Source organism: Pinus tabuliformis, chromosome 8 (genome assembly GCF_031772625.1).
Source record: "Pinus tabuliformis cultivar Carrire ecotype Pingquan chromosome 8, CPIR1, whole genome shotgun sequence".
Taxonomy (NCBI): Eukaryota; Viridiplantae; Streptophyta; class Pinopsida; order Pinales; family Pinaceae; genus Pinus; species Pinus tabuliformis.
This window is the reverse complement of record NC_142294.1, coordinates 510,687,941-510,760,029: the sequence shown is the minus strand read 5'-3', so window position 1 is coordinate 510,760,029 and position 72,089 is coordinate 510,687,941. Positions and strand designations below refer to the sequence as shown.

Genomic DNA, 72,089 nt, shown 5'->3' with positions numbered 1-72,089 from the left:
TCTGTAAGCTGGAAATTGTTGTCCTTCTACCATATAAGCATTCTGAGGGTTTTTATTATTGGGGTTTGGTAATGGTTGGGCAGGTAGCTAATTTGGTTTCTGATGAAATGGCAGTAAGAGTTGAGGATTTTGACTTTGTTATGGAGTTTGTTGTGGAAATGCCATTGAAAGTTGAGGGTTCTGATTTTGAAATTGTGGTTGTTGATTTTGTTGCTGATTTTATGGGAGAGAATAATTCTGATAGGATGGAGGGTATTGATAATATTGATCGAATCTCCCATAAGCATTTCGTACCCCTTGTGCCCACGGTTGAGATTGATATTGTGTTTGAGGTTGAGGCCAAGGTTGCTGCCAAGAATTTCAGTTTGGTGGGGGCTGAGGATACATTGGTGTGTTAAATCCTTGATTTGGTGGCCCTTGCCAAGGTCTTCTTGCAACAAAACAAAGAGGTTCTATAGAATTCGGGAGTGTTTCCTCTTGAAAGACAACCTTAAGACCTGGGATTGAGGGACAACCCTTGGTCTCATGACTTTGTGAACAAATCATATAAGTTTCTACAATTTTTGCATCTAAAGGGCATTCCCTTGGAGCATGTTTCTTTGTGCATTTTGGACAAAAGATGACTAAAGAATCAACCTCTGTTTTCTGCTTGTTTTGAATTTTAAGGGTGTCTATTTGCTCACTAAGGCTCCCTAAAATGTCAGTTTTAAAGTCATCAAACATATTGCCAATTTCTGCCCTACTTACAGATCCAGTTGCAGATTTGTTTGCTCTAACAAGAGAAGGATATCTCGGCTCTTTCCCTGTTTTAGATTTCCCCCCTTGAGAGATGAACACACATTTCTACTATGTCACTCAATGGAAGTTGAGAGATATCTCCCTTCCCCATCATGTTAAGGATATCTATCCACTCATCTCTAATGGCCTTTAACAAAAGAGCTTTCAAAGTTTCTTCATCTAAATTGTTCATCTTTTCTCTTTGCAAATTATAGTTGAATCTCTCAAGCAAATCCTCTTAGTTTTCATCTTCTTTTTTCATCATTTTGAACACCTCATCTTTATGATTGGTAGGCATACAATAATCCAAGTATCTATCCAAAAATGCCTATTTTATGTCATTCCATGTTCTAATGGACTTAGTGGCTAACCCCATAAACCATTTCAAAGCAGCCCCTTTTAGTGTTGAAGGGAACAATTTCAGTTTTTGAGAGTCTTCTAGATCGTCATATGTTCTACACAAGACTTCAAACTCAAACAAAAATGTTTCAGGGTCCTCACTTCTCAACCCATAAAATTTTAGGAGGACAAATGGTGAGATGTTTTTCATTGTGGTATGTGTTTCCTCATCCACTATAGGGAATCCAAAAGAGTTATCTACTTCCCTATTTCCTCTACCTCCATTATTACCTCTACTTCCTCCATTATTTCCTCTACCCCCTCCTCCAAACAGTGAGAATTCTCCATCTTGTTCTTCTTCTGCCATTATAGTTTCTTCAGAGTTAGTATAGGGATCAACCTACAAGTTTATTCCCTTTTCCTCTGGTTCTTCTATTAATGGACTATGAGAGGGGGTTTCTACTTTTTCTTCCTCACTAGGTATTCCTAGTTCTTCAACTACAATAGGCTTTCTTGTGGAGATGAAAAAGGTTATCCCTGTTGTTGGAGTTTCAAATTTTTTCTCTCTTAGGACTGTTTTGGTAGAGGATGTAGGAGAATATTTTGATTGAGTTTCTGCCCCTTGAATTCCAGGAATCCTATGGTTGGGAGTATGAGTCTGGAATGGAGGTGTGTCCTTTCTAGTGGAGTAGGTGGAGTTGTAGGAATCGAACTTTTGCCCCTAGCTATAAATCTACCCCTAGAGTCTCTTTCTCTATGCATGTAACTGTTTTTTTTGTTGTTTTTGTTTTTTTTATGAATGTAAGAGATAAGGATTCCTAGTTACACTTCCTCGGCAACGGTGCCAAAATGTTTGGTCAATTTAGTGTCCTAAATTGCTCTACATAAATTATCAATCCAGGTATTGTAAACTGATGAAGTGTAGTGCACTATATGTGCTAGATGACCCTTCTTACTTCAGTGTTTTTGAGTTTTATGTTGTTTTGGGGTTTTGATCCTTTAATTCCTAATGATTTACAATGCACTTAAAAAAAATCTTAAATCTACTTCTGCTAAAGAAATGAAATGAGGACTAAGAGTGCTTTAAGTCAAATTTGGAAGTAAAGTTTAATCAAGAAAAGGAAAACAGAGTTTCTATTTTTGCTATTTATTATTGATTCCAAATCATGAACTAAAAGAACTTAAGAGTGAAATTGCAACTACTATCTAATCAATTACAAAACCAAAGCTAAATGAAATATTAAAACTGAAAATGAAATTGCAACTATCTATGATGGAAATAAAACTAAAATGAAATACTGAAACTAAAAATGAGATTACAACTACTATTTAGTCTATTGCAGAATCAAAACTTAATGAAAAACTGAAAATGAAATTGCAACAAAACTAATATGAAAGACTAAGACTGAAAATGAAATTGCAACTAATCTACTATGGAAACTGAATGAAGTGCTTAGTTACTCTGCTTCACAATTTTGGGAGAACAACCTCCTTGTGATAACATTTTGAGGAATTCCATACTTCATCATTCTAATAGAAAATAAATACAAAAATGCATAAAAGACTCATTACATAAATGAAGTATTCAACCACTTGGTTTAAGATGAACCATCAACCAGAAGGGCTTTTTAGAAACATTCACTTACAATATGAGTCACTAAACTAATAATAAAATGGCAGAAAATAATGGCACTGATCAGTTTTAACTAAAAACTTAAAGACTAATGAACAACAAATGAAATAAATTACTCTACACTACTTAACTCAACTTCAAGCTACTAATAAGAAACTAGAAAGAAATGAAACAAAATAACTATTCTGTACTAAAATAAACTATTCTAGGTTAGTAAGAAGATGACAAAAACTACATTATGAACAAAGTTAGAAAATGATTATAAACATTATGGAAAAAAACACAGTGAATTTACAGTTCAACTATGAAAGACAAAACAAAAATGAAATGTAACCTTAGCCAATGCAAGGGCCCTCTGCAATTGCTCAGGTTAAAGGTGCTTAATCAACACTCCAACAAACGCTTTCAGGTATCCATGAGACACACAGTCTTCATATTAAAAACAGAGAATGAGTTTTCAAAATTACAAAGTGGTAATCTGAACTTAACACCTGAGCAAATTTGAACTGGTTCTGTGTTCTTCACACACGTATTTATAGAGAAATTATACAATTGTTTTAAGGAGAAAAATGAGCTACAAAAAAACACGTAGGCAGACAAGAATACAAAATTCTCTTCCTCGGTTGCTGGAAACATAAATCTAAGGTAATGGTTGTTGGATTTAGTTTTCACAGGTGGCTGATGAAGTCCGTGGGCTCAAGAAAATGCTTCGGATCCCATCACTGAGAAACATGTACAAAACAAAGTCATGTTTGTCTTAGGTCTCCTCGTTTGACTTCCCTTTGACTGGAGTCTTCCTTGTTGACCTAGGCTAGGTGAATAGGACATGACCCATGCCATGATGTTTTCCAAGCTGCTCATGTAGTCAGTTTCTCCTCTTGACACCTGGAACCTGTAAAAGCATGGAAGTAGTTGCGGAACAGCTGATTAGCTATAGAATGTGGCTGTGTTCCATAGCTAAAAGACAAAAACTTTTTCAAATAGCAAACATAAAAGTATAACATGTAAATCACTAAAATGTTCTCCTTGAGGCAATGTATAATGGTTATTGATGATAAGGATGCATTTTTCATGGAAAAGCAAAGAAGAATGGATGAGAAAAGTTGTTAAGGAAAGGGACGTTTTGGAGCTCAACAGTATCCTGAGGGATACAATTGTTCATTTAACGCAGAAGTGAAATCAGGCCATGAGGAAAAGAGCTTACCCACATTCTTATTGCTCTGTAATTTTCTCTCCCACCAAACGAGAGCGGTGCTGCTCAGCCATAGAGAGGCCAGCTGGATCTTTGCCTCGTCCTCCACGATCTACTGAATCCTGCAGTAGACCTCAATCTACCTAATCCAATTATTAAGTTTCTCTATGTTACTTTCACCACTAAACATAGGAAGATCAAATTTAACATCTAATTTAAGGAAGGGTTTCTTAGATGCATCCTTTGAATTTCTACAATTATGGTGGTGAGAGGAAGAAGAACCTTCACTCCCAGAAGGAGGAGGGGGTTCTTCTCCACCATTCCCATGTGCTGAACCTTGTCCTTCTGGGTTCCTCTCTTCTGCTTTATCTAGCCTAAAAACCAGTTGACTGATATTCTTTGCCATTGAATAGAAAGTATTTCTAAAATTACGCTCCTATTCAATATGAGCTTCATCTTCATCCATGTTTCTTCTTCGAGGTGCATGCCCTGCCTCTGGATCGAAAGGTTCTAGTTCCCCTTCACCTCTTTGAAGCCTGTTTCTTGTTAGCATGCAAACATGCAATTCACATCTAAAAAGCCCTGCTATGATGCCACTTGATCCATGATATTTTCGCTTATAGATGTATGAAAAGAATCACATGCAAAATTGAAACTTAACAAAGAAATGTGCACAGAAGAAAAGAAGAAGAAAGCACATAAAATGCACAAAAAGAAGACACCAAAGCTTGATAATGGAGTTCGCCCAATTCGGACAACGTCTTCGGGCCCAGCTCAACAATGGGGAGGCCTTTATATTAAATGGCATGAAAGAAGAGAATTACAATCATCAACAGCATACAAGAGGATTATACCTCCATTCTGACAAATGGCTGTGAAATGGAGACCTCAGATGGAGAAGTGGGCAACATCAAAGCGTCCATGGCGCTAAAAGGGGCTGAAAACATCTAAAACTTGTCCCAAATAGACAAAATGCACTGCCAAATGAAATAGTGTGCAGCAAATTCCTCCCCCTGTTCTTTTCCAACCATCTTGCCTTTATAGTGGGTCTTTTGGACAAAATCCTGTTTACATCGGGGTTGTCTTGGTTCAAAATAGAGGCAGGTGGAGTAGAAGAATCGACGGCACAACCAATCCTTAAAATGGCCTCTTTATCGTTGAAGAGATAAATACCAAGAATTACTAAAATCCAGCGAAAAAAACCATTTACCGAGACTTCAAAATTTGTTAAATCGGGCATATTCCTTATTGGGTCCTGGCCCGACATCGTAATCAGCATATCGAGGCGCACAGTCCTGTTAATCGGGGATGACCGACCGCCGATCACCGATATCAGCGTCGGCCGATCGTATCGGCATCCCGCTCACCTATCGGCCCGGTGCTTTATCATTGATCGCATCGCAAGTCGGGCCCTGCCATCACCAATATATATATATATATATATATATATATATATATATATATATATATATATATATATATATATATATATATATATATATATATATATATGTATGTATGTATATATATGTATATATATGTATATATATCTATACATATATCTATATATATATATATATATATACATATATATACATATATATACATATATATACATACATACATATATATATACATATATATATATATATATATATATATGTATGTATGTATATATATGTATATATATGTATATATATCTATACATATATCTATATATATATATATATAGATATATATACATATATATACATATATATACATACATACATATATATACACACACACACACACACATATATATATATATATATATATATATATATATATATAGATATAGCCCTCCGATCTGATTGCCTTCCAATTCGCCGATTCGATTTAATCAAAGATCGGCAATCAGGGTTTTCTCTGCACCCTTCTTAAATCTACCTCCATGAATCCTCCAATTGTGATTTTTTTGCCTCTTAAGACTTAAACCCATTTTTAAAGGAAAATTCCTCATTTCTTTAAGGAACAAAGCAACCTTCCTTTCATGATAACTTCATCATCCGGACTCGTATTAAAGTACCATTTACATCATTGGAATCAGGATGACGAGGTCTACGCTCTGGTTTTGAGTTGTCTTCATTCTGAGCACTTTGATTTCTGAGCTTTTCCATGCCATTGTATCTGAAAATCCACCTGGATCAGTTTTTTTCACTGGGTGGAGGTGGAATGAATTTTAGCCTGTTTTTTAGCTGAGGTTTTCTCAGCTGTCTTTTCTGTAGATTGAGCTGTACCCTTTTCCGAATCCTTACTTTTTCTTCCCCATTCTATGGCTATTGCTCTAATTTCTCCGACTCCCTGGTGGACTTCTCTTGGTACTCTGTTTGGGAATCATCTTTAGAATTTTCACTAGAGCTTCCTTCTAGGCTTACAGTGGGAGTTGGCTCCCTTATTGGTTCAATCAGTAATTGGTCCAATGGGACCTTTAACAATCTCCTTTCTCTGTATTCATGAAAGGCTTCAAGCTCCTCTGGGTCAAAAAGTAATGATTACATGTGTTTCACCTCTATCAATGTCTCTTTTTGTAGGAGTATGTCATCAAATGCGTCTTCCTCATGATTGAATACCTCCACTTTTACCATGGTAGTGAAGTCTTTGGCAGTGCCATTTGGGTCATACTGTCTTCCCGGGAATTTAGGTAGTTTTAGATATTGCAAGATCTTTGCTTCTTTGAATGCATGGCCCAGATCGTGCAGTGTAAATGTTCCGCACTATAACGTAAATGTAGGCCAAATGGCCTTTTTGGCTTCGTTTAATCCTTTTCTAGGCCTACCCTCACTAGCTGTTTGATAGGCTATCTCTCTAGCCATCAATTTGTCTGGAACATAGTATGCGAGGACATGAGGTGAGGTGTTGCTCCCAAAAACCCTGATATATGTGAATGTTTCCTCCCCAAACCATCTGGCCACTCGGAGGGTATCTACCTCAGCTTCCTTAGAAAACCTAGGGGCATCTCGGTTGTAAACCTGTTTGTGGATAGGCAGCATGACTCCATCACAAATTTTGTAAAAATGAGGGTGAAACTAAGACTCCCACATGTCCTTATGACATATATGAATGGGAAATGGATCTTTCACAATCCACTTCCATCCCATGATAGGAGATTTTGAACCAAAACAAATTACATCCATCACATAGGCACTCATAAAAAATGGAGGGTAAACCCTCGTTTAGATACTCCTTTTCCTCCTATAATCGATTATTTCATTTTTTTAATTATCAGGCAAAATTTGGGCCCAATTCATTATGGTTTCATTTATGACTGCATCTATTAATGGCAGTGATTCTGGGGAAAATTTAGTGTTATCGGGCTTGCCAAACATCCTGCATAGCATGGTTGCTACAAAAATATGGGGAGGAGAAATAGATGCAGTAGAGTACATACCCACTTTGTCCTTTTTCATCTTTCCCTCATTATTCGACTAGGTCCGAGTGACATATGCTGGGTCCTTGTTCTCTTTGGAAAACTTCTCAAGGAACTGTTTGTTGTAGATGGCTTGTGGCTCTGGTAGGTGGTACATAAGCCGTAGGTTGTTTGGCGAAAAAGATCCCATAACCTCTTGGCTCCTATTCTTAAATTCTCTTTCTGAGATATCGACCTCATTAATAATCTACTTGACCATATCTGTGTAAGGGATTATCTTTGGGTGCACGGCTATGCGATGCAGAAATGAGCATGTCGTCTAAAAAATGGTGACATATGAGGAAACATGACCATCAGCTATGACATTTGTTTCCATAGGTCTTGGTTCATCTTCTTCTAATAAATCATAAATGGTTTCCACGTAGAGGTCCCTCCTTCTCTGTTGCATGTAGTATCTGTGAATAAAGGAGTCATCTCCGATTTTTCAAACGCAACTGCCTTGCCCTTCTTTGCCATTGCTCCTAAAGACTCCTTCTATGGATTTTCCCTGAAATTGGAGAAAAACAACAGCTATCGGATATACAGAGATAGGATGAACGTAAGCTGGGATAATACAGATAACTTGAAAAGGTGATAAGAAAGGAGTTTTATTTGAACGCAAGTGAGAAGATATCTTATCATGTTGGATGGTTTTTCACACATAAATGCCATTAACCTTTACTAAATGCCCATTAATGGTTCATTATCTCTTATCTTTAATGCTCATTAATGTCTACATCATAAGTCGGGAAGAAAGCTTCTAGGGTGGCGGGCCTTTGAATTGCAAAAACGCTGATTTTGCGATTTACAAAGCAATATCGCAGATCGCATTATCGCGTTATGTTTGTATGCTTTTCTTATTGTTTTTGTGAGATGTGAGATGCGAGCCACTTACTGTTGTTTCCAATACATAGCTCATTTGTCAGGTTTTCTTGTGTAAAGTGTTATTTATTAAGCAGCGAACCTAAATACTTGTCTGTAATATATCTCGGGAGTGGGGCCAGGTCTCAATTGCATTTCGCAATCTCGAAGGATGGTAAGTTTGTGGTGTTCTTTTAAATGTCTTAAATGCCATGCAGTAAGGTAAATTTTGTCATCGCGATTTCGTATCTCGTACATTTTAAGGGAACTCATTAAGGTGCGCTTTCTGAAAATAGTGATATGCGACACAAAGCTTAGTTTTAATAAGAAATGCCTTAGGAATTAGTTTATACAAGAAACGTACTAGTTTCAAAGTATTAAAGTGCGGAGTCCTCTTTTGATCGCTTTTCGCTAGATTTGGTGGATTAGCAAGGCTTTCAATTATGCTTGATCATGCGATATGCGGGAAAGGGACACATTTAATAGTTTTTTGCAAAGGTGTTTGATTGATATCTTGTTTTATACCAAAATTTAATAAGGAAAATGCCTAAATGCTAAACTTATTTTTGGAAACATTTTTTAAAAGATGCCCATTTATTAATGTAATATTGACTACTACTATTAACAAATGGGGGTTGTTGAATAGCACAACACTCCCAACAAAATCAAAATTATTTTTTTCAGTATGAAAAAAGCTATATTAATATAAACTGATGGATCATATACATTAAAAAAAAAAACATCCAAAACATATTTCATCATAAATGCAGATAACCCTGGTTGAAAGAACAGTCAACCCCATAATACTAACCAATTACAATTCATGTACATCCATAATCATGTAAGTGCTGCATATGAAATATGCCCGATATAATAGTTAAAAATCACAGTTAATTCATCAAAATATAGCTTTCTAATGAAAATAACAACCATATTCACAATGTTCCAAAAAAAGTATATCTTCACGATTTCCATTACATGTTGTCATGCAAAATGTAAATTAAACAGTTATACAAAAAGTTTAAAAAGAAACTATACGCAGATATTATCCCGGAAACATGAACTCCACAATGCCCATATTATGCTCTCCATGATTATGTCCATCTGATTTAGTCTATCGATATTCTACCACATATTGCATAGCAACAAATGATTGGACTGCTGTAAGATCGTAGTGATCAAATTAACAACAAAATTTTTAGACCAAGTACCGAGCATAGGAATAAGAAAACACACACTTTGATGTGGAATTTTGTTATTTCCCCGATTCCCAGAGCACAAAAACTATGGATAAACCAAATTTGTCATTTTATATGCTCAAATTTTGGGAAATCATGGTATGGGATGAAAATATTGGAAGATATAAAGGAAGTGTGAAGAGTGTTCTGCAAAATTTATTTAAGTAGACGAGGAGAATGCTCTTAGGAGGGGGAGAGTTCATGTAAATAAAATAAAAAAACAGAGCACAGGAAAAGGACTTTGAAGGGGAAAACTAAGAAAATAATTTCAACAGAAGAGGAAGCCTATTAGAGAGTATTCCCCAGATATGGGAATGCCTCAACACTTCTGCAGCATCAGTCTTACACCAATGGATCTTATTTTTAAAAAGAATTTTAGAAGAATTGTATGATTTATCATAGAACATTAATAAAATCAGTGTCTTTTTGCACTATGCACCCTTGCATAGGTTTATTGGTGTTTTTTCTCTTTCATTTCCTTCCTACTAGTTATTGGATGATTTCACTATTGTAATTGCCATCCTTTCCATACTAATTTATTTCTGCATAGCTATTTTCGCAACCATGGATAGAATTGAAGTGAAAACCTAAAAATTAATTCAGTGAAATTAATTTACAATTCGCTGATAACTAATAATCAGTCAATTGTGATATTATGTTATTTAAATTGTTGTTGTGTTTGTAGAACTATTTTTTGAACATAATGGTAAAATCAAACATTTAATCTATATTTTCTAAGAACCTTTTCTCTTCACTCCTTTTCACTTGGCAAGAAATGAAGACTATTCCACTTTTTTGTTTTGTCATATTATGCATAATTTCATTTCCAGTTTGCATCACAAATAGAATTTGCATTTGCATTTAAATTTTATCTACATAATCAAAACTGCATTTCAATCAACCTTCTTGTTTGTTCATCTCTCATCTAAACCTCTAAAGGTCAAACGAAAAGAATTGTAAAGTTTGTACATAAACTTTAATTATATATTTAAAAAAATTTAACACATGCATCTATTTTACTATTCAATTAGTATTAAGAGTCACTGTGAAGCTTCGTTTAATTAGTCTTAAGTAAATAATTTAACAGATAATTTCCTTTTTTAATTAAAAAAATGATTCTCTTCTTGTGAAATTAATATGATTAAATTATATTTTTAAATGCAAGATGGATTCAATGGGTTGAAAATGTAAACAGCACTTGAATTCTGTAACAACAATTATAATATGGGATATGTTTGGTTTGGTATTGGGCAATGGAGGTTATATGGATGAAAAAATCATAGACAATATGTTGATTTATATGTAAAAATTTTTAATTAATAAGAAATAATTGGATGGATGGCAAGTAATATGTTTAATTTTGTTGCAAAATTAACAATTCAATGGAGGGTATGTTGGTTAACCATGTTGTGTCATAAGCAGACAGAATAATCATTGATTCTCCACCTGTAATCACAGCACCAAGAATGACCTTAAGCTCACTAATAAGTATCTCCACACATTTTTATCTAGAATCTTGTTCAATTAACACAACTCAACAGGTAGTGATCATTATCAGTGTTGTAATCACAGCACCAAGAATGACCTTAAGCTCACTAATAAGTTTCTCCACACATTCTTTATCTAGAATCTTGTTCAATTAACACAACTCATCATTGTTACAATATAAGAGATAATATGATGAATTTATAATCAACCCTAATTGCTAACAACATTGTGATGCAAAAACCAATATATAAGAGCATGGTGAATGTATATGTTGATGTAGTGAATGCCAAGCTGAAGAAGATGTAAAAGGCCAGCAATTAGGGCTTGCAGCAATGTTGGTTATATAAATTAACCTTGCATGCTCAAAACAAACTACCACCACCCCATCCTTGAGTTGTTAAACAATTGAAATGACTATGATGAAATTTGATTAAACACGACATTTTAGTTCAATTATTCATCGATTCGCACGTGACACCAAATGAAAATTTAATTAATTAATGTAATGTGCAGGATGAAATATCATCGCTTCGTTCAAATATCAAACAAAGAATATTTTCTCATGGTTAAACCTTATCCATTCATTTGAAAAAAATGAAAAGCGCGCAAGCCCAATTCCACCTGTTGCTAAAATATTACACTTATCGCATAATTAACAAATTACATTTCAAAAAAAATTGATCTCTATCAGTGTTAAAGATAGATTTATTAAGGTTTCTTTTTCAAAGTTTATTAGCCCTTAAATTAATTATACTAATTATAATCTGTTCTATTAGTCAATAGAAAAAAATTTCTTTCGCTGAAATTTAATTTTAGCAACTGACAATAAATTATAATAATTCTGACGAGTCATGTAATAATTGTAATAATAAATTATAATAATTCTGACTAGTCATATAATAATTGTAATAATTTTAAAACTTAGTGTTAAATATAAAAAATCCATTGAAAATTAAAAGAGATACTTTTTATATAGATTATAAACTATAATTTTTTTTTTATTAAATGAAGAAAATATATATTCTTTGCATAAACATTTTTTATGAACAAAAAATATTTAGATTGATAAATCCAAGGAATTAAAAATTCTAGATCGATAAACCCAAGGAATTATAAACCCAAGGGATTAACGTAAAGGTATATAAACTCTAAGATAAATATTATAAACCCAAAAATAAACATGGTTGACCATTCTTGACAATGGTTGATTTTCATTTTCAGACAATCCTTGGAATATAGACTCTTAGACTAAAAACCCCAAGGAAATGATATTATAAACCCAAGAGAATAATAAACCCAAGGGGTTAATACTAAAACATTAAGGGATTATAAACCCAAGGGAATTAATTGGAGACTCTTTCAATAACATTATACCTTGTGAATATGAACCATTAAATTAAGAACCCCAGGAAATTGATATTATAAACCCAAGATAATAATAAACCCAAGGAGTAGTCTACCTAGGCTGTAGAATGGCCCTTTTTCCGGCACCGGCCGGAAAATCGTCCGGCTCCGGCTACTGGAAATCTCTCCCTCTTCCGCCTCCATCTCTCAGCTCCACCACCACCTTTCTCCGCCACCCTCCCTGACATTCCCTGACATCCCTGACCGATCGCCTGACATCCCTGACCGATCGGGGAGTAATTCCTGCGGGGAGTAATGAGCTGGAATTCATGCGGGGAGTAATTCCCTCCATTCGAAATGGTCACCCGCGCCCATTCAAGCTCTGATGCTCTGCGCTTCCGCCTCTGCGAACTCACCCGCGCCCATTCAAGCTCTGATGCTCTGCGCTTACCCCTCTGCGAACTCCTTCCGCACTGCAGCTCGGAGGCCAGGTACTCCTCGCAGGTACCCTTTGCTTTGCTATCAGTTCGCAGTGTTCATCCTTCGAAATTTCAATCGGGGTTTGTAATTCAAGGGGGTTTGTAATTCAGGGCGGTTCTTTCTGTTATTTGGTGAACGATAATTGAATTCAAACTCTTCAGGTGTTGTAACTAACTCCCCGCTGTTAATTACAGTAATCGACGACTTATACCTTTACAGTGCAGTCCGGAGTAATGTATTTGAAAACCAGGCGGACTTCCCTGACAGCAAACCACAAAACCACAGCGTGTAGAAACTTCTCCTGAAAACTCCTGTGTGTACCCTTCATGTAATCAGCCAGGACAACGTGAGAGCAGAGGCGTTCAATACGCCTCTCGACCATTTCCTTCTCATCTGACACGGCTTTTCTGTCCATTATTTCCTGTAATTGAATGAATCCAATAGGTAAAACTGCTGGAAACTGGAAACCGAAACCACTCTCTTCAATAAGTCGACGATGTTCGTACTGATCTTCTTACCGCCTCTGTCCGACAAATCACAGTAATTCAATTTTGTTTCCCATTCTTGGTATTAGGAAGAGACCCGTGGCGTCATATACTTAGACAAATTTGAAATCTTGTTTCCCATACGAAGCATTCCAGAAAGTGAAGGACAGGAATTGGCAGCGCAAACATGCCACCTACTTTTCACCCGCGCCCATTCAAGCTCTGATGCTCTGCGCTTCCACCTCTGCGAACTCACCCATGCCCATTCAAGCTCTGATGCTCTATACTTACCCCTCTGCAAACTCCTTCCGCACTGCAGCTCAGAGGCCAGGTACTCTTTGCTCTTTGCAGGTACCCTTTGCTTTGCTATCAGTTCGCAGTGTTCATCCTTCGAAATTTCAATCGGGGTTTGTAATCGGGGTTTGTAATGCCTAGGTAGACTACTCCCATTATAAATTATAATACTCTACAACCCATGGCCACAGTGGCCAGGTGGAAATCAACTGTTGTCTTTCAATGTATCATATTTTTGGCGTTGCAGATAAATTAAAATTGCAAGTGTGCAATGGAAGAGTCATTCAATCTAGGTATAGTGAAGTGAGGCATTCAGGTTTTAAAAATGTGAATTCTATCTAGGCATAGCTAAGTTGAGACATTTAAATATTTAAAAATTTCGCTTTTACGTATAGGAGGGTAATATGAGGCATTTATTTCATCAATAACAAGAATTTCTTGAAGTCTTGCCCCATTTCAGAATAACAATATTTTCACATGAATCATAATCAGCTAGTGTCTCGCCGACTGAACGTTCCATTTACTAACAGATGAACCCATCCACCATTCTTTAGGTAATTCAATCTGTACCTCGACGTTGAGGCATTTAAATATTTATAATTTTCAATTCTACCTTCAGGAGAGTACTAAAAGGCCTTGACTTAATTAATCACAAGAATTCGGTGACATATATTTGACAACAAACATCAAGCATCGGTCCACAATAACGATACGTTTTTACATGAACCATAATCAGCTAATATTCCCATCCATCAAATGTAGGTTTCATTCACTTATAGAGGAATCTATCCACCATTATATGCAGTGTCCCTATGAGTAAGCATAAAAATAGCAAATCTTAAAAGGCTAACCAAAACTAAAGCAAATGATCTATTTCACATCAACATCTGCATTTCCCAATATAATTGGAAAAAAGAAAAGAATAATCACGCTGTATAATCTTAAATTAATTTTCAGATTCCTAATTTGTTGAAACTGCGTTTATAAATCTCTCCATATGTAAGGCAATCACCATCTCCCAATTACAAGATACAACAAATATTACATTGTCATCAAGGCAAAGGCACAGACAGGGCAATATGAACTGCTTTTGAAGTCATCATTTAGCACATGCAAAAGACAGTTTGTCCTTGCTTTCTTTTAGGGAACTAACTTAAAGATGTGATCAAAAGTATCTTAGCTGCAGCAGTTGCTTTTCTGTTGAAGTGGTTTTCCTTTCATTTCAACAGTACCTATTTGGCTATTGTTCGAGGTAGTTTGGCCACCCACCCTGTGAAAACTCAACCAAGAAATTATAAAAATTGTTAACCCATCTTTAACAAGATGAATGTATTTATTGTCAAAATAAAAGTCTTGAAGCAAATACAAACAGTTCATTCCAATGAAGCTTGTAGCAATCGGTGGTAGACTCATAGATGAGAAAACACATACAATACTCTTACTACCTCTTCTTTATTTCCCTGGCCATTGTGAGGAATGCTTGCTCAACGTTGGTTGCATCTTTAGCGCTTGTCTCCAAAAATGGGATTCCCACATCATTGGCGAAGGCCTGCAGTCTCTAAATATATAAGAGAAGAGGCCTAGAATGGAAGAGTAAAGAGAAAATGGATAGGATTCTTGGATCCCTACTTGCACAATATCACACCATAAAGGTTGATGCTAAATTCTGGATGACCAGAAAGTGATAAGATATATTATAAATAAAGATTTATGTCAAAAGTGGGAAAGTAAAGTGCGAGGTAAATGGTACATGTCTTGCACAAAGAGATCCAGTTCCATTCACCAGCTAAAAACTTGCAGACAGATCTAGATGCATTTCCATGATTGTGAGAGTGCAATAATACAATTTACTATATACCTTAGCCATTTGTTGCTCCACCGCTCTCTTCTCCGCCAAATCACATTTGTTTCCAACGAGGATCTTGTTTACATTATCACTCGTATATCTTTCAATCTCATTCAACCCGTGTTTGACATGATCGAAACTATCCATATATGTAATATCATAGACAATCCGCAACAAAAGAAGCTTACAAATTATAGCTCGATTCCAAACGCTGTTAATCACAATAGCTACCTCTTTCTGTAAAAATGTAATGATGCATTAAGTAAACCTTTGCAACTGTATCAACAAGAAAAGAGATTGATTGGCATTGGGTTGAATAGAGACTAATAAACACCAAAATAGAAAGTACTTATAACAGAAATACTTTGATCCGCGCAGGAATAGTCAACCAAGATATTATTTAATAAAAATTTCTCCTATTTATCTACGAGCAAACAAAAGGCTAATGAACTTGTATGGATAACAAGAAACAATGGGATTCCGTGAGAGAAATTTAAATTCCAAATGTTGCAGCCATAAGAAGATCGCTGTGAAGATAAAAGCAGCCCTATTACAAATGTTGCAGCCATAAGAAGATCGCTGTGAAGATACAAGCAGCCCTATTACAGAGGAAACTAATATTAGTAGGAAACTAAAGATTAGATGTATTGGGCCCACATGATACTGCCCACCCTACACATCAAGGCTTTACAACAGCAACTAAGGGCCAGCCCATACAATAACACAAGGGGTTGTATTTACAAGAGACTGCAGGGCCATTTTTCCCATCGTTCCAACACCGTCTTATCCTCAACTAATGAGCACTTTTCCATATTGTTGACAATAGTTAAAACTCTCGTTAACATTATTTATTATATTTGGTTATCCACTAAAGACCTAATAGGTGGGACCCACTTATAAAGAATTTTTTTTGCCACAACAACGCTACCTCTAAAATCAAGTTTGTCTCTCTGGCTCCCCTGCCTCCCCTGTAGAGGGAACGTTCACATCTTTTTCTTGGTAGCTGTTGCAGAGCCTCATGGAAATAGCCCACCACTTTTCCATGTTGCCTTCCCTTATAATTACCCTCAGTAGGCACATGAGTTCATTCATATGTTTGAGTGGTATTCAAATAGGGAAATTGATGATGGAGCAAATGAAGATGTCATTCTGCATCCCATCAATTAAAAAGATGAGCCGCAGGAAATTGAAGAACACCACTGAAACTTATGTGCTGTTGGGTGTTTATATTGTATTCCAACTTGCAGTCTTGGGGTCTCTGTTGAGCATTCACTCTGATAATCCCTCTCCCTCTTAGCTGCAGAGTTGTGGACATGGCAACTCTTGGGTTCCTCTTCACATTTATAGTGGACTACATATGTCCAAATTACTACATATGTCTTATGCATGTTTGGTGGACTGTTTTTTTTCTTTTTACTGGTTTCCATGTGCATGTGTAGGTTTGCCTTGTACATGTTGAAGGGGTCACTCTTCTTTCTGGTTAGTTTACTTGTGGGCCAATGCATGTGCATGTGTGGAACCTAGTTCCAATCTCACCAACTTGGTATGTTGCTTTGTCAAACATTAGCAATATGTTGTTATATATATTACTCAACTCAGAAACAGACAAGTAGACTATATTTGTTGATCCTAAATTTGCTTTGCTGCATTAATACTCCTATATACAACCAGGTCATCATTATGCCATAAGAAATTTTTGTCTCCTTATAATGGCGAGTGCCACAGTGCCCATACCAGTTATCATGAATTCAGTCCTTCCCTTGCCAGTGACCTAGACCTCTGTTCAGAGTCAAAGAATCGGCCTGTACTTCTCTTGAGAAGGGACAGTGAATAAGCAAATGGCTGATGGTTTCAGACTCAACTTTCATCTTCAGTTTTACTCAGAGTGCGTCTATTAGGGCCATGCCAAGTTCGTTTTTTCAAGACCCCCCAAGTCAGGTTCTTATTCACAAGGGCTAGTCACATGAAAAGATGATTCTTCCATGGAAATTTAATACATTTCCACCATCATAAATACCCACCCAGACCTCCCATAGGAAACATAGATTTCTGTCCCAAGTGTTCCAACATCCGTGTATCACCCTGAACACTGTTTTGGACCAGATTAACGTATCCTCTTTATCTCTTAACCTGATGGAACTCTGTTGTAGTCTCTAAATATAGGAATTCCACCTTAGAGCCCTTATCCCCTTGCAGACTTGGACTGTCAGCGTTTTTCTATCCCTGATGCCATAGAGAGGATGAGGTAGCATCTGCAGCATCAACGAAATAGTAATTCCTTCCAAATCTTTTGAAACTTGCAGGCATGTTAGTGCACTTTCAATCGTTAGGTGAAAATATGATCTCTGTCTTCAGTGTAGCTTGCACAACAGTTAGTGTGCAATGGAATAACAAGATGTACCTTTGCTGTTCAGTATGCCAATCAGGGCTTTGAGTTTTAGTTTTTGTGTTCAATGCAATTCTGAGTGCAACTTCTCTACGATCACCTCTATACAGGCCACTCAACCTAACTAATCTGGTCTAACAATCCTTCTCCATGAAATTCATAGAAACACATAGAAATTGAAACTCTCTGCTATCAAATACTGGGCACAAAGAAACTGAATCAATAAAGCTTCCAACCATTGAAACAGGGTAATGGGAAAAACAATTTTATAAGAAGCCCCAAGGGTTCAAAAATAAGAATGTTGGGAAATGATGATGCTGTACAGGATGGTATTTATGACACACCATAATACATTATAATTCTTAAAGGAAATGCTTGCATCCCAAATTTTTTGCATCCTTTCGTGCTATTTATTTTTGTCATTATTGAGTGATTGATATTTTAGACCTCAAAAAAAGCATAAAAGAGGTTTTATATTTATATATATGTTGAATAACTTGCTAAGATCAAAATTTTGGTTTTGATGTCCTTGCATGTTGTTTGACCAGATTAGTTCAAAATGGGCAAGCGAAAGAAATGGCAATATATCATGGATCTTGAGGTGCAAGACCTCAAAGACAAAATTACTTTCTCTAATAAAGACTTGGTTTGGACAGAAATAAATACAAAAAACAATGGTATTGATCGTGTTGCTGTAATCCCGTTACGACGAGTTGCTGACTTTATAAAAGGAGAGGAAGAAAATCCTATTGCTCCATGTAAATTTGTACTAAAAACAAAGGGTAAACCAAAAGAAAGATCTACTGCTGCATTGCAATATGATATGTGAGTATTTAAAATATATATTGTTTCCATATTTTGAAACCATGGTTATCTTTCTTTGTATGTACTAACAATTGAAATTTTTGGTTTAGTTATTATTGTTCATTTGGCCCAGAGGACAAAAGAGGAAATCTTTCAGCTAAACGAAGGAACTCATTTGTGCAGAAGAGGGGTTCCCAATGCCACTTTATTGTGAAAGTTATGCATGAAATTCCTGATAGAGCAATATTAACTTTCAATACGTATGAACATGAATATGGGGAAGGTTGGGCTTGTCATGGTCAATGTGACACTTCAGGTGAGACCAGGGCCTTGCTTAGGCCAAATCTTTCGAGGGACATTGTTTCATATGTAGAGAGTTGTTTCTTTTTGGGAGTGCCTATTGATGTAGTGTATAGAAGCCACATTAAGAGACATGTTGACATCGATGTGGCAGCTCGAGATAGAGATTTCTTCTTATGCAGGAAAGATATTGTAAACATTTACAATAGGTTGGCAAAGGGAAATTATCAACTTCACAAAAAGGATGAAATGAGTGTAAACCTTTGGTAGTGGTTGAAGGTGATTGGGTAGAGGAAGATGGAGTTCTGGTACTTGTGTGAATCACGATCTGGAGTGGTGAGGTGGATGATTGGTCTTGTGATGATATGGATGGAATGAATGAATATGATGATTGTGTTGCCGAAAGAACCTCGCTGTGATATTTAGATGGTGTCTTATTAGTTTTCTACGTATTGGTAGAGGGAATTCGAATGGTGGGATTCCAAATGTTTCTCTCTGTGCTCTAGTCAACCATTGAGCTGGGGTAAACTGAGACGTAACACTATCTTGGGATAACTCATATTCCTCTTGATATATCAAAATCCCCTGTAATTTATGAATCAAAGATTGGACTTTAGGGGCTTCGGTAGAAGAAGAATGATCTAGCTTCTTTGGTATTTCAACAGTGGGCTCTGTTGTTGTTTTTACAACTTCTCACTCGGGATTAGGAGATTTGGAATGCGATCGAGAAGTTGGAGGTGATGGTGAGGGATGTTTACTTTTAGAATGGCCTATTAATTTGGATTTACTTGCCATTCATAGTCAGACCCTCCTTCTAGCGCCAAAAATGTTGAAGCCCTGAAAATCGTTGCTTACAACATTGGGGGAAAACCACCCCGTCTCAACCTTGGTTGGCAGCTCCTTTTCCGTTTGGTGCAATGGCTCCGACTGGGGGTATTGGGACCAGTTTCCCAATGTAAATTATGATAGTGTTGATGGGGTGATATATGATATTTCGGAGGAATGTTTAAGCTAAAAGTAATCTAATCTAAACTAATAATCACATGCATATATCCTAATTTAAACACTATCTATCTATGACTATACCCGGGAATAAAATTGAAACATGCAATCTACAATAATGTCCTAAATCAATCGGTAATAAATATCATTCAACTGCAATCGGAAGTGAAATCATTTTAAAAATAATCGTTTCATATAAATAATTAGCCGAAACGATTGTGAAAGATATATCACATAAGAAATTATTCATATATTCAGCATAAAATTTAGGCCATCACCATACAAAAGTGCAATAATGCTAACCAAGCTTTAAACTTTCATACATAAACAATTTGAAGAAAAAATATTGCTTAATACATAAACAAAACAAAATCACAAGATAAAAGTACCATTTGTAATAAGTTTTGCTCATGTGTTTCAGCAATATCGACCTACTTCCAATCAATCCAACACCATCTAAGAGTACAAAAGTGCAATTTCAGTAGAAGATGCCAGATAAGATAAAAATAAATCTTGTTCCATTCATTTCACCAAAACTTCCTCAAAGGGACAGAAGTGCATGTTTTGAAGATTTTTTTTGATAAAATTTCTGGATCCCTCTCTAAATGCATGAGAGGGGTTTAAATACTAAACTATAAATCCTAATAATAGACTAGTACAAATATAGTTGAGGAGGTTTAAACGACCTTCCTCAAATTGTGTAAAAAAAAAAAAAATTAAAACGTGGTGACTAACTCCTTTTCATTTGATCTTTGAGATCGCAGATGTCCGTCATGAGTTTGAGCTGTGTCAGTCGGTTGATCGCAAATTTCAACTACCCAGTGAACACGGCATCGGTCAATGATGGCACCATTTTCTGCGTGGAAAAGTTTAGGCATCGCATGGTCATCCACTAGCTGTAAGGTTTAACTAAATATTTCCAATACGCTTCCCAATTTAACTTGGTCATTTGCCTAATTACTTCCTCTTTTTCTCCTGTTGCCTACCTCCCTTATTGTTTGAGTTGTTTGACATTTGGAAGAAAACCCCGTACAGACTCTGCCACCAGGTTTATGCTGTGTAGATTTTCGTTGATTTTTTTAATAACACAGTTTGGTGCTACTGCTATGACAGTCATTGCCTTTTCTGCTTGTCTAAGTCGAGAATCCGGGTCTGCAAATAAAATTTCTTTATTTGACTCCTCAAGTATAGGAAAATCGGCCTTCCTCCCATCCTATGAATTCTTCCAGGTGATGAAGTCAAAAAATATTTTCAAGATTTCATCATATTCGATTTTCATGTCAATGACTTTACTCGTTAACTTGTCACTAGTCTTGCAATAAGGATTCAACTGCGAGACCTTCTGGCATAGAATTCCTTTTTGGTGCATTAGCTGGGAGTTTAGGCTGAGCACTTCGATTATAAAATAATCAATATTTGGGTTATCCTTATACTTATCTGTTAATGATTGTATATGTGCTTCCTTTTCTGCTAGGTTGGCTTCATGTTTTATTTTCATCTGCTTGAGTTCTTGCTAGAGTTTGGCTATTTGCAATTCTGCTTGTTGGTTAGATTTTTCTTTCTTTAACTGTTATTCCAATAGCAAAATTTTATTTTCCTTTTCTCTAAGCAACATTTGTACTTCTGTTGCTTTGTCAATAGTCATTGTAGCGTAGGATCCTACAAACTAAGACAGTCTATTAAGGTTGTCAGATGGGTCAATGGGTGAGTCTTTCTAGGCAATATCCATCGGTTCATTATTGGGAGTAGTAGCAATTGTAGCATCCAAATTCCTCTTCTTTCTCTGCCTTTTGACAAAAACTTTGTGGGTTGGGCTATAGAACACATCCAAAGGAGGAATCTCCTCAATTCTCAAAACAATTTCGGAGGTGGGAGTGGCAAGAATATGCTCTACCCCTTGAGTACTTACAGTTTTCTCTACTGTAATTTCTAGAGTTGTTTCGTGTTGCAGATTCTGCGGCTTAGGTGCTTGTTTCTCTGTATGGAGCTTTTTATTAAAATGCTCCCATTCTTTCCCTAAATCAATCACCAGGGGTTTTTGATCCAGGATACTTTCTCTTATAGATGTATGAAAAGAACCACATGCAAAATTGCAACTTAACATAGAAACGTGCACATAAGGAAAGAAGAAGAAAGAACATAAAAGGCACAAAAAGAAGACACCAAGGCTTGATAACAAAGTTCATCCAATTCGAACTATCTCTTCGGCACCACCTCAACAATGCGGAGGCCTTTATACTAAATGGCAGGAAAGAAGAGAATTACAATCATCAACTGCATACAAGAGGCTTATACCTCCATTCTAACAAATGGCTATGATATGGAGACCTCAGATGGAGAAGTGGGCAACATCAAAGCATCTATGGCACTGAAAGGGGTGGAAAACATCTGAAACTTGTCCCAAACAAACAAAATGCACTACCAAACAAAACATCGTGCTACAAATTCCTCACCCATGTTTTTCCAACCATCGTGCCTTTATAATGGGTATTTTGGACAAAATACCATTTAAATCGAGGCTGTATTGGTTCAAAAGAGAGGCAGGTGGAGTAAAAGCATCGGTGACACAACCGACCCTTAAAATCATGGAAAATTTTAGGGGCTAATGTTCGCCCAGTGGGCTAATTTTCCATGATTTTTCCAGAAAAAAGATTCGCCAATTTCCAATTTTATAAAAGACGATTCGCCCAAATTTTAGAATATAAAATTATTTTACCTTAAAAATCGCCAACATTATATAGAGACTATATATAAAATAATTATAAATTTGATTAATTTTACAAATATATCAATAAACATTTATAATTTGAATATTAGGGATTAGTGAGATTCGCCAATGTTTTAAACTTCAAGAAAATTTTCCATCCTTAAAATTTTCCTTGCTTAAAATGGCCTCTTTATCTTTGAAGAGATAAATACTAAGAATTACTAAAATCTGGCAAAAAAACCATTTACCGAGACTTCAAAATTTGTTAAATCGGGCATATTTCTTATCAGGTCTGGGTCCAACATCGCAATCGACATATCGGGGCGCATAGTCCTGTTAATCGGGGATATCAGTGTCGCTCGATCACATTGGCATCCCGCTCACCTATCGGCCCGGTGCTTTATCATCGATCGCATCGCAAGTCGGCCCCTGCCATCGCCGATATATATATATATCCCTTCGATCTGATTTCATTTCGATCCGTCGACCCAATTTAATCGGAGATCGGCGATCGGGGTTTTCCCTGTGCCCTTCTTAAGTCTAACTCCATGAATCCTCCGATTGCAATTTTTTTTTCCTCTTAAGGCTTAAACCCATTTTTAAAGGAAAAATCCTCATTTCTTTAAGGAACAAAGCAACCTTCCTTTTGCAATAACTTCATCATCCGAACTCACATTGAATCACTGTTTGCACCATTGGAATCAGGATGACGAGATCTACGCTCTGGTCCTAAGTTGACTTCATTATGAGCACTTTGATTTCTAAGATTTTCTATGCCACTATATCTGAAGATCCACCTGGATCAATCCTCCCCATTGAGGAGCTTTTGGACCACCAAAAGCTTTTCATTAGTCAATTGGCAAGTGAGGGAATTGTTCCCTCCTTTCTCTTTCTCCATCCACCTGGCTTTGCTAGGGTGCATTCACTTGAAACCAACTCGAAGATATTCTACATATACTCGCCGTGAAGCCCTGGTTCTTCTGTCAAGGATGATGTCTTTGGGAAACTCATAGATATATTCTAGTGAAAAATCATCGACTGTAGGAACTATGCCCACCTCATCAGCGTCCATGATCAAAGGTGGTTCATACAACTTTAGGTTCTCCACATTCATTATTGAGTACATCTGCATATATACCGGCAAATTAAGATGAAAGGCATTATTCCCAATCTTCTCCAAAATAGTGAATGGTCCATACCAGATCGGTCACAGCTTCTTTCCTTCCCCCTTCATCTTGTCTTTGTTGATGTGGAACCACACTTTGTCTCCCACTTGGAATTGATGGTTGACTCAGTGTTTATCATGTCAAGCATTGTAACGGGCTCAAATTTTCTCCAATTTCTCTCGCACTGCTTGGTGAATCAATTGGATTCGCTGAATGAACTATCGAGCTTTGTCCCTATCATTACATCCACTGGAGCCATCTTCCCTTCCAAAGACCATATCAAGAGGGTCCTTTGGTAGGTAACCAAAACATGTCTCGAATGGTGAACGCTGCGTAGATGAATGCACTTCTCAGTTTTAGGAATGTTGTACATAGGGGAGATGCTCATCCCACAACTTGGGATGTTTCCCACAATAGCCTCATAATAAGTGTACCATGGTACATTTTACAACCTCTCTCTGTCTGTCAGTCTGCGGGTGAAATTCCATGTTTCTTTTCAATTTGGTGTCCATCATCCTCCACGAGCTAGTCCAAAACTCTCCAAGAAAGCGAGAGTCTCGATTTGACACAATTGATGTGGTTAATCCAAAGTGGACCCAAACATGATGAAAGAAAAGAGAAGTATTCTGCTCTACAGTAATCTGCTTTTTACAAGGCATAAGAATACACATCTTGCTAAAATGGTCATCGATGACATAAAAATAGTTGTGACTTTTCCTAGACAAAGTTAAACCTCCTACAAAATCCATTGACACACTTTCCCATGGACGACTCAGAATAGGGAGTGGTGTGAAGAGCCCAAGTTTTATATTAGAGGGCTTTGAAATAGAACACATCACACAACCCTTTACATAGCGAGTCACAATGTTTTTCATATGAGGCCAAAAATAAAATCTTTGTACATGAGATAAAGTCTTTTCAACACCAAAGTGTCCAAACACAAGAGAGGTGTGGTCCTCTCGAATTACATGTACTCTTTCCCTTATGGGAGTACACAATTTACTAAGGTGATACAACAATTTCCCCTGCAAGTGATAGTTGTCCACCTGTGAACCATGGGTTAGTTTTTCATAAATCTCCTTAAAGTCGTCATTGTTAGCATATTGTTCAAAATAAATCTCAAAAGATAACGAAGCATTATGAAAAATAACAGAAGCAGAAATAGGAGGGCGAGATAGCATATCGGCCACTTTATTGCTAGTGCCCTTCTTATACTTTATTACGAGATGAAATTGTTGCAGAAATCCCTTCCACCTGAAATGACGGGATTGCTGCAACTTGGTTTGTGACTGAAGGTACTACAAGGGCTGATGATCTGTATGAATGATGGTCTCCTTTCCAATTAGATATTTGTTCCACTTTTTCACACTTTGAACCAAGGCATAAAGTTCCTTGTCATAGGTGGTATAGTTTATCATAGCTTGAGAAAACTTCTCATAATGGTAACAAATCGGCTTCTTTTGTTGCATCAATATAGATCCCATGGCATAACTGCTGGCATCGGTTTTGATCTTGAATGGTTGTTGGATATCGGGTAAGGCTAAGACTGGCGCGGTGCTGATATTTTCCTTCAATGTTTTGAAGGACTTTTGCTATCTCCTCCCCATTGGAAGACCTGTTTCACAATTGTCAAGGTGTGCAAAGGTGCTACAATAATAGAGAAATTAGCAATAAATCTCCTCCAATACTGGACTCCACCTAGAAAGCTATGGACCTTAGTTATAGTAGTAGGCTTAGGCTAATTTACAATTGCTTCAACTTTAGAGGGATCAATTTTTAACTGAACATGACCAACAATATGACCTAGGTAACCCAAAGAGGTTTTCCCGAACTCACACTTTGACAATCTTACAAAGAGTTTTTCTTTTTCAGCACATCAAGCACTTTTTTTACATGACACACATGTTCAACCCAACTCTTACTAAAGACTAGTATATCATCTAAATACACAAGAACAAACTCATCAATGAAAGGTTGAAATATATCATTCATAACTCGCATAAAAGTGGCTGGAGCATTGCAAAGCCCGAATGGCATCACCATCCATTTGAACAACCCCTACTTGGTCTTGAAGGCGGTTTTCCACACGTCCTACTCCGCAATTCTGACCTGGTGATAGCCACTGTGCAAATCCAACTTTGTGAAATAAACAACACTCTTTAATTGGTATAACAAATCATCTATGTGTGGAAGGGGATAGCGATTTTTCACCGTGATCTTGTTGAGCACGCAGTAATCCACACACATCCTCCAGGTGTCATCTTTCTTTGGCACTAAAACAATCGGCGAACCACACAGAGAGGTGCTTGGCCTGATGATGCCTTGGTCCAACAATTCCTGCACTTGTCTCTTGATTTCCTCCATCTCAATCGCCGACATCCTGTACATGCCAATATTTGGCAGAGGGGCATCATGCTGTAGATGGATTTCATGTTGGATTTCCCTCTTCAGAGGTAATCCCTTCAGTTCCTGAAACAACTCATCATAATTAGAAATCAATTCAGTTAATTCTTGTTTATTCTCCTGATCGCAGCCTTGGAAAGCATAAACGAATTCTACCTCTTTTTCCCTTACAACCATAAGCATGCATCCTTTACTAGAATTCACCAATCTTTTCATTTGTCCAGCGCTTACAAGGCTAGCATTAATTTTATTTTGATGAGCCCTCACTATATATTCTACCCCATCCTTGGTGATTTGATATTTTTTCTCATGACGAAAAAAGATTGCCTTTCTATCATATAGGTATGGGCTCCCTAACACCATACCATAGATATCCAATGGTATTACATCCAATTCTACTTCATCTACTAGCTTAGACACAATCACAAATTTGACCTCGCACTACTGGGTTACATTCAATTTTGCTTTATCATGTATCCATCCTAGCGGGTAAGGTTTCGGGTGTGGTTTTGTCTCTAAACCGAGTTTCTTTACCAGGGATTCTGCAATTAAGTTTTCTTGGGACCCAGTATCAAACAAAGTTTCATATTTGGTATGATTTACAACAACTCTGATATGAAATAATTCGATTCCTTTTCATTAATTAGAAAGGGACTCATCTACAGAATTGGTGCGTTCATGCGATTTAGAATTAACGGGAGGTGTAAGAGTACCTTTTCTTCTTGTTTTTGTGATCAGCACTTCATCTCATGAATCTAATCCAAGGTCTTGTTGGGTTGCTGCCACTATCTTCTGCTTCCCTTTTCCTCCATACTTCTTTGGACGCTTTTCTGGGTGCCGCTTCCAATAGTGTTCATCATCGTGGCCTTCCTTCTTGCAGTGATTGCAATAAGGCCGCTCTCCTTCTTTGGTTGCTACTGTTTTCTTCTCCTTCCCTTTCCATTTTGATTTGTATTTGCCATTGGGAGGTTTGAACGGTGGATTTTTGGACTAATCATCTCTTTCATTCTTGCCCCTATTCTCAATATGAATTACTTTTACGTTGGCCGAATCAATAGTGGTTGGTTCAAACAACAATAATGAATATGTAATATAACTATGCAGTGAGCCAATATACTTAGTTACAACTTCAGGTGTACAAGTGCAATATCCAAATTCAGTGCTTGCTTCCTAAATTCTTCTATAAAACTCTGACCATCCTGCCCTTTTCCTTGCCTTAAATATTGCCCATTCATCAAAGCTTTTTGCTTTTATCTTTTTGGTCAATTTAGTGTCCTAAATTTCTCTACATAAATTATCAATCTGGGTATCATAAACTGATGAAGTGTAGTGCACTATATGTGCTAGATGACCCTTCTTACTTCAGTGTTTTTGAGTTTTATGTTGTTTTGGGGTTTTGATCCTTTAATTCCTAATGATTTACATTGCACTTAAAAAAAATCTTAAATCTACTTCTACTAAAGAAATGAAATGAGGACTAAGAGTGCTTTAAGTCAAATTTGGAAGTAAAGCTTAATCAAGAAAAGGAAAATAGAGTTTCTATTTCTGCTATTTATTATTGATTCCAAATCATGAACTAAAATAACTTAAGAGTGAAATTGCAACTACTATCTAATCAATTACAAAAGCAAAGCTAAATGAAATATTACAACTGAAAATGAAATTGAAACTATCTATGATGAAAATAAAACTAAAATGAAATACTGAAACTAAAAATGAGATTACAACCACTGTTTAGTCTATTGCAGAATCAAAACTTAATTAAAAACTGAAAATGAAATTGCAACAAAACTAATATGAAAGACTAAGACTGAAAATGAAATTGCAGCTAATCTACTATGGAAACTGAATGAAGTTCTTAGTTACTCTGCTTCACAATTTTGGGAGAACAACTTCCTTGTGATAACATTTTGAGGAATTCCGTACTTCATCATTGTAATAGAAAATAAATACAAAAATGCAGAAAAGACTCATTACATAAATGAAGTATTCAACCACTTGGTTTAAGATGAACCATCAACCAGAAGGGATTTTTAGAAACATTCACTTACAATATGAGTCACTAAACTAATAATAAAATGGCAGACAATAATGGCACTGATCAGTTTTAACTAAAAACTTAAAGACTAATGAATACCAAATGAAATAAATTACTCAACACTACTGAACTCAACTTCAAGCTACGGATAAGAAACTAGAAAGAAATGAAACAAAAGAACTATTTTGTACTAAAATAAACTATTCTGGGTTAATAAGAAGATGACAAAAACTGCATTATGAACAAGGTTAGAAAATGATTATAAACATTATGGAAAAAAACACAGTGAATTTACGGTTAAACTATGAAAGATAAAACAAAAATGAAATTTAACCTTAGCCAGCATAAGGGCCCTCGAAAACTGCTCAGGTTAAAGGTACTTAATCAACACTCCAACAAATGATTTCAGGTATCCATGAAACACACAACCTTCATATTAAAAATAGAGAATGAGTTCTCAAAATTACAAAGCAGTAATCCGAACTTAACACTTAAGAAAATTCGAACTGGTTCTACGTTCTTCACACAGGTATTTATGGAGAAATTATACAACTATTTTAAGGAGAAAAATGAGCTACAACAAAACACGTAGGTAGACAAGCATACAGAATTCTCTTCCTCGGTTTCTGGAGACATAAATCTAAGGTAATGGCTGTTGGATTCAGTTTGCACAGGTGGTTGATGAAGTTCGTGGGCTCAGAAAACTGTTTCGGATCCCATCACTGAGAAACATGTACAAAACAGAGTCTTGTTTGCTTGTCTCCTCGTTTGACTTCCCTTTGACCGGAGTCTTCCTTGTCAACCTGGGCTAGGTGAATAGGACACGATCCATGCCATGATGTTTTCCAGGTTGCCCATGTAGTCAATTTCCCCTCTTGACACCTAGAACCTGTAAAAGCGTGGAAGTAGCCGTGGAATAGCCGATTAGCTGCAGAATGTGGCTATGTTCAGTAGCTAAAAGACAAAAACTTATTCAAATAGCAAACATAAAAGTATAACAAGTAAATCACTAAAATGTTCTCCTTGAGGCAATGTATAATGGTTATTGATGATAAGGATGCATTTTTCATGCAAAAGAAAAGAAGAATGGATGAGAAAATTTGCTAAGAAAAGGGCAGTTTTGGAGCTCAACATACCCCCACTAAAGGACTATTGAATGACCCCATGTAATCAAAATTGTGAGCTTCCTCCTCCTACTGCATTTATTCTAATACTTCAACCAAAAAATCCAACTTCCTCTTCTTACTTTTCTTTGCACCAACTTCCATCCTTGGCTTCCTCATGAGAAATTTGTACTTGAGGTTAATAAGTGCCCTGTTTAGCTTCTTATTCTTCCTTTTTAGTTTTATGTTCTTCTTGTGCCATAAACCCAAGTGAAGCATAGTGTTGTCTGGATAACCTTATCCAACTTGTTATGTTCTTTTAAGGCTTCATTTTCTCTTTGGATGTGTCTATTCAAAACTTCTAGCTCATAGATCTCTTGTTTAAGTGAGCTAGTTAATGTTTCTTGTGAGGTGGCAGGCTGCTCTGGATTAGCTGAAGTCCTTGGGTCTACTGATGTACTATTTTCTCCAATGACTCTATGTAGTCTTAAATTTGTTGTTCGATTAGATCAATGCCCGGAGAAACTCTTCTTGGGCTGCCCTCAAAGTTTTGTGGAGGAGAGTTCTGTGGGCTTTGTTCATATGGAATATTGTCAGGGGACTGAGTTGGAGTTTCTCCCTCTAAATCTATAAACTGGGTCTCTTTTGATTCATTTTCTTCACTTTGCCCTGGAGTCTAGAACTCCTCCTCAAGTTTTGGGAGCCTATGTTCTCTTCTTCTGTAACCTGTTTCCTCTTTCCTTTCTCCTTATCCTTCTTGATTTGTTCTTTGATTTTGATTAGTCTCTCAGAAAGAAGTTGTTCATCCTCCTTAGGTAATGAAGGTTCAGGAATATGCCTATGGATTTCTTCAACTTTTTCTTTCATTTTTCTCCTCTGATTAGTCTTCTTTTTTATCTCTATTAATTTCTTAGAAATTGGTTCTTCTTCGTTGTTTTTCTGTGTTGAAGTTTTAGGTGTGCTTTGAATGGTGAGACTGGTCTTCCTTCTCCTACTTCTTTTTACAGGACTTCCCTCAGGAAATTCTGGAGCATCTTGGAAGACGTTTCTTACCAAAAAGTCTTCCCATGTGTCCCCTACACTTCTCAAATGAAATTCAACTAAAATCTTCACTAATCCATGGTGATATAGAGTGGTTTCTACTGAATCAACTTTCTTTTGAACATTTGTTTCCATTCTTCTCAAACTATTCAATAGGAAAAAGGGTAGATTGAGGGTTCCATCTTCTACAAAATTCATTAACAGTCATATATGATATACATACATAGAACCAAACCTCCCTTCGCATGTAATAAATTTTTGGAAAATTAACAACATGCTACTCCATTTGTTTTTAAGTGTAGAGATTGGAATCCCTTTTCTAAAAACTGAAGTTTCCATACCTGGATCTTTAAGAATGACCTTCCAGGATTCATCATGAAACTCTTTGTTCTTAAACCACCTTTATCCTAACCTTGGGAGTTCTGTTGCTTCAACAATAAAGGACTCGGTAACTGCAAATTTGATGTCACCTATTTCCACGTCCATTCCATCAAATGACCTAGCAAAGGATTTAGTGATTTCTTTATGGTAACCGTTGAATTTTTCAATGAAAAAAAACCAACCAGCCTTTTGTAACATTCCCTTCAGCTGCGGATAACCCTTCTTGTATTTAACCCGTACGGGCTCAGTTCTAACAATAAGCCCCATCACTTCTGTTTTTGGCTATTCTTCAAAATTCCCCTCACTATCTGAGAAATAGAGTGACAGCGTAAAGAGGACCGTGTATATGAAAATGGAGCAACTGGTACATAAAAACAAAATGACTATGGATATGGAAACAGGATGACAGAATGTATGGAAGCAGGTTGACTGTGAATATAAAATATAATGAATATATATATGGAAACAGAGTAGCTATATATGTAAACTGTGTGGAAAATGGAATGACTGTATGCACAAAGTATATGGAAACAGAGTGACTGTATGCACAAAAAGGCTGCAGAAGTATGAGAGAAAAACTTAGTGTAATAAATGAACAATTAGGGTTTTGAAGAGTTGTATATAGATAGGCCATGTCGTTAATCTAACCATTAATAGGTGTGGTTGTAGAAGTGAGGTTAGCTACAAGTCATGGATTTTAAAATGGATATTAGTTTTGAAGGCATCATTGGACCGTTTGGCATTGAAGACGGAAGGTATGGCGGAGTAATCGTGGCAGTCAAATCACATAATGATTAATCAAGGAGACATATGATCATACAAGTTATACAAACTTATGTTTTTGTATTTCTTTTTGAAATAAGTTTTTGTTTTTACCTTTGGAACCTTACCTTCCTCTTGCTAATATCTTGATGTTTGCTTCCACAGGTGCTTTAGGCATAATTTGTCTTCAAAGTTGTTTTCTCTTCAATTACCTGCATATAAGATTTTATTATGAACTGGACTCTTTGTGGTTGGACTAATAATCAAATTGTTGCTGCAGAATCAGATTAGTTGCAAAACAGGATTAGGTACGGAATGGGGCCAGCTGCAGAACATGGAAACAGTTGCAAAACATAAAAAATTTGTAGAATGTAAAACAGAGAGTAAAATATGGCTTATGAATGAATGAAATGGAAATGGTTGTATGAGTGAAAATATGACAAGATGATAAAAGAAAATGGAGATGAAATAAATGTTAGAAAAAAAAATTTATTGGTGAAATATGGCAATGAAATGAGGTGAAATTGTAAAAGTAAAATAGAGTGACATGAGATGAGACAATGAATTTTGTAGAATTCATAATGAGTCACCATTTTTCAGAAAAGAAATAGAAAATATAAGGTGTCAAAGGCTTCTGATTTTCACCCTGTATTTTCTGTATAATCATGCCAATCAATGATTGGTTTTCAACCTTATACAATTTATTTATCCATTTTTCTTTTCATTTTTTTTGTCATTTTTTTTTTAGATAGGAAAAACAAATACTAAGTTGGTGGAGAAGAAGGATTCTTCTTCACCAACTTCATTTCCAAATTATTTTGGAAGACCTTGATGAAATCCTCCTTTGATATTGGTTTTTGATATATTTTCAACCTATGACCATTCACAAGAAGAGAAGTTTGACTTTCATCTATTGTTCTGATCCTTACTACTCCATTGTTGAAGACTTTTTCAATCTCATATGGCCCAAGCCAATGAGTTTGAAACTTCCCTTGGAAATATTTAAACTTTGAATCAAATAACAATGCCCAATATCCTTCTTGAAACTTTTTGTCATTGATGTATTTGTCATGCCATTTAGCCCTTTATTGTTGGACTAGACCAGTCCTTTGTATTGCCTCTCGTCTGATTTCATCAAGTTCATTCAATTGCTCCAGTCTATTCTTTTGAGCTTTTGATAAATCCATCCCCAACTGAACTGCCATCTTGAAAGTTTTGACTTGGAACTCTATAGGGAACATGACTTGTTTCCCATAAACAAGTTCATAGGGTGTATGTCCCATTGTGTTCCTCCATGTAGTTCTGTAGGCCCATAAGGCTTCAAGAAGTCTTTCTGCCAAATCTTTTCTATGTAGATGCACAGTCTTGGTGAGGATTCCTTTAATCACACTATTTGTAGACTCCACTTGACCATTTTCTTGTGGATGATAGGGGGTAGATTTCCTATGCTTGATCTTGTACTCCGTAAGCCTTTCTATCATGTTGGATATGAATTGAGATCCTTGATCTGTCACAATTTCTCTTGGAACACCAAAGCAAGTAAAGATATCCTCGAAAATAAAACTAACTACAGATTTTTCGTTAGCAAAAAGTAATGCTTTGAATTCTACCCATTTTGTGACATAATCAGTGCATATTAATATATACTTTTTCTGCTTGGATGGAGGATTAATAGGTCCAATAAAGTCTAAAGCCCATTTTTCAAAGGGTTCGATAAGTACCTAAGTTTGTAATGGCATTTCATTTAAGGGAGCAGGTTTCCCTACCCTTTGGGAGTTGTGCACCTTCTGACATATTATTTAGCATCTTTGAAGATGGATGGCCAATAATATCGTAAAGAAAGGATTTTATAGGCTGTCCTCTTGTCAGAAAAGTGTCCACCACACGGTTCATCATGACATGCTTTGAGAATATCGGGCATCTCATCTTCCCTGACACACCTTCTGATCATAAGATCTGACCCCGTTTTATACAATTCGTTAGTGATCCATGAATATCTTGCACTTTCTTGAATAATCTTTCTTTTCTCTCTAGGAAACAAATGTGAAGGTAACTTCTCTGTAACCAAATAATTAGCAACATCTGCAAACCAAGTAGTTTGAGTAGTTACTGCAAAGAGATATTCATCAGGAAACTTATCTTCAACCGGAGAGTCTTCATTGATATTCTAAATCCTGGACAAGAAATCAGAAAATGTGTTTTGTTTTCCAGGTCTATCAAGCACAGTAATGTTGAATTCCTGCAAAAGTAAAAGCCATCTTGTAACTCTGCCATTATTAATAGGTTTATTCATCAAATATCTAATTACAGAGTGATTTGTATGAACAAAGGTTTCATAGCCTGTTATATAGTGTCTAAACTTATTAATTGCATGAACAACAGCTAAGAATTCTTTTTCAGTCACAGTATAATTCAACTCAGTGGGAGTCAAATTCTTACTTGTATAGTAAATGGCATAAGGAATCAAATCTTTTTGTCCCAATACAACTCCTAGAGTTGTATCTGAAGCATCTGTAGAAATATGGAAATGAAGTTTCCAATTTGGTCCTTTTAAAATAGGTGCTTCAGATATTTTTGCTTTCAAGGTTTCAAATACTAGTTGGAAATCAGGATTTCAACTGAATTCAAAATCGTTTGTAAGCAATTTGAAGAGTGGAGATGCTATTTTAGTGAAGTTTTCTATAAATCTTCTATAGTATCCTGTAAATCCTAGAAAACTTCTAACATCCTTTTGGCAACTTGGAATTGATAACTTAGAGATGACTTCAACTTTAGATTTGTCAACTTTAATCCCATCTCTTGAAATGTGATGTCCTAAAACAATACCTTCTGTAAACATCATAAATCATTTTTCATGACTTAGTGAAAGCTTTGTTTCTTTACATTTTTTAAGGACTTTTTCCAAATTTTCCAAAGCTTCTTCAAATGTTTTTCCATAGACTGTAAAATCATCCATATATACCTCTACAAAATCATGTATTAGATTAGAAAAAATTCCTAGTACTGCTCTTTGGAATGTTGCAAGTGCATTACATAACCCAAAAGGAAGTACTCGGTAGGCAAAACTTCCCCATGGACAAGTAAATGTGGTTTTATCCTGATCCTCAGGTGCTACCTGAATTTGATTATAACCACTAAAACCATCCAAGAATGAGAAATACTTCTTACCTACTAATGTATCTAACACTTGATCTATAGATGGCAAAGGAAAGTGATATTTAAGGGTTGCTTTATTCAATTCCTGGTAATCAATGCACACCCTCCATTTACCATTCTTTTTGGGCACAATTACCAAAGGAGAAACTCATTGGCTATCTGAAATTGGGTAAATGAAGTTTACATTAAGTAATTTTTGGAGCTCTTCTTTCACAATTTCCCTAAAATTTGGATTCATCCTTCTCTGAGGTTGTATGATTGGTCTACTGTTTTTCTCAATACAGATATGATGCATACAAGTCTTAGGATCAATACCTTTCATGTCAGTGTATTCTCATGCAAATGCAACACAATGTTTTTGTAATGTTTTGGTTAGCTCTTATTGTTGTAGTTTCTCCATGTTTTTTGTTTATGTTCAATGTCCTACCTGGAAAAAATTCAATTGTAGAGCTACCAAACTCTTCCATAGAATAGAGAGACATCTTCCTAGATGACAAGTATTCAACATTAGATTTTCCTTGGAATTGTGCATGATCATATTCTGAAGATGTTTCAAAATTTTCCAATGTGTTCAAAATTTGACTGTCTTCACTAATTTCTAACATAGTAAAGAGAGGTTGAATATCATCTTCATTATCAATCCATTCCTTGTCATATATTTCTTTGATTTCTTTTGCTGGGGGATACAAAGTAAATTTCTTTGTTGAATTACCATCAAAAATATACATGTCACCAGATCTACAACAAATAAAAGCATCAGTTGTGGCCAGCCAAGGTCTTCCTAATATGAGTGGGTGTCCTCCTAGATTATTCTTGGGAGTTAAAATCATGAAATCAAGAGGATATTCCCAAGAATCTAAGGAGACTGAAATATCTTCTAGCACATCATCTGGTTTGATTACTGATATATCTACAAGTTGCAGTAAGGTAGGTGTGTAAAGAAGAGTGGAAGTTTAAGCTGCTCCATAGTTTGTCTACTCATAATGTTTATTGTTGCCCCTAAGTAAATCAATGTGTTTGGAATTTCAATTCCATTTATATGTGTCTCGACAATTGGACTTCTTGGATCCACATATTTTTGCATGCCAATCTTTCCCATCATGATGTCTGCTATCTTTCCTACCAGGTGAATTCTTTTTATTTCTCTTGGTTTTCTCCCTGGTCTTTTAATGCTCAACTCCTTTATTGTCCTCGCTAGAATTGGAATTTCTCTAATGGCTTGTAACAAAGGAATTTTGATACAGACATTCTTCAATTCATCTAGAAAATCATAATTGGGAAACAAGATCTATTTTTCTACCCCTCTATCAATTTGTAGTCTCTCAGGAAAAGGAGGTGTAGAAGTAAATGCTGATTTCTCAATGATAGAAGTTGTGTTTATTGATTCTTTTTGTTTTTATTTTTCAATGTTTTGGTTTTGGAGGGATGTCCGCTCAAAACTTTTATTGACTTTTAGAGAGTCTTCCTTAGAGTTATCTTGTTCTTGAATGAATATACAAGGTTTTTCCTTTTCTAATATCCTATCAGATCTAAGTTGAACACCATTAAGACCTAGAGGAGTAATCATGTAAGTTGGAAATTGTTGTCCTTCTACCGTATAAGCATTCTGACGGTTTTTATTATTGGGGTTTGGTAATGGTTGGGTAGGTAGCTGATTTTGTTTATGCTGAAATGGCAGTAAGAGTTGAGGATTTTTACTTTGCTGTGGAGTTTGTTGTGGAAATGGCAATGAAAGTTGAGGGTTTTGATTTTGAAATTGTGGTTGCTGATTTTGCTGTTGATTTTGTGGGAGAGGATAATTTTAATAGGATGGAGGGTAATGATAATATTGAGTGAATCTCCCATAAGGATTTCTTACCCCTTGTTCCCATGGTTGAGATTGATACTGTGTTTGAGGTTGAGGCCAAGGTTGCTACCAAGAATTCCAGTTTGGTGGGGGCTGAGGATACATTGGATTGTTAAATTCTTGATTTGGTGGCCCTTGCCAAGGTATTCTTGCAACAAAACAAAGAGGTTATGTAGAATTCGGGACTGTTTCCTCTTGAAAGATAGCCTTAAGACCTGGGATTGAGGGAAAACCCTTGGTCTCATGACTTTCTGAACAAATCATATAAGTTTCTACAATTTTTGCATTTAAAGGGCATTCCCTTAGGGAATTTTTCTTTCTGCATTTTGGACAAAAGATGGCTAAAGCATCAGCCTCTGTTTTCTACTTGTTTTGAATTTTAAGGGTGTCTAGTTGCTCACCAAGGCTCCCTAAAATGTCAATTTTAAACTCATCAAGCATATTGCCAATTTCTGCCCTACTTACAGAATGATCCAGTCGCAGATTTGTTTTCTCTAACAAAAGAAGGATCTATCGTCCCTTTCCCTGTTTTAGATTTCTCCCTTGAGAGATGAACACATAGTTCTACTATGTCATTCAATGGAAGTTGAGAGTATCTCCCTTCCCCATCATGTTAAGGATATCTATCCACTCATCTCTAATGGCCTTTAACAAAAGAGCTTTCAAAGTTTCTTCATCTAAATTGTTCATTTTTGCTCTTTTCAAATTATAGTTGAATCTCTCAAGCAAATCCTCTAAGTTTTCATCTTCTTTTTTCATCATTTTGAGCACCTCATCTTTATGATTAGTAGGCATACAATAATCCAAATATCTATCCAAAAATGCATGTTTCATGTCATTCCATGTTCTAATGGATTGAGTGACTAACCCCATAAACCATTTCAAAGCAGACCCTTTTAGTGTTGAAGGGAACAATTTGAGTTTTTGAGAGTCTTCTAGATAGTCATATGCTCTGCACAAGACTTCAAACTCAAACAAAAATGTTTCAAGGTCCTCACTTATCAACCCATAAAAGTTTGGTAGGAAAGATGGTGAGATGTTTTTCATTGTGGTATGTGTTTCCTCATCCACTATAGGGAATCCAAAAGAGTTATCTACTTCCCTATTTCCTCTGCCTCTTCCATTATTACCTCTACCTCCTCCATTATTTCCTCTACCTCTCCCTCTACCGCCTCCTCAAAATAGTGAGAATTCTCCATCTTATTCTTCTTCTGAAATTATAGTTTCTTCAGAGTCAATATAGGGCTCAACCTGCAAGGTTGTTCCCTCTTCCTCTAGTTCTTCTATTAATGGACTATGAGAGGTGGTTTCTACTTTTTCTTCCTCACCAGGTCTTCCTAGTTCTTCAACTACAATAGGATTTCCTGTGGAGGTGAAAAAGGTTATCCCTATTGTTGGAGTTTCAAAATTTTTCTCTCCTAGGACTGTTTTGGTAGATGATGTAGGAGACTATTCTGATTGAGTTTTTGCCCTTTGAATTCCAAGAATCCTATGGCTGGGAATATGAGTCTAGGATGGAGGTGTGTCCTTTCTAACTCTTAGTGGAGTAGGTGGAGTTGTAGGAGTCGAACTTCTTCCCCTAGCTATAAATCTACCCCTAGAATCTCTTTCTCTATGCATGTCATTGTTCTGTTTTGTTGTTTTTGTTTTTTTTTTATGAATGTAAGAGATAAGGCTACCTAGTTACACTTCCCTGACAATGATGCCAAAATGTTTGGTCAATTTAGTGTCCTAAATTTCTCTACATAAATTATCAATCTGGGTATCATAAACTGATGAAGTGTAGTGCACTATATGTGCTAGATGACCCTTCTTACTTAATTGTTTTTTATTTTTATGTTGTTTTGGGGTTTTGATCCTTTAATTCCTAATGATTTACAATGCACTTAACAAAAATCTTAAATCTACTTATGCCAAAGAAATGAAATGAGGACTAAGAGTGCTTTAAGTCAAATTTGGAAGTAAAGCTTAATCAAGAAAATAAAAACAGAGTTTCTATTTCTGTTATTTATTATTGATTCCAAATCATGAACTAAAAAAACTTAAGAGTGAAATTGTAACTACTATCTAATCAATTACAAAAGAAAATCTAAATGAAATATTAAAAATTAAAATGAAATTGCAACTATCTATGATGGAAATAAAACTAAAATGAAATACTGAAACCAAAAATGAGATTACAACTACTGTTTAGTCTATTGCAGAATCAAAACTTAATGAAAAACTAAAAATGAAATTGCAACAAAACCTATATGAAAGACTAAGACTGAAAATGAAATTGCAACTAATATACTATGGAAACTGAATGAAGTGCTTAGTTACTCTGCTTCATAATTTTGGGAGAACAACCTCCTTGTGATAACATTTTGAGGAATTCCATACTTCATCATTCTAATAGAAAATAAATACAAAAATGCAGAAAAGACTCATTACATAAATGAAGTATTCAACCACTTGGTTTAAGATGAACCATCAACCAGAAGGGTTTTTTAGAAACATTCACTTAGAATATGATTCACTAAACTAATAATAAAATGGTAGACAATAATGGCACTGACAGTTTTAACTAAAAACTTAAAGACTAATGAACAACAAATGAAATAAATTACTCTACATTACTGAACTCAACTTCAAGCTACTGATAAGAAACTAGAAAGAAATGAAACAAAAGAACTATTCTGGGTTAGTAAGAAGATGACAAAAACTACATTATGAACAAGGTTAGAAAATGATTATAAACATTATGGAAAAAAACACAGTGAATTTACAATTCAACTATGAAATACAAAACAAAAATGAAATGTAACCTTAGCCAGTGTAGGGGCCCTCTGCAACTGCTCAGGTTAAAGGTACTTAATCAAAACTCCAACAAATGCTTTCAGGTATCCATGAAACACACAGTATTCATATTAAATATAGAGAATGAGTTCTCAAAATTACAAAGTGTTAATTTGAACTTAACACCTAAGAAAATTTGAATTGGTTCTGCATTCTTCACACAGGTATTTATAGAGAAATTATACAATTGTTTTAAGGAGAAAAATGAGCTACAACAAAACACGTAGGCAAAGAATCATATGGAATTCTCTTCCTCGGTTTCTGGAGACATAAATCTAAGGTAATGGCTGTTGGATTTAGTTTTCACATGTGGCTGATGAAGTCCGTGGGCTCAGGAAATTGCTTTGGATTCCATCACTGCGAAACATGTAGAAAACAGAGTCCTGTTTGTCTTAGGTCTCCTAATTTGACTTCCCTTTGACCAGAGTCTTCCTTGTTGACCTAAGCTAGGTGAATAGGACACGATCCATGCCATGATGTTTTCCAAGCTGCCCATGTAGTTAGTTTCCCCTCTTAACACCTGGAACCTGTAAAAGCATGGAAGTAGTTGCAGAACAGCTGATTAGCTACAGAATGTGGCTACCTTCCATAGCTAAAAGACAAAAACTTATTCAAATAGCAAACATAAAAGTATAACATGTAAATCACTAAAATGTTCTCCTTGAGGCAATGTATAATAGTTATTAATGATAAGGATGCATCTTTCATGGAAAAGAAAAGAAGAATGGATGAGAAAAGTTGCTAAGAAAAGGGAAGTTTTGGAGCTCAATAGTATCCTAAGGGATACAATTGTTCCTTTAATGCAGAAGTGAAATCAAGCCATGAGGAAAAGAGCTTACCCACATTCTTATTGCTCTGCAATTTGCTTTTCCACCAAACAAGAGCGGTGTTGCTCAGCCATAGAGAGTCCAACTGGATCTTTGTCTCGTCCTCCACGATCTGCTGGATCCTGCAGTAGACCTCAATTTGCCTAATCCAATTATTAAGTTTCTCTGTGTTACTTTCACCATTAAACATGGGAAGATCAAAATTTAACATCTAATTTAAGGAAGGGTTTCTTAGATGCATCCTTTGAATTTCTACGATTATGGTGGTGAGAGGAAGAAGAAACCTCACTCCCAGAAGGAGAAGGAGGGGATTCATCTCCACCATTCCCATGTGCTGAACCTTTTCCTTCTAGGTTCCTCTCTTCTGCTTTCTCCAGCCTTAAAACCAGCTGACTAATATTATCTGCCATTGAATAGAAAGTCTTTCTGAAATTACGCTCCTCTTCAATATGAGCTTCATCTTCAGCCATGTTTCTTCTTCCCTGCCTTTGGATTAAAAGGTTCTAGTTCCCCTTCGCCTCTTTGAATCCTATTTCTTGTTAGCTTCAAAACATGCAATTCACATCTAAAAAGCCCTACTATGATACCACTTGATCCATGATACTTTCACTTATAGATGTATGAAAAGAATCACATGCAAAATTGCAGCTTAACACAGGAATGTGCACACAAGAAAAGAATAAGAAAGCACATAAAAGGCACAAAATGAAGACACCAAGGCTTGATAATGGATTTCGTCCAATTCGGACTATGTCTCTGGGCCCAGATCAACAATGGGGATGCCTTTATATTAAATGGCATGAAAGAAGAGAATTACAATCATCAACTACATACAAGAGGCTTATACCTCCATTATGACAAATGGTTGTGAAATGGAGACCTCAGATGGAGAAGTGGGCAACATCAAAGCATCCGTGGCACTGGAAGGGGATGAAAACATCTAAAACTTGTCCCAAACAGACAAAATGCATTGCCAAACGAAATAGCATGCTGCAAATTCCTCCCCCCGTGCTTTTCCAACCATGTTGCCTATATAATGGGTCTTTTGGACAAAATCCTATTTAAATCAGGGTTGTCTTGGTTCAAAATAAAGGCAGCTGGAGTAGAAGGATCAGTGGCACAACCGAACCTTAAAATAACATCTTTATCATTGAAGAGATAAATACAAAAATTACTAAAATCCAACGAAAAAAACCATTTACCCGGACTTCAAAATTTGTTAAATTGGGCGTATTCCTTATCGGGTCCAGGCCCGACATCGCAATCGGCATATCGGGGCACACAGTCCTGTTAATGGGGGATGATCAACCACCGGTCACCGATATCAGCATCAGCTGATTGCATCTGCATCCCGCTCACCTATCGGCCCAGTGCTTTATCATCGATCGCATCGCAAGTCGGGCCTTGCCATCACCGATATATATATATATATATATATATATATATATATATATATATATATATATATATATATATATATATATATATATATATATATATATATATATATATATATATATATATATATATATATATATATATATATAGCCCTCCGATCTAATTGCCTTTTGATTCGCTGATCCAATTTAATCGAAGATTGGCGATCAAGGTTTTCTCTGCGCCCTTCTTAAGTCTGCCTCCATGAATCCTACGATTGCGATTTTTTTTTCCTCTTAAGGTTTAAACCCATTTTTTAAGGAAAAATCCTCATTTCTTTAAGGAATAAAGCAACCTTCATTTCGCAATAACTTCATCATTCGGACTCGGATTGAAGTACCATTTGCATCATTGGAATCAAGATGACGAGATCTACGCTCTGGTCCTGAGTTGACTTCATTCTGAGCACTTTGATTTCTGAGATTTTCCATGCCATTGTATCTAAAGATCCATCTGGATCATTTTTGTTGACTGGATGGAGGTGGAATGAATTTCAACTTGTTTTTTAGCTGAGTTTTTCTCAACTATCTTTTCTATAGATTGGGTTGTATCCTTTTCCAACTCCTTACTTTTGCTTCCCCCATTGTGTGACTGTTGCTCTGATTTCTCTGACTCCCTGGTGGACTTCTCTTGGTACTCTGTTTGGGAATCATCTTTAGAATTTTCTCTGGAGCTTCCTTTTAGGCTTATGCTGGGTGTTGGCTCCCTTATTGGTTCAATCAATAATTGGTCCAATTGGGCCTTTAACAATCTCCTTTCTCTGTATTCATGAAAGGCTTCAAGCTCCTCTAGGTTAAAAAGTAGTGATTACATGTGTTTCACCTCTGTCAATGTCTCTTTTTGTAGGAGTATGTCATCAAATGCGTCTTCCTCATGATTGAATACCTTCAATTTTACCATGGTAGTGAAATCTTTGGCAGTGCCATTTTGGTCATACTTCCTTCCTGGGAATTTAGGTAGTTTTAGAGATTGCAAGATCTTTGATCCTTTGAATGCATGGTCTAGATCGTGCAGTGTAAATGTTCCACACTGTAATGGAAATGTAGGCCAGATGGCCTTCTTGGCTTCCTTTAATCCTTTTCTAGGCCAATCCTCACTAGTTGTTTGATAGGCTATCTCTCTAGCCATCAATTTGTTTGGAACATAGTATGGGAGGACATGACGTGAGGTGATGCTCCCAAAAACCCTGATATATGTGAATTTTTCTTCCCCAAACCATCTGGCCACTAGGAGGGTATCTACCTCAGCTTCCTTAGAAAACCTAAGGGCATATCGGTTGTAAACCTGTTTGTGGATAGGCAACATGACTCCATCACAAATTCTGTAAAAATGAGGGTGAAACGGAGACTCCCACATGTCCTTATGACATATATGAATGGGAAATGGATCTTTCATAGTCCACTTCCATCCCATGATAGGAAATTTTGAACCAAAACAAATTACATCCATCACATAGGCACTCATAAAAAATGGAGGGTAAACCCTTGTGTAGATACTCATTTTACTCCTATAATCGATTATTGCCTTTGCTAAATTATCAGACAAAATTTGGGCCCAATTCATTATGGTTTCATTTACGACTGCATCTATTAATGGAAGCCATTCTGGGGAAAATTTAGTGCTATCGGGCTTGCCAAATATCCTACATAGCATGGTTGCTAGAAAACTATGGGGAGGAGAAATAGATGCAATAGAGTACATACCCACTTTGTCCTTTTTTATCTTTCCCTCATTATTCGACTAGGTTCGGGTGACATCTACTGGGTCCTTGTTCTCTTTGGAAAACTTCTCAAGGAACTGTTTGTTGTAGATGGCTTGTGGCTCTTGTAGGTGGTACATAAGCTATAGGTTGTTTGGCGAAAAAGATCCCATAACCTCTTGGCTCCTATTCTTAAATTCTCTTTCTGAGATATCAGCCTCATCAATAATCTACTTGACCATATCTGTGTAAGGGATTATCTTTGGGTGCACGGCTATGCGATGCAGAAATGAACATGTCGTCTAAAAATGGTGACATGTGAGGAAACATGACCATCAGCTGTGACATTTGTTTCCATAGGTCTTGGTTCCTCTTCTTTTAATAAATCATAAATGGTTTCCCACGTAGAGGTCCCTCCTTCTCTATTGCATGTAGTATCTGTGAATAAAGGAGTCATCTCTGATTTTTCAAATGCAACTGCCTTGCCCTTCTTTGCCATTGCTCCTAAAGACTCTTTCTATGGATTTTCCTTGAAATTGGAGAAAAACAACAACTATCGGATATACAAAGATAGGAATGAACTTGAAAAGGTGATAAGAAAGGAGTTTTATTTGAACGCAAGTGAGAAGACATCGTATCATGTTAGATGCTTTTTCACACATAAATGCCATTAACTTTTACTAAATTCCCACTAATGGTTTGTTATCTCTTATCTTTAATGCTCATTAATGTCTGCATCATAAGTCAGGAAGAAAGCTTCTAGGGTGGGGAGCCTTTAAATTGCAAAAATGATGATTTTGTGATTTGTGAAGCAATATCACAGCTCGCATTTTCGCGTTATGTTTGTATGTTTTTCTTATTGTTTTTGTGAGATGCGAGATGCGGGCTGCTTACTATTGTTTCCAATACATAGCTCGTTTGTCAGGTTTTCTTGTGTAAAGTGCTATTTATTAAGCAGCGAACCTAAATACTTGTCTGTGATGTGTCTTGGGAGTGGGGCTGGGTCTCAATCACATTTCACAATCTCGAAGGATGGTAAGTTTGTGGTGTTCTTTTAAATGTCTTAAATGTCATGCAGTATGGTAAATGTTGTCATCGCAATTTCACATCTCGAACATTTTAAGGTAACTCATTAAGGTGCGCTTTCTGAAAATAGTGATATGTGACACAGACCTTAGTTTTAATAAGAAATGCCTTAGGACTTAGTTTATACAAGAAACATACTAGTTTCGAAGTATTAAAGTGCGGAGTCCTGTTTTGATCGCTTTTCACTAGATTTGGTGGATTAGCAAGGCTTTCAATCACGCTTGATCATGCAATATGCGGGAAAGGGACACATTTAATTGTTTTTTGCAAAGGTGTTTGATTGATATCTTGTTTTATACCAAAATTTAATAAGGAAAATGCCTAAATGTTAAACTTATTTTTGGAAGGATTTTATAAAAGGTGTCCATTTATTAATATAATATTGACTACTACTATTAACAAATGGGGGTTGTTGAATAGCACAACACTCCCCAACAAAATCAAAATTATTTTTTCCAGTATGAAAAAAGCTATATTAATATAAACTGATGGATCATATACATCAAAGAAACATCCAAAACATGTTTCATCATAAGTGTAGATAATCCCGGTTGAAAGAACAGTCAACCCCATAATACTAACCAATTACAATTCATGTAAGAACAGTCAACCCCATAATACTAACCAATTACAATTCATGTACATCCATAATCATGTAAGTGGTGCATATGAAATATGTCCGATATAACAGTTAGAAATCACAGTTAATTCATCAAAATATAGCTTTCTGATGAAAATAACAACCATATTCACAATGTTCCAAAAAAGTATATCTTCACGATTTCCATTACCTGTTGTCATGCAAAATGTAAATTAAACCGTTATACAAAAAGTTAAAAAAGAAACTATACACAGACATTATCCCGGAAACATGAACTCCACAATGCCCATATTATGCTCTCCATGGTTATGTCCATCTGATTTAGTCTATCGATATTCTACCACAGATAGCATAGCAACAAATGGTTGGACTGCTGTAAGATCGTAGTGATCGAATTAACAGCAAAATTGTTAGACCAAGTACCGAGCATAGGAATAAGAAAAGACACACTTTGATGTGGAATTTTGTTATTTCCCCGATTCCCAGAGCACAAAAACTATGGATAAACCAAATTTGTCATTTTATATGCGCAAAGTTTGGGAAATCATGGTATGGGATGAAAATATTGGAAGATATAAAGGAGGTGTGAAGAGTGTTCTGCAAAATTTATTTAAGTAGACGAGGAGAATGCTCTTAGGAGGGGGAGAGTTCATTTAAATAAAATAAAAAAACAGAGTGCAGGAAAAGGACTTTGAAGGGGAAAACTAAGAAAATAATTTCAACGGAAGAGGAAGCCTATTAAAGAGTATTCCCCAGATATGGGAATGCCTCAACACTTCTGCAGCATCAGTCTTACACCAATGGATCTTATTTTTAAAAAGGATTTTAGAAGAATTGTATGATTTATCATAGAACATTAATAAAATCAGTGCCTTTTTGCACTATGCACCCTTGCATAGGTTTATTGGTGTTTTTTCTCTTTCATTTCCTTCCTACTAGTTATTGGATGATTTCACTATTGTAATTGCCATCCTTTCCATACCAATTGATTCCTGCATAGCTATTTTCGCAAATATGGACAGAATCGAAGTGAAACCCTGAAAATTAATTCAGTGAAATTAATTTACAATTCGCTGATAACTAATAATCAGTTAATCGTGATATTATGTGATTTAAATTGTTGTTGTGTTTGTAGAACTATTTTTTTTGAACATAATGGTAAAATCAAACATTATCTATATTTTCTAAGAACCTTTTCTCTTCACTCCTTTTCACTTGGCAAGAAATGAAGACTATTCCCACTTTTTTGTTTTGTCATATTATGCTTAATTTCATTTCCAGTTTGCATCATAAATAGAATTTGCATTTACATTTAAATTTTAGCTACTTAATCAAAACTGCATTTCAATCAACCTTCTTGTTTGATCTTCATCTCTCATCTAAACCTCTAAATGTCAAACGAAAAGAATTGTAAAGTTTGTACATAAACTTTACTTATATATTTAAAAAAATTTAACACATGCATCTATTTTACTATTCAATTAGTATTAAGAGTCACTGTGAAGCTTCGTTTAATTAGTCTTAAGTAAATAATTTAACAGATAATTTCCTTTTTTAATTAAAAAAATGATTCTCTTCTTGTGAAATTAATATGCTTAAATTATATTTTTAAATGCAAGATGGATTCAATGGGTTGAAAATGTAAACAGCACTTGAATTCTGTAACAACAATTATAATATGGGATATGTTTGGTTTGGTATTGGGCAATGGAGGTTATATGGATGAAAAAATCACAGACAATATGTTGATTTATATGTAAAAGTTTTTAATTAATAAGAAATAATTGGAGGGATGGCAAGTAATATGTTCAATTTTGTTGCAAAATTAACAATTCAATGGAGGGCATGCTGGTTAACCATGTTGTGTCATAAGCTGATAGAGTAATCATTGATTCTCCATCTGTAATCACAGCACCAAGAATGACCTTAAGCTCGCTAATAAGTTTCTCCACACATTCTTTATCTAGAGTCAAGTCAACAGGTAGTGATCATTATCATTGTTACAATATAAGTGAGAAATTGATGAATTAATAATCAACCCTAATTGCTAACAACATTGTGATGCAAAAGCCAATATATAAGAGCATGGTGAATGTATATGTTGATGTAGTGAATGCCAAGCTGAAGAAGATGTAAAAGGCCAGCAATTAGGGCTTGCAGCAATGTTGGTTATACAAATTAACCTTGCATGCTCAAAACAAACTACCACCACCCCATCCTTGAGTTGTTAAACAATTGAAATCACTATGATGAAATTTGATTAAACACGACATTTTAGCTCAATTATTCATCGATTCGCACGTGACACCAAATGACAATTTAATTAATTATTGTAAAGCGGGGTGAAATATCATCCATTCGTTCAAATATCAAACAAAGAATATTTTCTCATTATTAAACCTCATCCATTCATTCGAAAAAAATGAAAAGCGCACAAGCCCAATTCCACCTGTTGCTGAAATATTACACTTATCGCGTAATTAACAAATTACATTTCAAAAATAATTGATCTCTATGAGTGTTAAAGATAGATTTATTAAAAATGAAAAGCGCAAAAGCCCAATTCCACCTGTTGCTGAAATATTACACTTATCGCGTAATTAACAAATTACATTTCAAAAATAATTGATCTCTATGAGTGTTAAAGATAGATTTATTAAGGTTTCTTTTTCAAAGTTTATTAGCCCTTAAATTAATTATACTAATTATAATTTGTTCTATTAGTCAATAGAATAATTTTTCTTTCGCTTAAATTTAATTTTAGCAACTGACAATAAATTATAATAATTCTGACGAGTCATGTAATAATTGTAATAGTAAATTATAATAATTCTGACTAGTCATATCATAATTGTAATAATTTTAACACTTAGTGTTAAATCTAAATAATCCAATGAAAACCAAAAGAGATACTTTTTATATAGATTATAAACTATAATTTTTTTTTTTATTAAATGAAGAAAATATATATTGTTTTGTATAAACATTTTTTATGAACAAAAAATATTTAGATCGATAAACCCAAGGAATTATAAATTCTAGATCGATAAACCCAGGGAATTATAAACCCAAGGGATTAACTTAAAGGTATATAAACCCTAAGATAAATATTATAAACCCAAAAATAAACATGGTTGACCATTCTTGACAATGGTTGATTTTCATTTTCAGACAATCCTTGGAATATAGACTCTTAGACTAAAAACCCCAAGGAAATGATATTATAAACCCAAGAGAATAATAAACCCAAGGGGTTAATACTAAAACATTGAGGGATTATAAACCTAATGGAATTAATTGCAGACTCTTTGAATAACATTGTACCTTGTGAATATGAACCCTTAAATTAAGAAACCCAGGAAATTGATATTATAAACCCAATGGGTGAATACTAAAACCACTATGGATTATAAAACCAAGGGAAAAATATTAATCTAAGGGATTAATGTTAAAACCCCTATGTTTTATATTCCCTAGGGTTAATAGTATTAGTCCCTTGAATTTATTATCCCTTGGGGTTTTATTATTAACCCCTTGGGTTTATTATTACCTTGTGTTTTTTAATATTAATCCCTTGGGTCTACTAATATAAGGATTCATATTAAGATAAGCGTACGTTGAACAACATGGAGCTAGGGTTTATTCTACGGGAGAAGGCTATTCTAGATGTGGCCGCCATTTTCGGTTCGCTGGAGGGCTCGAAGAGAGAAGACGATGCCCCTTGTTCATGGAGGCAATGGGTGGACTCGGTTGGGTGGCTCCTCCTCCCGAACTACCCCAAAGGATCCTCATGGAATGTGGCAGCTCGAAATCCTGGAAACGTTGCTCGCTGCCCTAGATGGGCTCGTCTCCCCGCCGGACGATGCACACTCCTCTTCTCAGGTATTTTCTTTCTCACGTTGCAGACCTAACATTGGTTTTGTTGGGCAATTGCCCAGGTAGTGGGACTCAAATAATTTTTGTGCATGGAAGGTTGCAGGGGGATTTGCGGTGGGTTTCTCATGGTTTCAGATTTTCGGAAGTGGATACAGGTCGGATCTTCTGCCTGTTTCACTCCTGCCTTCCCAGAAGGCATTCCCTTCATCCTCGACATGGCTTCCACAACTGCTGTGAATGTGGTCTGCCTGATTCAAAGCCTTCCCTTTCACAGGCCGGGGTCCCCCTTGCTGTTGCTGACCTGTTGGAGCCGGGTAGCAGGGGCTAGGTCTAAAATACTCTGTTCTTTTCGATACTCGGTGCCTCATGATCTCCACCCCGACGCGTGGATAGTAGGCAATATGCAGGAAGTTAGCTCCTTGTCCTAGTGGATCAGCTTCTTGAACCCGATTGATAGGCCTGTAAAGGCACCAAGGAAGGCATTTCTCATCGCCTGCATCTGTGCCCCTCATCCAACTTTGGTTAATGCTCAAAGATTGGCAAATCTGGACTTGGATATGTCTGTTGTTGGTTGGAAACAATTTCCTCTCTTGAACCAGCCAAATCTGCCTGAAGAAACACATGCATTTTAGATCCAAGTCAATCTCTCGGGCAAGACAACAATGCAATGGGTACGCGCAACAGATCTTGTGCAGGATCTTTTGCAAAAACTCGAACGCCAGCTGGGGATCCCCTCCTCTTACCTCAGATTGCTATATAAGGGTAAGCAACTTATGAATCCCCTTCCTCTCTCCTCTTACAGCATTCATAAGGATGCTTCTATTGTGGCTACCTTTCGTTTAAGAGGTGGTTCCTTTAGGCAGACCTCCTCTGCCCCTTCTTTCTCTTATAAAGATGCATTCCGCAAAGACGATACCCAACCATAGCCCTCTTCGAAAGTAGCCCAACCATCTAGGGCTCCAAAGCCATTTTTGGTCGACAAATCAAAGGAAATTCCTTCCATCAATTTCTCTCATCCTGAGATTGACGATCGCTACCAGATTTTTGTAGAATCCGCACTCATATGTAGATTTAATGGGCTCTGGCCTCGCACATTTGATCTATACCAATGGATCCATACCAATTGGACTAAAAAGAGCGAGATCTACTTATGTTCAAAAGGATTCTTCATTGTGGTTTTTGACTTAAATGAAGATTACCAGAAGGCCTTAATGGGCGACCCTTGGTTCTGGGGCTCGGCTGGGATTTTTCTCACCCCCTGGTTTCCAGATTTCGACCCTTCTACAACTGTCATCACCAAGATTCCCATTTGGGTCAGGCTCCCGAATCTTCCGGCGCATCTCTAGCATATCTCTATCTTCTTAGCCATTGTAGACACTTTAAGATGCTACCTGGATATAGATTCTTCACGAAAGGCAAATGGACTCTACACCTACAACAGAATTTGTGCAGAAATAGATATTAGAAAAGGACTGTCGGATCATATTAATCTCAATATTGGAGATTTCCACTGGACTCAAACCTTGGATTACAAGAATACAGCCTTTCGTTGCCACCATTGTCATCAAGCGGGGCACCTCCAGAGTTCCTATACCCAATTCCTCGACAAAAAGAAGAATCTGAATTGCAAACCCAAATCTAAAAGCTAGAATCCCTGTGTTCCTCCCTCTCCTATGGACGATACAGATTCCTTTAGTTCGGATGAGGAGGAAATTGTAGCAGATGATCATAACGCTGAGATTCCGCTGGACGCTCCCTCAGTCGGTCTAGCAGTCCCCTCTGCTCCTCAGATCTCTCAGAAACATTCTCATTTATCTTCGTCCTCAGACTCTGATAAGGATATTCTACCGCCAGAGCAGAATAGTCTGCAACTTGTTATGGCTCAGCCAAACTCCACTGGATGGGTCAAAGTAAGCAAGAAAAAAGGCAAAAAATGTCATGTGGTAGTAACTGTCCTCTCAGGGTAGATCTCTCTGCTTAGTTCCAGTTTTTGTATTCCCGTGTTTTCCATAGCCCTTTCCTTGATTGTCTCTAAGGAGCGAGGTGGATAGCCTATCACCTTCGACTCCCATGCTTTTCTGCTTCGCTTGCATGCAAGCTTGATTGTACTATACTTTTCTTATCTTAATAGAATTAGTCTTTATTCAATATATATATATATATATATATATATATATATATATATATATATATATAAGGATTCATATTCCTAGGCTATAATATTATTCACAGGGTATTGGACCATGGTTGACCATTCATGGTTGTCCATTGTGACAATGTGACATTGCACCATGGTTGACCATGGTTGATTCTCATATTGAGACAATATCTATCACAATGCGACGTTGGACCATGTTCGACCATGATTGAATTCATAAAACATGGTTGACCATAATTGATATTATAAACCCAAGGGATAAAAATTATAAGCCCAAGGTATATAAACCCTAAGATAAATATTATAAATCCTAAAATAAACATATTTGACCATGGTTGACCTTGGTGGATTTCCATTTATTAATAAAATTTACTAATAAATTAATAAAATTGAATATGGTCAATCATAGTTGAATCTGGTCAACCAATGTGAACCATCATCTACAATGATCAACCATGTTCAACGATAGTCTTCCATGGTCAAGCATGCTCAATGATCATCAACCATAGTCATAATGGTTAATCAATGTCTCTATGGTGAACCATGATCAACGATGGTTAATCATGCTTGAATATGGTTGACCATGGTCAATGTCTTTTTGGTCAACCATAGTCAACCATGATCAACCATGTTCAACCATGATTAACCATGGTTGAATTTCATCAACCATGATCAACCTTGATTAAAATCTCTTTCATCGTGATCAACTATGATAGTCAACCATGGACAATCATTGCCAACCATGGTCAGCCATGGTCAACAACGTTCTATAAAATCAAACATGGTCAACCATGGTCCAATGTCATATTGTGATGAATATTGTGTCAATACGAGAATCAACAATGGTCAACTATGGTCCAATGTCACATTATGACAAATATTCTCTCGATTTGAAAGTCAATCATGGTCAAGCATGCTCAACCATGGTCCAACATCACATTGTGACAAGGATTGTCTCAACATGAAAATCAACCATGTTTATTATGAAGTCTATAACATTTATCTTAGGGTTTATATACCTTGGGTTTATAAACTTTAGTATTATTTAATCATGTTCAACCATGATCCAACGTCATATTATGACAAAGATTGTCTCAATATGATAATTATGGTCAACCATGGTTAGCCATGTTTTATAAAATCAAACATTGTCATCCATGTTCAATCATGGTCAACCATGGTCGAACGTCGCATTATCACAAAGAGTGTGTTAATATGAAAATCAACCATGGTTTAGCATGGTCAACCATGCTCCAACATTGCATTGTGACAAAGATTGTCTCACTATGAAAATCAACCATGGTCGACCATGTTTGTTTTAGTGTTTATAATATTTTTCTTAGGTTTTATATAGTTTGGGTTTATAATATTAGTCCCTTGGATTTAATATCATTCTCCTGGGTTCATAATCCCTTGGGGTTTTAGTATTATTCCCTTGGGTTTATAATATCAACCATGGTCGATTGTTGCATTGTGACAATGATTGTCTCAATATGAAAATCAACCATGGTACAATGTAGCATTGTGACAAAGATTGTCTCAATATGAAAATCAATCATGGTGAAGCATGGTCAACCATGGCCCTAAAGTCACATTTTGAAAATGATTGTCTCAATATCGAAATCAGTGATGGTGACATTGTGACAAAGATTGTCTCTTGGTCCAATGTCACATTGTGACAACATGGTCATCCATGGTCTACCATGCTCCAATGTCGCATTGTGACAAAGATTGTCTCAATATGAAAATCAACCATGGTCAACCATGGTAAACCGTTGTCCAACGCCACATTTTTTGTCACTAAAAATTGATCATCTAGCCATAATTTAATAGATGGATCGAAGTACACCATGTAGGGCCAATTTTACCATAGTAAAATTGCTTTCACTGTGAGAAATTACTTAATAAACCACATTTTTCAAGTCATTTATAGTTAAACCCATGAAGAATAATTAAATAAATCACTATTTATTTAATTATATTCTAGGAATAATTAATTAAACCATTGTTTAACTAATATTCCTTGTAATATTTGACTTAGTCATGAGAAATAAATAGATATATCATTAATTATCTTATTTTTCTCGAGAAACAATTAATTGATCTCTAATTAGTTATTATTCATTGTCAAATTTGACTAAATCCCCTAGGAATACTTAAATAAATCATTATTTGTTTATTATTCCTTAACCATATTTCTTGAGATGATAAATAAATCATTTATTTATTTATCTATTATTTCTAAACAAAAATTTAAATACTTTTTCCATCAAACCAAATATAATAAAATATTCCAAATGGTTAATTCTAGAATTTGGTTAATAATATTTTATTATTTCCCATTATTCAAGAATAACCTAATATTTTGTTATAAATAGAAGGGTTTTACATTCATTCTTCACTTTTGATTATTTTCATTGTTGCACTCACTGTTGTAGCTCTGATTATTATCATTGTTGCACACCATTTTTCTTTTCCATTTGAGTTCTCATTGAGCTCAAACATTTTGTTTGCTGGGTTTTACACATTATAGAGGAGAGAGACTCTACAAAAGCTGAATACATTGAGGATAGCCAAGAACCCATCCCATAGAGGGGGACTGGTAACATTATTTGTTCCCTTCACATGTTTCGTTTAATAAAATATATTCTTTATATATCTGGTTTCCATTGGATTATTGGAGTTACTCATGCTTATTCCATTTTGTTATTTAACTAGTTCTATTGCATAGATCAGGGCTTTGGCAGGTTTTGTTTCTATCATCTGCCGCAGATCCACACTGTTTAACAACCATTTTTATTGTTTGGGTTGTTTTTCATACACAATCTAAAGTGGCTTATTTTCGTACACCTTCAAGAAGAATACTTACATAACAAATTGGTGATTCCACTAGATTTTTAATTATGATCCAAAAACCTGGGTGACCTTCAGTTTTCAACTTAGGGTTTTTATTTTCAGTCTCTTAATGTTTTTTACTAGCATTCTAACCCTATATCAGTCAAATTTCAAACTTCCACAAGTTTTCTGGTTATTTCCACAGCTCACAAGAACTAGCTGCAACATAGATGGTAAATTTTTTTAAGACTTGCCACCCTAAAACTAAGGAGCAAAAATCACACTTTTTTCCCCAAACGTACTATCTCGAGGTCCATAGTGCACATTTTGGCCTAGAAAGTGCGATATCCCCCTAAATAGATTAGTACCTGCGATTTTAGGGTTTCAGGGATTTTTTGTCTGATATTTTTTTGGGTTTTTCCGAGAGCAGTCTACTAGGTTGGTTAACCACTGTCTTATCCTACTTAGGCTTTCATCTACTCTGTTTCACTTGTTGAAGTGGATTTTATCCCCTTAGGGCCTCTAGTATGCTTCCACCTTTAAAGGAGGAGTTTAGCTGAGTAAGAAGTCTGATTTTCTGCAGAGCTTTCAACCATCTTTTCCATATTTCTACATTCCCTTTTCAGATCTTCACAGATAGGTTGTTTCCATCCAATGTTCCCTCTTAAACCTTGTTTGGTCCTTTGCCTTAGGATGCCACTATTTTCCCTAGGCTTCACATTTATCTCACTATCTTTTGCTGAGATTTTCCTCATTGGTTTTTTGTTGTTGCTGCACCACTTTCCAGCAGCATAGTGTCATTTGATCCTAGACGCATCGACACTTAGATCTCTTAGCCTTTTTGGTGTGTTTTTTGTTTATTTCACCACCAATCAGCTCAGTGTTTGCAAAAACCAATTTGGGTGGGGTTTTAGAGGGTTGATTTGTTGTTCATTTTCTATTTTTAATTTCATTTAATTTCTACAATTTTTTCTTTTTTCAAACATGATTTGGGTTTAATTAGTAAACACACTTACACGCACAAACACACCTTAAGTGAAGGGCGCTTGGTTTACACTGCCAAGCCAAGTCTTAACTTAATTAATTTATCTCCCCACATAGAGACAAAAACATCTTGTTTATTTACCTTCACCATTTTTGTGTCACTTGTGTCTTACAACTGTTACACCACCAAGGCGTTTATCAGGGAGACTCTTAGGCCTTCATCCCCAGTTTTCGCTTGGACATATTAATCCTCCGCACAGGGTTCCAGTTAATCATCCCCCAAGTTCACATACCAACTCTTCTTCAAGTTCATTTGACTCCTCATATGATTCTGAGCTCCCTTCACCGCATATCATCATCATGCCAAGACCCACTGTAGGCACAGGAAACCAACCTAGTGTTGGCTCTGGTTCTACCCCAGTAGTCATGTATCATACCAGGGGTCAAGCTATACAGGAAACCAACCTAGTGTTGGCTCTGGTTCTACCCCAGTAGTCACATCTAGTGAAACCATTATAGGAACCATTCTGGCAGCTCCAATTCTACCTTTCATGGTTGGGTTAAGCCTCTGGTATTTTAGTTAGTTGATTAATAACCCTATACACCACGATGCTGTTTGGCCAACCATGTCGACTATGATTCCCTCTAAATTTCCTAAGTTTGAGGGTAATTCTAGAGAGGACCCCACCAATCACATCTGCTCCTTCCATATGTGGTGTTCATCCAATTTTATCGCTGATGATTCCATTCGTCTTCGACCGTTCCAATGCACACTCATTGGAGATGCTGCAAATTGGTATGTTGACCAACCCACCACTTCTCATTCCACTTTCGCGACACTTGCTAAAGCGTTCATTTCATACTTTCAGTTACCTCTATGATACAACACAGGTATAAAGATATTGCTCGTCTTTTTGATCATGTTCAAGAATGGCGTAGAAGGAGGATCATGTGACATGACCTTCCCTTCGAAGACCATGTCTAACTCGATTGGTTTCTTAGGACCATTTTAGCATCTATTGTTAAATATGTCATGTCCCACTTTCCTCAGACAAAGGAAGAGGCTCTCCAGACTACTTTGAGATATGAATTGATTTATTCTCAATCTGGTTATTGTCTATACCGTTATGCTAGACCTCCCTCCTCCTGGTGGTGCCAATGCATCGGGGGCATCTCACACTACCGATGGCATCATTGGAGCTATTTCACATCCTCCGCCATATACTCAGCAAGGTTATGACCATCCACAGTGGGGCACCAATTCCTCCAATTCTTATTCCCCTCCTGCCAGCAACGTGTATTCAGGACAGAGCATATCTTATGCATTCACCCATCCACATGAGTAGATGTTAGGGCTAGCTAGTACTCAAACTATCTACCAAATCGTTTCCCCCTCATCATCTTACACCTATGCACCATCGAGCACTCCATCTCCCCAGGCATTAGCGCTGGAACCTCCCATACATCCTTAGCCCCAGCAGCCACCCCCCCTAAGGGTTAAGTGTATGCATAATAAAGTGCGACCATTCCCCAAAATTCAAAGAAAATGAATAAGGGGAAGGGTAACCAGGGTAATGAACCTTATGGGAACTAGCCTAACACCAAAAATTAGCAGCAGGTAACCAACCCAAGTAGAGCAAGGTTATTTGTACGAATAAGCCTTGTGCATGTTGTGGTGTACATGGCCATTATACTCATGAGTGTCCTCTCTTACCCCAGCTGCGCCAAATGTGGGAATCCCATGTAGCAACTGCCTCAGAATCCTACGCCATCTCAAACGACCATGCTCACAAATCCTTTCCCTCAGCAAGGATTTGTTGTTTCTCAACCTCATCAAGGTGAAGCAATCCACCCTCCCTAAACTTCTAATCATGGTGACTACCAAACCCTCATTATGAATTATGGCGAGGTCACTACCTCTGATATCAACTTGCAAACTCAGTCACGTTAATATGACAAGCCATCACCTTCGTCTACAACTAAGACCAAAACCAAAGCATATATTGAGCCTCTTAAGACACCAAATGGTCCATTACAGATCCCTCAACCTAAATTTGAGCTAATTCCCAATATCCCCAAGGGACCATTACGTCATAACACGACTTCTAAATGAGTTTCCCGTACATATAATATAGTAGACAACTTGGCACAATCACCTGATGCCATGTCAACACTGGAGGTTCTCCAGTTGTGCCCATCTCAAAATAAATCTCTACTAACTACTTTGGGCATAGTATATCCTTCAAACGATTGTTTGATTTTCTTTCCTGTTGATGCATCAGAACATTCTCCCTTACCTCCATCCGTTGCTTTCCAAATACCAGTTTGAGTCTATAATGCCATCATCTCCCGATGCATTATTGACGAAGGAACTCCACCTGCATGATGTCCACTTTTGTTTGGAAGCAACCCAAGTCACTTGAACTGGCCCCATCCACCATCACTTTGTGTGCTTGGGACAGTCACCCCTCCTAGCCTCTCGGAATGTATCACAATTGTCTAGTGACTCTTGCAGGAAAGACTGTCAATGTACACATTGAGGTTATTGATGCTCCTCTAGAATACAACATTCTCTTGGGTTGTAGTTACACATACGCCATGTCGGTTGTCGGATTTGTGATTTTCCGCAAGATGTGATTCCCCGCTGAAGGGAATATCATCACTATCGATCAGTTGAAATATTACGAGTTGTTATCCTTAACCTCCCCTAAATCCGTTATCTCATCGATGTTTGAAAAGTAGTCTGCCACTCTCACCGATTTTTCTCCTGGAATCTATAAATTTTCCACCTTGTTGGGTGATTTCCCTGGTCCTCCCCCTCCCATCTCTAAGACTAGCGCGTTGAGTGTTTTCATGTTAAAAGTGTCACAGACTGCTCAAAAGCAGTATGGTGCCTATTACACAGTAATTTGTCACCGTTGGTCACCGTCCCTATCGCCCCGTTTCCATACATTGGAGGATGCATTCCGGGACCTGTGAGCAGTGACATAATCCAAAAACACTTGCATTATGTTCCCCTAAGTATGTACTTCATGTTGCCTGAAGACACCTTCTGTAAATTCTCCCTGAAAAGTACTCTTTTTCCATTGGCGTAGGTCCACAAGTATCTTACCCGCGCCAATCACTGAGATCCTCAAAAGAGGGCGCGACCATTGGTGCTCTGTCACAGAACAACACCCGCGCCAGCCCAGTTTGGTAATGATTTTTGCTAAACGCATGCCCATCTTTTTTTTCCCTTCAGATCACGAAGTCTTTTTAGGGTAAAATCCATCTGATAGAGGTCGAGAGTCATCATCTATCCTTGATATCTATCCACAGTGGCTTTTCAGAGATAATGTCAATCCACAATGGGTGTCCTGGTTCATCGAATCTTTCTCCCTTCTCCATCTATAAATATCTGTCCTCATACATTAGACAAGCTAGTTTTTGGAGGAATGCTAGTTGTGATTATACTTGTCGTGAGTGATAGTAAAGCATAGAAAGGTTATGCTGCCGGAGAGGAGGTACGTTGCAAGACACATATAGTTGCTCGCCCAGCCAGAGGAGAGGTTCAACGTCAGAACCTTGGTTGTAACTTTTCCTGTCTATTATTTATTAATGAACGACTGCTGTTATAGTTCCAATATCATTGTCTATTATAGTGATGTTTGATTTATTTCTTTTCTGACTGAAATATAGTTGTGCCTTGGTGGATTTTATGCTTGTCTTTGTTTCTTCCTTTGCATGTGTAGGTGTCCGTTTGCAAGGATCGCAAGGATTGTGACATGCCGGAGCAAGGAAGCGGGAATACCAACTCTGCTTCGACTATAGTGTTGGATTCCAGGTTGGTCTTCTTAATTCACCTCTAATGTACAACTAGGAACTTGCGTGGCAGCGTGAATTGATTGTGGCTAGTTCTGTTTTAGGCTAGTGGGATCGCCTCTGTCCGCAGAGGGGATTTACCTATTCAACAGTGCCTCTGGTCAGTAATCAGCTTCTCAACACCCTGTTGTTACCATCTCAGTCAAGCCATCTGAATCCACCCCCCAGGACCTCCTCTATTTGTGGGCTCCTCCCCTTTGTTCCCACCAGCAACTATTCCTCCAGGTCTTAACCATCTAGGAGCTATTCCACCGAGACATTACCATGTAGGACATACCTTTTTTGTTTCTTCCTCTTGGAATATTTTATGTCCCTGTCATGGCTTCATTGACTCTCCCTAATATGACTTTAGGGATCCCAATCTGGTACATTGATCCCCCAGTGAACACTCTTCCTAGTCAACTCATACCATATCATGCTTTGACCCCAATTCAACTAGTCCCTACAACCTGTGTCACTGCTTTAGTTCCACTACAACCTCAGCAAGAACCCATTCCTGTTGCAAAAGCATCTAGATGGGGGCGCAAAGCCAAGAGGAAAGAACCTAAGGACAAGACTCCCCAAGCTCCTCCAGCCCCCAAAGCTCCAAACCAAACACCTTTGTATGCTTTGTGTGAGTTTTTTGGGCATGCCACCAATAACTATCATGAACTTCCTCGTCTCAAACCTTTGGTTCATGAAAAATTGCCTGAGTCTAATATCCCTCAGGTCCAAGTTACCTTACCAGATTCAGCTAAAAGACTTAAAACGTTGTGCATAAATCATCCTTATGCCTTGTGCGACCATTATGGTCATTATTCCCAATGTTGCCCTCGTCTCAATGAATTTCGTGATTTCCTACAAGTTCTTTGCAACGTCGATGCCACTCGTAGTGGATCATCTACTCCTCTACCTATGGATTCCGGTACCACTAGTACACCATAACAAGGGGACTCTGGTCCCACCATCGTGATCCCTCCCCCTAATGTCGATATGACGAACTCCACGATCCATATCCTTCACCTATATTCATCCTTGATTTCCTCGCAGGAAAAACTTTCTGAGGTTTCTATGCACGCTTCTATCGAACCTTGTTCATTGGAAACCCAGGTCTTAACATCGGTAGATTTCCCATCTACTACCTCGTTGTCTACCATTCTAGATGATGTGTATGTGAACCTTCTTTCTCAGGATGATGCACCAGTTTCCATCGCCACATCATGTAGTCATTCTTCCTCCCGTCCTCTCATCTTCCATTTTAATGAGGATATCTTGGAATCTATGTTTACCCCTGATTACTCTTGGACTTAGGCAAAGGAGCATAGCTTCTAGAGTATTTTGAAGGAAAACTCCTTCCTAATCCTCAGAATGCACTCTACCTTAAGAAATTTTACCCATAACATATCCCATTGATCTGTGTGTATTTATTTATATAATGCATTTAGGTAGGTTGCATCATCTCATGTTTTCATGGTCCACATTGGGCCTATTCTGTGTGGCAGCATCATCAAGTCACACTTGTTCAGAGCATCCACGATGAGTCACCTTTGCATCCATGGAGTTTGTTTTGCATTCCATTATACCTTGTCACAATATTACATCCATCTTTACATACCATTCATCCCTAGTTGCCCATTTTTGCCTTCAGTCATACTATCAATCATCCCCTCTAGAGTCGATTCAGTCGCTACGAGATCAACCATGCACTTTATGATTTAACAAGGGAAGTCGTATGTTTGTCCCTCAATCCCATTTTATCCATTTTCCCTGGTGTTAGTCCATCAGTCACATTACTATTTTCCCTCGTGCCTTAGTTGAGGATCCTCACTACCTCACCTATGGTGGACCCTATTCTGTTGACATCATCACATCTATTCCAGAAGAACGGACTAGAGGGTGGTGTATCTTGGTTCCATCTTCCACTCTTGTTCAATTCCTCATATAAATCAAAGGGAATCATCATTTCCCTTTGACTCGATTTTTTCATGCTCCTGATTCATACACATGATGATCCATTGATGTAGCTTATTGTACCAGAGATTCTCGGGCGTGTGTGTTGTTTCAGACCTCATGAGGGGATGGCCCTTCAAGTAGCCCCCCACATGCCTGAATGCCTTCATATTATGATGTAGCCTCATATGTAGTTCTGTAGATTTGATCGGTTTGGTTCCTGCCACTAGCAGTGCTCATGACATGCATGCCTCCTTCAGATGATCCATTCAGTTTTACATAAGACTTTCTTGTTCGTTAGGGCTTCTTTGGTTGTTATACCCTCGCACCCATTTTTTGAGGGAAGGGCCATTATATCTCATGAACTCATATGTTATTGTATTCAGTCTTGGATCATTATTTTCCAGGTGCATTATGTTTATGGGACACATTGTATTATTTTCTAGCTCATTTATGGCAACATGTCATGTACCATTTAGTATGTACTTTATCGCTCAGCTTCATTTTCCTGGGCGCTTTATTATTTTTGTACTAAGTTATCTCAGCAGGTATAGGTATGCCTTCCCCACCTCACTGAGATCCGGTACCACAACATAAAAGGAGACTTACTTTGGTGTCTCCCCCTCTGTCACTTCAACTCCATTGGTCCCTCTCTCTCTCTCTCTCTCTCTCTCTCTCTCCACTTTGTTGTCTAGTTATTGTGTCCTTACAATGTACTTCGGTCATACGTTTTTCTCCTAACGCTCATACATTAGGGGGAAATCTCTTATCACCAAAAATTGATCAGCTAGCCATAATTTACTAGATGGATCGAAGTACACCATGTAGGGTCAATTTTACCATAGTAAAATTACTTTCACTGTGAGAAATTACTTAATAAAACACATTTGTTAAGTCATTTATAATTAAACCCATGATGAATAATTAAATAAATCATTATTTATATAATTATCTTCTAGGAATAAGTAATTAAACCATTGTTTAACTAATATTCCTTGTCATATTTGATCCAATAATGAGAAATAAGTAGATAAATCATTAATTATCTTATTTTTCTCTAGGAATAATTAATTAATCACTAATTAGTTATTATTCCTTGTCAAATTTGACAAAATCCCCTAGCAATACTTAAATAAATCATTATTTGTTTATTATTCCTTAACCATATTTCTTGAGATGATAAGTAAATCATTTATTTATTTATTATTTCTAAATAAAAGTTTAAATATTTTTTCCCTCCAACCAAATATAATAAAATATTCCAAATGGTTAATTCTAGAATTTGGTTAATAATATTTTATTATTTCCCATTATTCAAGAATAACCCAATATTTTGTTATAAATAGAAGGGTTTTACATTCATTCTTCACTTTTGATTATTTTTATTATTGCACTCACTGTTGTAACTCTGATTATTATCATTGTCATGCACCTTTTTTCTTTTCCATTTGAGTTCTCATTAAGCTCAAATATTTCGTCTGTTGGGTTTTACACATTATACAGGAGAGAGGCTCTACAAAAGCTGAAGATATTGACAATAGCCAAGAACCCATCCCATAGAGGGGACTGGTAACATTATTATTCCCTTCACAGTTGTCGTTTAATAAAATATATTCTTTATATATCTGGTTTCCATTGGATTGTTAGAGTTACTCGCACTTATTCCATTTTGTTGTTTAACTAGTTCTGTTGCATAGATCAGGGATTTGGTATGTTTTATTTCTATCATCTACTGCAGATCCACACTGTTTAACAACCATTTTTATTGTTTGGGTTGTTTGTCATCCACAACCTAAAGTGGTTTCTTTTCGTACATCTTCCAGAAGAATACTTATTAACAGTGTTGTTAAAAGATTGTCTCAATATGAAAATCAATCATGGTCAACCATAGTTTGACGTTGCATTGTGACAAACATTTTGTCAATAAGAAAATCAACATGGTCAACCATGTTTATTTCAGGGTTTATAATATTTTACCTTGGGTTTTAGAACCCATGGTCAACCATGGTCCAATGTCGCTGTGACAAATTAATCTCAATATGAAAATCAACCATGGTCAAACATCACATTATGACAAATATTGTTTTGACATTTAAATAAATCATGCTCAACCATGGTCAACCATGGTCCAATGTCACATTGTGACAAGGATTGTCTCAATATGTAAATCAACCATGGTCAACCATTTTCCAACATCCGCTTCTAACAAAGATTGTCTCAATATGAAAATCAACTAAGGTTACGTTGTAACAAAGATTGTCTCTTGGTCCAACGTCACATTGCGAAAACTATGGTCATCCTTAGTCAACCATGTTCCAACGTCGCATTCTAAGAAATATTGTGTCAATATGAAAATCAACCATGGTCAATCATGTTTAACCATGGTCAATAACCATGGTCACATTATGACAAAGATTATCTCTTCGTCCAACATCACATTGTGACAACATGGTTATCCATGGTCAATCATTATCCAATGTCGCGTTGTGATAAAGGTTCTCTTAATATAAAAATTAATCATGGTCAACCATAGCCTAATGTCGCATTGTGACAAATGTTTTCTCATAAGAAAATCAACCATGGCCAACTATGGTCAACTACGTTTATTTTACAGTTCATATTATTTATATTAGGGTTTATATACCTTGGGTTTATAATATTTATCCCTTGGGTTTAATATTATTCCCTTGGGTTTACTATCCCTTTGGGTTTTTAGTATTAATCACTTGGGTTAATTATTCCCTTGGGTTTATAATCAACCATGGTCCAATGTCGCATTGTGACAAAGATTCTCTCGATTTGAAAATAAATCATGGTCAAGCATGCTCAACCATGGTCCAACGTCACATTGTGACAAGGATTGTCTCAATATGAAAATCAACCATGGTCAACCATGGTCAACCATGGCCAACCATGTTTATTTTAGTGTTTATAACATTTATCTTAGGGTTTATATACCTTGGGTTATTATATTAGTCCCTTCGCTTAAATATTATTCAACCATGGACAACCATGTTTTATAAAATCAATCATGGTCAATCATTGTCCAACATCGCATTGTGACAAAGATTGTCTCAATATGAAAATAAATCATTGTCTCAACCATGGTCCAACTTCGCATTACGCCAAATATTTTCTCAATATGATAATCTGTGGCCAACCATGGTCAACTATGTTTTAAAACCAAACGTGGTCATGCATGGTCAATCATGATCAACCATGGTCCAACGTTGCATTGTGACAAGGATTGTCTCAAAATGAAAATCAACCATGGTCAACCATGGCCAATCATGTTTATTTTAGTGTTTATAATATTTATCTGAGGTTTAATATAACTTAGTTTTATAATATTAGTCTCTTGGGTTTAATATTATTGCCATGGGTTCATAATCCCTTGGGGTTTTAGTGTTAATCTCTTGGGTTTATTATACCAACCCCTTAAGTTTATTAGTCCCTTTATTTCTATTATATCAATCATGGTCAACCATGGTTAATCATAGCTAACCATGTTCAACCATGTTCGAATGTCGCATTGTGACAATGATTATCTCAATATGAAAATCAGCCATTTTCCAACGTCGCATTGTGATAAAGATTGTCTCGCTATGAAAATAAATCATTTTCTCAACCATGGTCCAACTTCACATTATGACAAATATTGTCTTAATATGACAATCATAGTCAACTATGGTCAATCATGGTCAAGCATGGTCAACCTAGCATATATAAAATCAAACATGGTCGCCCATAGTCAATCATGGTCAACCATGGTCGAATGTCGCATTGTCACAAAGATTGTGTTGATATGAAAATCAACCATGGTTAAGAATTCTCAACCAAGGTCTAATGCCGCATTGTGACAAGGATTCTCTCAATTTGAAAATCAAACATGGTCAACCATGTTTATTTTAGTGTTTATAATATTTATCTTACGATTTGTATACCTTGGGTCTATAATATTAGTCCCTTGGCTTTATTATTATTCCCTTGGGTTCATAATATCTTGGGGTTTTAGTATTAATCCCTAGGGATTATTATTCCCTTGGGTTTATAATATCAATCCCTTGGACTTATTATTCTGTTGGGTTTATAATATCAATCCCTCACATTATGAAAAGGATTGTATCTTCTTCCAATGTCACATTATGACAACATGGTTACCCAACATCAACCATTATCCAATGTCTCATTGTGAGAAAGTTTCTCACAATATGAAAATAAATCATGGTCAACCATAGTCTAACGTCGCATTGTGACAAATATTTGGTCAATAAACAAATCAACCATGGCCAACTATGGTCAACCATGTTTATTTTACATTTTATATTATTTATCTTAGGGTTTATATACCTTGGATTTATAAAATTTATCCCTTGGGTTTAATATTATTCCCTTGTGTTTATAATCCCTTTGGTTTTTAGTATTAATCACTTGGGTTAATTATTCCCTTGGATTTATAATCAACCGTGGTCCAATGTCACATTGTGACAAATATTCTCTCGATTTGAAAATAAATCATGGTCAAGAATGATCAATATTATATACCTTGGTTTTATAATATTAGTCTCTTGGGTTTAATATTATTCCCTTGGGTTCATAATCCCTTGGGGAATTAGTGTTAATACCTTGGGTTTATTATATCAATCCCTTGGTTTTATTATTCCCTTCTTTTTATAATATCAATCATCGTCAACCATGGTCAATCATAGCTAACCATGGTCAACCATGCTCCAATGTCGCATTGTGGCAATGATTATCTCAATATGAAAATCAACCATGGTCCAACATCGCATTATGACAAAGATTGTCTCGATATGAAAATCAATCATTGTCTCAACCATGGTCCAATATCGCATTATGACAAAAATTGTCTCAATATGATAATCATAGTCAACTATGGTCAATCATGGTCAACCTTGGTCAACCATTGTCAACCTAAGATTTATAAAATCAAACATGGTCATCCATGGTCAATCATGGTCAACCATGGTCGAACATTGCATTGTCACAAAGATTGTGTTGATATGAAAATCAACCATGGTTAAGCATGCTCAACCATGGTCCAACGTCGCATTGTGACAAGGATTGTCTCAATTTGAAAATAAACCATGGCCAACCATTTTATTTTAGTGTTTATAATATTTATCTTACGGTTTATATACCTCAGGTTTATAATATTAATCCCTTTGGTTTAAAATTATTCCCTTGGGTTCATAATCTCTTTCGGTTTCAATATTAATCCCTAGGGCTTATTATTCCCTTGGGTTTATAATATAAATCCGTTGGGTTTATTATTCCCTTGGGTTTATAATATCAATCCCTCACATTATGACAAAATATTGTCTCTTCGTCCAACGTCACATTGTGACAACATGGTTATCCATGGTTAACCATTATCCAATGTCGCATTGTAAGAAATTTTCTCTCAATATCAAAATCAATCATTGTCAACCATAGTCTAACTTCGCATTTTGACAAATATTTCTTCAATAAGAAAATCAACTGTGGCCAACCATGGTCAACAATGTTTATTTTACATTTTATATTATTTATCTTAGGGTTTATAATATTTATCCCTTGGGTTTAATATTATTCCCCTTGTGTTTATAAGCCCTTGTGTTTTTATTATTCATCACTTGGGTTAATTATTCCTTTGGGTTTATAATCAACCATGGTCCAATTTCGCATTATGACAAATATTCTCTCAATTTGAGAATAAATCATGGTCCATCATGCTCAATGATGGTCGAACATCGCATTATGACAAGGATTGTCTCAATATGAAAATCAACCATGGTCAACCATGGCCAAAAATGTTTATTTTAGTGTTTATAATATTTATTTTAGGATTTATATACCTTGGGTTTATAATATTAGTCCCTTTGGTTTAATATTTTTCAACCATGAACAACCATGTTTTATAAAATCAATCATGGTGAATCCTTGTGTAGTGTCGCATTGTGACAAAGATTGTCTCAATATTAAAATAAATCATTGTCTCAACCATGGTCCAGCTTCACATTATGACAAAGATTGACTCAATATGATAATCATAGTCAACCGTGGTCAATCATGGTCAACCTTGGTCAACCATGTTTTATAAACTCAAACATGGTCATCCATGGTCAATCATGGTCAACCATGGTCGAACATCGCATTGTCACAAATATTGTGTTGATATTGAAATCAACCATGGTGAAGCATGCTCAAACATGTTCCAACATTACATTGTTACAAGGATTGTCTCAAAATGAAAATAAACCATGGTTAACCATGGCCAACCATGTTTATTTTAGTGTTTATAATATTGGTCTTAGGGTTGATATACCTTGGGTTTATACTTTTTATCCTTAGTTTTATTATTCCCATGGGTTTATAATATCAATCCCTTGGGTTTATTAATCTAAGGGTTTATATTCCTATGGTTTAATATTATTCCCATAGATTTATAATCCCTTGGGTTTTTAGTATTAATCCTTATGGCTTATTATTCCGGGTTTATAATATCAATCATGGGAAACCATGTTTTAAAAATTCAATCATGATCAACCATGGTCCAACATCGCATTGTGACGAATATTGTCTCCATATGAGAATAAAACATATTAGTCCATGGGGCTTGATATTATTCCCTTGGGTTCATAATTCCTTGGGGTTTTAGTATTAATCCCTTCAATTTATAATAACAATCCCTTGGGTTTATAATCACAATCCATTGGGTTTATAATAACAATGCCTTGGGTTTATAATATCAATCCCTTTAGTTTATAATAGTAAGCGTGGTCAACCATGGTCAAACATAGCCAACCATGCTCAACCATGGTCGAAAGTCGCATATTGTGACAATGATTGGCTCAATATATAAATCAACCATGGTTAACTATGGTCCAACATCGCATTTGACAAATATTGTCTCGATATCAAAATCAATCATTGTCTCAACCATGGTCCAACATCGCATTATGATAAAGAAACAACTATGGTTAACCGTGGTTCAATGTTGCATTGTGACAAAGATTCTTTCGATTTGAAAATCAATCATGCTCAAGAATTTTCAACCATGGTTCAATGTTGCATTGTGACAAATATTCTTTCAATTTTAAAGTCAATCATGATCAAGCATTTTCAACCATGGTGAAATGCCACATTGTGACAAGGATTATCTCAATATGGAAACCAACCAAGGTCAACCATGGTCAACCATGGTCAAATATGTTTATTTTAGGATTTATAATATTTATCTTAGGGTTTATGTACCTTGGGATTATAATTTTTATCCCTTGGGTTTATTATTCCCTTGGTTTTATAATATCAATTATGGTCAACCATGGTCCAATACCCTGTGAATAATACTATAGCTTAGAAATATGAACCCTTATATTAATAAATCAAAGGGATTGATATTATAAACCCAAGGGATTAATGTTATAAACCCAAGAGAATAATAGTAACCCAAGGGATAGTGAAAGAAGTTTTGATGTAAATTGAGATATTTCAGAACTGCTGCTGCTGTTGTGCACGCGCGCGCGCCTGAGTCTGCCATCGAATCTGCCTGCTTCCTTGCAACAGCTTGATCGACCAGCATCATGGATCCTCCGGATCTGCCCAGTGGGGATCTGGAGCTACAGCGGGCCTTCTCAAATATGGTTAAATCTCTTCCTCAGCAAAGACCTAGACCAACAACAACGAAATTTGTGAAGAAGCTAGATATTTTACAGGAAGTTCATTTGCCTCCGACCATTCCTCGCATGGCAGCCATTTCCTTAGCAGAGAAAGGATTAATCGGGCAATTTACAGGACTGTGGCCTTCCCCGAAAACAATGCAAAGGTGGGTTGAACGGATCTGGTCGGACAAGATCCAAGGAAAAATATCCAGCAGAATCTGTGGTATAGGATACTTCACCTTTCATTTCGAAACTAAGGAGGACAAGGACCTAATCTTTAGAAACAGACCTTACTTTATGGACTCTAGGGGTCTCTATCTCAACAAATGGACCCCGGATTTCGATCCAGAGCTAGACATACCAAGCGCAGTTCCAGTCTGGGTCAGGCTGCCCCATCTTCCTCTTCACTGCTGGGGCGACGATTCTGTCAAAGCAATAGGAAACGCGGTCGGAAAATACATAGACCGCAGTGAACCTAAAGACAACATGCAGGCCTGTGCACAGATTTGTGTTGAAGTTGATCTAGGGCGTGGACTGCCGGAAGCCATCAAACTGAAAGTAGACGACTGGTGCCACATTCAGCAGCTGGATTATGAACAGATCCCCTTCAAATGCAAGGTATGTCACGAATATGGACATTTTGCAAATAGATGTACTAAAATCATAAATGTAGAATCAGAAGAGCAAGAAGGGCAATGGGAAATTGTTAAAAGGAAAAAATCATCACCCCCTTAGAAAGCATCGGACTCTGAAGCCCCTGGGCTTTCCCACCAACACCCCTCCAATCTTCATTTAGCCCACCATCTCCCTTCCTCTTCCTCCCAACAACCTCCTTTCCATCACCCCTCCTCTCCCCCACGATCTGCGGATCCTTCCATTCCTCCATCTTCTAATCCTTTCGCATCTCTCACTGAGGAAGAATCTGACCCCTCATCTGATCCTCCTCTCCATCCCTCTCCCCCTCACATTTCTCAACCCTCCCCTGATACCCCCTCTGCCAGAATAACCAGAAGTTCTTCAAAGGATCATGGAGCACCCAGTGATGTTCCCAAAAAAGGGCCTGGCAGAAAATCGGCCAAACAGCAGAGAGAAGAAAGCACTCAGAAAGACATCACCATGGGCTCTCAGACTCCTATAGAATCCTTTATCCTTGGAAACTCGGATAAAGAAAATAATACCAAAGGCAAAGAGAGGAGAGCACCTCTCCACGTATCTGGTAAATCATGATGAAAATGCTATCCTGGAACAGTAGGGGACTAGGGCACCCCTCCAAGATAGCAGCCCTTAAGGACTTAATCCAAAGTGAAAAGCCTGAAATCATCCTTGTTCAAGAAACAAAGCAGGATCAATCTGAAATCAATAGAGTCATCAGCCAGCAAAAGCGTTACAGTGGTTGTGCAAGTGAAGCAAGAGGAGCCTCAGGTGGCATCCTAACAATGTGGGACAGTAACAAATGGAGCTGCAATTCCACCAAAATTCATCAGAACTGGATCAGCGTTAATCTAGAAAGCAAGGAAGATGGAACAACGGTAAATATATACAATATTTATGCTCCGAATCACTATAGGGAAAAGGAAGTGTGCTGGAACACTTTGGAAACAAATATAGAAGAAGAACAGGACAATAATCTCATTCTTGCAGGGGACTTCAATTTGGTTTTGCATGCCAACGAAAAAAGAGGGGGAAACTTCAACCCAGACCCTTTCAGAAACAGACTTGAGAACATTATGTAGGATCAAGATCTGATCGATATCAAACCCAAGAACCGCAGGTATACCTGGAGCAACAGACGATTAGGAGCTGGCAACATCATGGAGCGCCTTGACAGGTTCCTCATAAATATAACATATCTGTCCACCTTCACTACTGGCCAGTCAAACATTCTTAATGTCTCCGCCTCTGATCATTATCCAATAATACTTACTCTGCACAGACATTGCCAGCTAGGACCTCTTCCTTTCAAATATTGTTCTCTCTGGAATCGTATCCCTGCAGCAAAAGATGCGGTGTGGCAGGCTTGGACCCAACATGTAGAAGGCTCCCTGACTTATATCTGGGAGACAAAATTAAAGAGAACAAGGCAGGCTTTAAAACACTGGGCAAAGAGCAATTACCAAGAGCCCGAGTTGAGTAAAAAGAAACTTAAGAAAGATCTTGAGGAAGTGCAGCAAAATATTGAAGTCTTTGGGCTTTCCCAGCAAGCCAAAGAGAACGAAATAAGACTTTATACCCAGCTGAAACAAACTATAAGGGATGAAGGAATTAAATGGCGACTGAAGTCAAGGCAGCTGTGGCTGCACGAGGGAGACAAAAATACTTCATATTTTCATAAGCAGGCTACAATCAGAAAGGTTCGAAATACGATGAGCACAATTAGGGATAGCGAGGGGAATAGCTACAACACCCAGGATTCCATAAAAGAAGCAGCCACCAATCACTTCAAAAATCTTTTGACAGAGGAAAAAAGTGAGGAGGATTACACAAGTTTACTTCAGCACATGCCTAAAGAAGTCACCCAAGAAACAAACAACAAGCTCACGCAAGAAGTAGAAGAAGAAGAAGTTCAAAAAGCAGTATGGATTCTTCACCCAGACAAAGCTCCAGGACCTGATGGGTTTCCAATCAGTTTTTACAGAGAATACTGGCAGATGATCAAAAACGATCTTTTAAAGATGATACGCTGGGTTTTACAGAAAGGCAAAATGGGGGGGCTCACCAACTCAACCCATCTAGCCTTAATTCCAAAAGAGAACAGACCCTCCACCTTCTCAAGGTTTCGACCAATATCCTTATGCAATTTTGCATACAAAATAATTACAAAAATTCTGTCAACCAGACTTAAACCTTATCTCTCCTCTCTGATCTCAGAAAACCAAGGGGGCTTTCTCCCCAATAGGCACATCTCTGACTCCATTCTTCTAGTGCAAGAGGCCATTCACTCAAGCATAAGTCGAAAGGAGAAAGGGTTTGTCCTAAAGCTGGATCTTGCCAATGCCTTTGATAGGGTTAGGCACTCCTTTCTGCTCGCAGTCCTTCATAAAATGGGATTTGACCCCTCCTTCATCAATATGATCAAAGCCTGCATATCGAACCCATGGATTTCCCCTCTGATCAATGGGAGACCTTGTGCTGCATTCCAATCCTCTCGAGGCCTAAGACAAGGCTGTCCCCTATCCCCATACTTATTTATCTTCATGGCTGAGTCTCTTAGCAAAATCTTGGATTTCAATCGAAGAATAGGCCTAATCATTGGCATCAAATTTGAGCAAGGTACAAAGAACATCAACCATTCCCAATTTGCTGATGATACCCTCTTGATTGGAGGGGCGTCCACCGCTATTGCAAGGCACTTCAAGACGATATTAGATCAATTCATGGAATACTCAGGGGGGAAGATTAATCAGTTAAAAAGTTGTATTTATGGTTGGAACACATCAGATCACACCATCCACAGTATTGCAAAAATTCTAGGAGTCTCATACAAGATAAACTGGAACCACTTCACATATCTAGGGATGCCGGTAAGTATGGGACCTTTGAAGGCTGATTCTTGGAACGAAATCCTTGACAAAATAAAGAGAAAAATCCAAAAATGGGGATCTATGTGGCTGAACCCAGCAGGTCGCCTGGTTCTCCTAAATCAGGTTTGGCCTCTCTACCTATTTATCGTTTCTCGTTGTACCAAGCTCCAATGGTCTTCCACCAAAAAATGGAAAGAGCTCTCCGGCATTTTTTATGGCGAGGGAAAACGGAAAAAAAAAAGTTCAATCTGTC

At 36.7% G+C, this 72,089-nt stretch overlaps 1 protein-coding gene across 1 annotated transcript; it reads right to left on the bottom strand.

The window, feature by feature from the left end:
- Positions 1 to 14,496: 14,496 nt before the first annotated feature.
- On the bottom strand, positions 14,497 to 31,023 carry LOC149236333 (ras-related protein RIC1-like). The gene is made up of 5 exons (XM_089368849.1): positions 30,939 to 31,023; positions 29,121 to 29,185; positions 15,438 to 15,662; positions 15,025 to 15,128; positions 14,497 to 14,849 (listed from the first exon to the last, which is right to left on the bottom strand). Exons 1-5 carry the CDS (start codon positions 31,021 to 31,023, stop codon positions 14,756 to 14,758), a joined length of 573 nt encoding a protein of 190 aa, XP_089224975.1. The 3' UTR covers positions 14,497 to 14,755.
- Between the last annotated feature and the right edge of the window lie 41,066 nt (positions 31,024 to 72,089).

Bases quoted from the DNA above. Each gene is read 5' to 3' on its own strand.
- LOC149236333 (XM_089368849.1), bottom strand. From the start codon at position 31,023: ATGGGGCTTATTGTTAGAACTGAGCCCGTACGGGTTAAATACAAGAAG. The intron at 29,186-30,938 runs GTTGGTTTTTTT...TTTGTCTTTTAG, and splicing joins GGGAATGTTACAAAAGGCTG to CTACTGAACATAGCCACATT. The intron at 15,129-15,437 runs GTATATAGTAAA...TAGAGACTGCAG, and splicing joins TGGAGCAACAAATGGCTAAG to GCCTTCGCCAATGATGTGGG.